Below are 72,089 nucleotides of genomic sequence, written 5' to 3' on the forward strand. Positions count from 1 at the left end.
CAAGTTGAGTGACTTCAGGAAAATTCCATTTTGTCTTAGTTTTCTACATATATAAAATGGTGATAGTGCTAGGACAAAATTCCATTTTGTCTTAGTTTTCTACATATATAAAATGGTGATAGTGCTGGAAAGATAAGGTTCTTTTTTTTTTTTTAAAGATTTTATTTATTCGACAGAGATAGAGACAGCCAGCGAGAGAGGGAACACAAGCAGGGGAGTGGGAGAGAAAGAAGCAGGCTCATAGCAGAGGAGCCTGACGTGGGGCTTGATCCCATAACGCCAGGATCACGCCCTGAGCCGAAGGCAGACGCTTAACCGCTGTGCCACCCAGGCGCCCCGAGGAAAGATAAGGTTCTTGGTTGCACATTATAAAAGTCAAAATAATCCTGGTGACATATAGTCTTAGGTTCTTGGAAAGTGGAAATCAGAGCCATAAATGATACATTTCAGTGCTCTGATCGGTTTTTGTATGAAAGCACAAGATATGGTTTACATACTCCAAACAGCATTGCCTCCAACTGCAGGCCTTTCTCAGATGGCTGCCATGTTCTTTACAGGATTGGAGATCAGCTTTTGCTGTTGAAGCAATATTTGAGAACCTCTGGGATGGACAGAAAAAAAGTTCAGCACTTTGGCAGGTGATGTCAGAAACCCTGTGGGCAGCAGATTCATTGGGTAGCATCTACAGAAAGGGTCCATCTAAAATCCATTTTGATAACTGCAAGTTGACTACATAATATAAACTCTTTGAAATTTGTTGACATTTTACCATTTTTAATAGGATTTTTGTGACTTTTTCATGTTTAAAAAAAAAACAGTTATTTTCTGCTCTGGGGGTCTACTCTTCCATATTTACCTACTAAATCAGGCTTAACTGTGTTTTTCTGATTTTCTATATCCCAAGAAGATTTTTGCTGACTTGATTTTTTTCTGTAAGAGGTGTGTCAAAATACCCAAGTTCAATAGTAATTTGTCAATTTCTCCTATTACAAAAGTTTCTGATTTATAGATTTTGAACATAGGATATTTTAATCTAATGCTGACTTTTCCAGTGGATTGGTGGGGGGAAACACCTAACTGCAGTGGATTCAAGAGAATGGGAATTGGAAACATCTCTTAAAGACTATTTTTTAAGGAGTTTTGCAAAAAAGAGGATCAGAGAAATGGGTAGTAGCTTGAGAGAAATGGGATGAAGGACAAAGGGATATTTTATAGAAGATACTACAGCATATTCATTAGTATGTTGATGATTCAGTGTGGAATAAAAACTGATAATACAGAAAAGAGAGGGGAATGCCCTCATGTGTGAGAAAGGGGATAAAATTCAGGGTGCAAATGGAGAGCTTTCTTAAATAGGAACTGAGGCTGTTCATTCAGAATGGAAAGTAGAGCATATAGATTCCAGGGGAGAAGGTGGGCAGATGAACTTGTAGGACAGTATAGTTCTCTTTTCTCATAGAAAGCAAAGTCATCAGCTGTGAGTGAAATGCAAGTTGTCAGAGGCTTGAAGAGCGAGCAGAAGTTGCGAAATTGTTAAGAGAATGGATGGACTAAGCAAATATAGTAGGATAGCTGAGCAGCATTAAGTGCCCACTTGAACTTAGTAGTCATAAACTGAAAATGAGACCAATCATCATGGCCATGTGTTTTTCTCAGGCCACATCTACTACACAAGTGCAAGCACAGAACAGGCAGAGAACTGGATTCCACCAGGTTTGGTGTTTTATGGGGAGAATACAACCAAGTGAGACATGGGCAAGAGAGCTGATGGCATATGCAAAGGACTAACCATAGTGATGAGCCATGGCCTCTAAACTGGAGGAGGAGGTAACAGAACATCAGAGATTGAGAGTCAGAGCAACAGTGACAGAATCAATGGATCAGAGAAGAGGGAGATACTCTGTGTTCCCCAGACAAAAGGTAGGAAAACAACTCAGAGGAGGAGCCTCTCCAAACATGGTAGGTCACCCAAATGTGTCCCTGTCCTAATGTGAAGAAACTGAAAGTTACCTTATACAGCAAAAGGGATTTTGTGAATGTGATTAAAGATCAAGATGTAGGGAAATTATCCTGGACTATCCAGGTGGGCCTGATGTAAGGCCTCACATCAGTCCATAGAAGAACACAAGAAGAGTCAGTGCAAGAGAAGGTTATGTGATGACAGCAGCAGAGATTGGAGTCAAGCACTTTGAAGAGGGAAGTAGAAGCCACAGCCAAGAAATAGAGGCTATCAAATGTACTTTGAAAAAGACAAGGAAACAAATCCTCCTCTAAGCCTCCAGAAGGAAGCAGCTGTGCTGATACCTTGACTTCAGCCCAGTGAAATTGATTTCAGACTTCTGACCTCCACGACTGTAGGAAATTAAATGTGTTTGTTGTTTGCCACTAGGTTTGTAGTAATTTTGATTACAGCAGCAATTGGAAGCTAATACACTAATGAAGGGGGAAGATACATAGGAAAGGTCCAGGCAACAGTTAACTTCCAGAATAAATCTGAAGGCAAGGTACTAGGGAGAGTTGGGAGTGGTCCTGTGCCCCTCAGGGAGGGCTGAAGGTAATGAAGGTGCAGCCTGGGAGAATTTTGGCGCCCCCCCCCCCTTGAAGGCTGTAACAATTAAATGGGTCTCAAGAGGGCAGGGTTTGTTTCTCTGGCAAATTTATGATACACAGTTAAGTACTATCGAATTTTTAAAAGCAAACTATAGGCCCATAAATATGGCATGACCCATTGTTGTTTAAAAAGTATATGTGTGTGCATAAACAGTTGTCTGTGTACATTTAGGAAAGAGTTCTGAATGTCGCGAGACTGATCACCTCATTTTAGTATCTTTGCTCCAATAACCCCTATCTAAAGCTGCAAAGCATATCCCAACACACACCCACACACCAGCACCCCTTAATCCCCCAACTCAGCTCTACTTTTTCCGTAACACATTATCACTTTATAACACACTATACCATTTATCTATAAGTATTGCTTGTTTGTCTCACTAAAGTTAAATATCCACAGCGATTTTTAAGGTCCTGGAACATAGTAGGCCCTCATGTTTACCAAATGCATGAACTTTGGACCCGAGATGGTGGTGATGCCGAGTAGCATATACCGTTTCAGAATATTTTTAAAGGTAATGATAAAATTACAGGTGATATTTAGGTTCCTTTCATGCCAGTAGCACTTCAGCAAAATAAAAGACCCTTTAATGGGTATTCCTAAAATAATTCTTAGGCGTTTGTAACAAAACAAGAAAGACAAAAACCAAAAAAAAAAAAAAAAAAAAAAAAAAAAAAAAAAAAAAAAAAAAAAAAGGGAACTTAAACGAATTAGTCTCTAACCTCAAAGAACTGCGAACAACACGCAAACGCCAGAGCCGGGAACCCGACCTCAGCGCCGGGAACCCGCCCTCAGCGCCACGGTCCGCGAAGCTCGGACCCGCGCCGGAAGCGAGCGCCGGAAGTGGGCGTGGCCATCCCCCAGTTTTCTGGGACTTGTAGTTCGGAGCCTTAGGCGGGGGCGCGGGTCAGTGTTGGGAGCCCTGCTCTTCCAGGTATCGGATTCCACGAGGGAGGTGAGACGCGCAGGACCGGACAGCAAGCGCAGCGGATAGAGAGGCGTCCGGTGGCTGGGATGTGGGGATGTGGGAGTGCCTCGGGGGAGGTGCAGGGCCGCTGAGACCCGGAAGCCTGGTAGGGCACTGTGGGAGGGCGCGCGACCTAGAGGAGGTGCGGCCCGGTGTCGCACGTGCGTCCGGGCGTCGCGGCCGCAGCTCTGTCCGCGGGCCCTGACTGTGATCTCCTGATTCTGAGCGGCCCCCCAGCTCTGAAGTGGCTGAGGCTCCGAGGGGCCCATCTTTCGCACAGCTGAGCTCTGGCTTCGGCCGGCCTGGAGCCTTCGTAGTTGGCCGCACCGGCCGTTTCTGTGCCGGTGACTGGCCTTATTCCACGGTTTTCGGTGGACGTTAGGCGATCGAGAGGGGCCTCTTTGAGGGACCGAGGTTTCTGTCCCCACAGCACTGTCCTTTCACCCCAGATATGAGGCAGGTCGGGGAAAGCGCCTCAGGAGTCAAAGTCCATTCTGAGGCAAAGCATCCAAGCCGATAGCTTCTACTGGTCTTTCTTGAGCTTTAGAGCAGAAATCAGAAACCCCGAGGAAATAGACATCTTAGTGTGGCTGGGGGCAGCGGAATTTATTCACCCTCGTGGGTTTGGAGGGGAGGCTTGGCCTGTTTAATCCAAAAACCTGTGGAGAGGCGAGGGAGGTGCAGCCTGGGGAGACTAGGAAGGCGTCTCAGGAGAGGGTGTGTGAAGGGTTGACTGAAAAGGGGTTAGCAGGAGCTGAGTAACTTTTTTCCTACAGTCTTGCTGGACTGGCTAGTCTGTATCTGGCAAGGTGGACTTGATTTTCATGGCTTTTTCTCTAACTCTACCTTTCCAGGACTCTGTCCTTCCTGAAAGGAGGAAATGACCAAGTTCCAGGTGAGTTGGAGTTTCTTCTCTGAAAATGCCATATCTCTGAGAATGAACATAACCTTTCTTGCTTGGAACAAAGGAAGAACATCAGCATTAATTGAGTGCGTGTCTGGTGTCAGGTCCTGTGTTTGTTACATTCTTTTTATTGTCAGACTTCAGTGTGAGACATAAACATTTTATAAATACGGGTGTAAGAACATTACTATACTGAGGACATGTAGCTATAGAATGGTGTTGCCAGAGTCTGCACAGGTGGTTGCTTACTTTAAATTCCACATCCTTTCTCACTGAACCACCCTCCCTCCATGAACTTGGCCCACTCCCCAGAGCACTCAGCTATTTGATTGAAAGACTCCACACAGCATCTTTGCCTGATCCTCTCTCAAAGTCACCCTTTTCCTGCCAAGACATTTCACTCACGTTGAAAGTTATTCAGTTATCACATGCTCTGGCCAGTATTCAGTGATCTCAGGAAAACAAATAGAGTTATAAATTATGGAGCTTTTCTTCATGAGCAGATTCCATGTGTGAAAAAAATAAAATACACATATTAACAATAACCATTTACTAAACATTAAAAAATTTGTTAAATGCCAGCACAGTAGTTACTAAATCACTCCCAGAAATGCTTCTTAACCAGGGTATTCATCAGGGTTACCTGTGGTGTTTTTTTAAGAATTAAGAGTCATAGGCACTCCCCCCAAACCTACTGAAAGGAGAATTTCACTTTTTTTTTTTTTTAAATCCCATGGGCCTTTGTACATCCAAAGATTTGTTGGAATAATTGTGAGATTTTTCTGTACATACTCGATTTGAACATCATTAAGGTAGGTAAGATGGGTTATTCGTCTTTTATGCACTGACTGCTTCGTTCCCTTTACCAACATATCTACATGTTTAATTGGTACAATAAATTGTTAAATTACCAATTAGCACTTTTTAAGCAACTGATTACTCATTTGTCTCTATAAAACCATTCCTAGAAAGTTACTTCAAGATTGACACTTAGAATGGAAGGGATCAGCAAGCCTCCTCTCTGCCTTGGTGCTGGCATTTTACCGAGGAAAGCTCTAATTCTTGAGAAGACTGAAGGGAAATCCTTTGTTTTAGGGCAGCAGAGTCAGAAGGAAACCCCATGTCTTCCAACTCCATGCTGTTCCCTCTCCATAACTAAACAGGTCAATTACACCAGAAGTTACTTGAATGAAATATCAGGCTGGATTTTAAGGAAGAAATAATTGTTTCTTAACACCACTACCAATAAGACCATCTTTTTGCTTGGCAAATACAGTTCTTATATACATAGGAAGAGAACATGAGCTCTTATAAAAATCGGTTTAGAAGGCAGTAAGCTGCCTCAAGGTCCTGAGAATGCCATCTCGGTGCCTTGAAAACAAATTGAGGGCTTCAAGGGAAATAAATGAATAAGACCCTGTGCTCTCTGTATTTTCCTTCCTTTTCCTCTATCTGGTCCCTAATGAAGATAATTTATCACGAAATTAGGGATTGCTAATACAGTGAAATTTTGAGATTCTGGTATATGTTCATAACTTGAATTTAAAGAAAGGACTTCATTCCACCAATACTTTTTGAGTGTTCTCTTATGTACCAGACATTGTCCTTGAGTCTGCTGAAAGGCAGGAGTCCCAAATTAACCCTTCCCTTTATGACCTCAAGTAAGTCACTTCACTGTCATGAGCCTTGGTTTTCTCATCTGTAAAATTAAGAGTTTCCTTTGATGATCTTGAAGTTCAGTTTTGTATCTTTTCATTATTCATGTAACTTGAATTTATAAATTTATAAGTATCATATTATATTTTTTATATATGTATATAATTTACATATATATATAATGTAATATAGATATCATTTAGATTCCTAGTCAGTTGAGCTAGTTGGCTGGGGATTTAAAGATTAGCAGAACATGGCCCTTATCCTTTAGAATCTTGTGGTCAATTTGGAAGACAGATTTTATAGCTTTGGTAGAGAGATGTGAAAAATACTATGACATCTTGGAGAAGGAGGCATTTAACTTATCTTCATGCTTTAGAAGGCAGTTGTTGATTGTCCTGAAACTAGAAAGAGTTGCAAAATGGTTGGGAGAAATACAGGTCAAGACAGAAGCAGCATGTAAAGGGCTATTCTAGACTATAGCATGACATTTGGTTGACTGCAGGTAATCCAGTGTGGCAACAGCTCTTGTCCACCTCCAGACTTCAGCATTACTGTTTCCTGCCTCTAAGTAAATTGTTGGATCCAGCGAGGGTGGACTCTGGAAAGGAAGTGGAAAGCCACATGATATATGTAGTTTTAAAGGGTTCGACATTTCTTGGGTGGGAACAGGAAACTACTAGTCGCATGACCTTCCCCTTTGGTTGGCCTTCAGGATACTGAGTCCACCTTGGGTGTAACTTATTAGCTCCATTGATAGCTGGGGGAGGGGTGGGGGGGGGACGGGGAATGACTCTTCATTANATATATTATATATATATATATATGCCCTTTCCATTCTTTGCATGGAATTCTCCCCACCACTTTGTCTGTGAGATCTTAAAAAATTAATGACTCTGTCTTTCAGTCTGTGGATTGAAAGATGACAAAACTTGTATTTTAAAGACTTGGTAAGGAGTTACTGTGGTCTTGGTAAGAAATGAGGGCCTTACCTAGGACAGTGGCAGTGAAAATAAAGAAGAGGTAACACTTTGGAGGGAGATTTGGGAGATGAGTTGACAAGATCTGAAGTGGTCGAAATATTACTGAGGTTGGATAGGAGTCTTAGACCGTCCAGATGACCGAGTGGAAAAATGGATAAGAAATGAAGGGGGGAAAAGATAATTGATGGACTTGAATTTCAGAAGGAAAAAAAGGATTGGAGCTAGAATGCATTAGGAGAGGTTAGCCTTGGACAGAAAGAAACCTTGTTCTCTGAGGTTGAGGAGAAAGTCTGATTGAAAGCAGTGGCTAATTCTACTGCTCAATGTACCCCAGGCACTGTTGTCTTAATGTGTGTATGTATGGCTCCCTGAGGCAGCAACCTCCACTTCTGGCCCTTCTCTCTCCCACCTTTGCGCAGGGACTTGCAGGCTTTTTTTTTTTTTTTTTTTAACATTTATTTATTTTAGAGAGGGGAGAGAGAGAGCATATGCGGGGGTAGAGGCAGAGGAAGAGAATCCTCAAGCAGACTCCCCACTGAGCTTGGAGCCCAACACAGGGCTCAATCCCAGGACCTGAGCTGATATCAAGAGTTGGACGCTTAACCAACAGCCACCCAGGTGCCACTGGACTCTCATCTCTTTCTCCTCAGACACAGTAGAGACCCATGACCTTGAGAAGAGAGCTTGGGAGGAAACTGCCACCTTCTCTCATCATTACCTTCTCCACTGGTGATAAGAAGGGTGGTGCTGTCACTCCTGCAAGCAGCCTGGTTTTCTTCAGTTTCCTGAGGAGCGTTTGGGTAGTGCCCCTTCAGCCTCAGGCCTGAGGTGTCGCAGTTCTGAAGGTGATTGGGTTCTTCCCTGGCCCAGAGTTGAGCTGCTTCTTTGGCTTCACTTGGTTCTCGTCATTCTGTGTGTATTCTGTCATTCTGCTTTTCAGGGTGTGGCCCAAAGGCTGATGCCAGTCCACAGACTGCTTGTTACCAGTCTGCAAAGGCATAAGGAGAAAAACTAAGAGTGTTTGAAAATATTATGTCTGTTGAATCTAATATTTTTAAAATGGCATTGGTATTTTATACATCTGGGTTTTTATTTTTAGTAATTCTTTTTTATTGTATTTTGCAAAACTATCTGACAAAAGTCTGACATATTAGAAACTTTTTAAAAAAACTGGTCCTTCACCAGAGGTAGTTTAAGAAGTGTTGCTCCATCAACAGAACCCTGGAAGGAACCAGAGTCACTGTGAAGTTACTAAATAAACGCCTGGATTCCTATTATATGCCAGGCATTGCTTGAGGCCTTGGGGATGCAAGGATCAAACATCTCTCTGTTTTTAAGGAATATATACCTTAGTGGGGAGAGACAGTTAAATTAGAAAGCAAATGAATAAATAAGAAAATGGGATAAGACATAAGTAGTACAAAGAAATTAAAACAGGAAGTGATAGTTTCTGCGTGCCACTGTGGATTAAACAGTCAAGAAAATGCTTCTCTGAGGAGTAGCAATTTAGCTGACACCTGAATGATGAGGAACCAGGCGTGTGAAGATGTGGGAAAGGAATGTTCTGGGCAGAGGGGACAGCCAGTGCAAAGGCCCTAAGCTGGGATGGGTTTGATATTGTCAAGGACCTGCAAGGCCACTGGGCCTGAGTGTGACACATAGGAAGGAGTGATTCGGGCTGAGGTTGGAGAAATGACAGGACCCCAATCTGTAAAACCTTGCAGGCCAAGATGAAGGGTCTGGATTTTACCTGATGTCCATTGCAAAGCCTTTGGAGGGTTTCATGCCTGATGTGGTATGTTTTAAAAGATCATCTTGGCTAGTATGTAGAAAACTCATTGTGTTGGGGAGCAAGCGTGGAAGCAGAGAGACAAATTGGGAGGTTGGTACAGTTGGAACTTCATGATGGCTGGGGCTTATAACCATAACTGCAAGATGGAGAGAAGTGGATAGATTCTGATACATTTTAGAGGTAGGACTTGGTGATGGATAAAATGTAAGGAAGAGAGGAGAGACTCAAAATGGCTTCTAAGACTGGCTTCAGCAATTGGGTGGGTTGTGTGGCGATTTACTAAAGTGGGGACCCCTAGGGAAGAGCAGATATTGATGGAGATTCCGTTGGGGCCTGTTAAATTTTAAGTGCCTCCTAGACATCCAAGTGCAGACGTTAGGTAGAGATTTGGAGCCTGGAGGTGAGGAGAAACAGGGCTGGAAGTAAATATTTGGGAATACCTAAGGAGAATATCTTATGGTTTGTGTGTGTGTATGCTATTTTCTTTTTTTCCAGGAATGTTCAGCTACTTAGTTTAGAACAAGAAAGAACATATGATTGATAGGACTAGGGAAAAACTTGAGAGCAGAAGTATACTTTGGCTGGGAGGGAAAAAAGAGGAAGAGTTGAGGGTGGTGGTCTTGATAAAGCAGGTGTGATGGAAGAGGAAGAGCAAGAAGATCAGGAAGGTGTTTTTAAGGAGTAGGATATCAAGAGATCAATATTTCAAAAGCAGAGTGGTCCACATAGTGAAATGGCCCTGGTCATGGTTTTTGAGTGTGAAGAATGAGAGATGATTAGCACTGTAAAGAAATTAAGAAATGTGAGGTTAGAGCATTCAGCAAATTGTTCTCTTGAGTGTTGGGGTTGTTAGAATAATGGTAGGAATGGGGTGGAAAGGACAACTCAGCAATGACCTTGAAATGACAATGACAAGGAAAGATTCAGTAACTGGACGGCTTGAGTGAGTTGTGGGCAGCAGGGGAAGGATTTGGATAGAAGTAGAAAAGTAGGTGATACAGGAAAGCTGTTCCAACAAAACTTGACTTAGATGACTCAGCTGCCTGCACTGTACACTTCTTCTGTCCCTTTCTCACCTTGTCCAGTGCTACCAGCCCCATATTCCTTCCAGGGCATTTGTGCAAACAGTTGTCAGTTGAGGAAGAATGTGTTTAATATTTTAGGAACTAGTAACATTCAAGGATGTCTCTGGGGGCTTCACTGAGGAGGAGCGGGGCTGCCGGGACCCCACTCAGAGGAAGCTGCACCGAGCTGTGATGCTGGAGAACTACAGCCAGTTGGTCTCCGTAGGTAAGAACATGAGCCTGGACACCTGCCCACTGGATTCTTTGTTTCTTTGGTTCTAAATAGTGATGGGGCCCCAGGGATTGTGGTTTAGGAATCAAAGTTTCCTTTTAGCACAAATGATGTTTCTGATTATTTTAAGCAGCCAAAGAATTTGGCTTAAGAATTGGAGAATGTAGCTTTACTGAGTCGTCTTAGAAACCATATCCCTTATAAAACCATCTCTTGGGACTGATTTTGCTTTCCACACAGTTAACCCGATCCCTCTGTTACCCAGATGTAATTTCTCCATTATAAAATGGAGAATGAACTCCAAAGAAATCAGCTAGGCAGCATGGCAAATTACAAGCCCAGGCTAATACATGAAAGATGAGTCGCTTTTGAAATATTCGGAGTTCTCTCTGAAGTTCTCTGGTCTGTGGAGAAAGGCAGGGCATCAAAAGGATACTTTCCACAAACTGATAGACCTTTGTTCACTTATTCCTCCTCTTCCTTTTCAGATGGTTATGGTCTTTCCCATTCACACTGACCTTCTTATTGGTACTCTTATCTTTTCCCACATTTTCCCCACATTGGCCTTTTACCGTCTTTGCTTGGACTTTATTTTCATTAAATATCCCCACCCTACAGTATCTAGTTTCCATTGCTTCTTTCCTTTCCAGTCAGGGATTCATCCATCTCCCCTTCTGAATATCAGACAATACTTGTGATGAGACAAAATTTCATACCATGGAGAAAGTTACAAGTATAATTGACACAGTTTTTCTCAAAAACATTTTGATTGCTTGAATCAAAGACCATTAAACATTTTTGATGTAATAATTCATTTTTAGGTATCATAAGGAAATAATCAGTAACTCCAACTGAAAATTGTGGAGAAAGATAAGTCATTATAGAATTACTTGAAATAGTAAAAACATTACTCACCAAATGTATCACAGGGTGTTAGTTATACAAATTATAGTGGAATATACAAGAGAAAAATGTGTATGCATTAAAAAATATAATGATATGGGGCTCCTTGGTGGCTCACTCAGTTGGGCATCTGCCTTCGACTCAGGTCACGATCCCAGGGTCCTGGGATCGAGCCCCGCGTCCAGCTCCCTACCAAGCAGGGAGCCTGCTTCTCCCTCTCCCTCTGCTTGTGCTTTCTTTGTAAAATAAGTAAATAAAATCTTTTTTTTTAATGATCAAGAATTTTTAATTAGATGTAAGATACATATATACCTACTAGGTTAAACCATGTGAAATTACCATTTTGTAGTAAAAATGGACATTGTACAAAAACCATGGAAAAGAAGTAGCCTGTAATGGTGCCTTTCAGGGCCTTTTCCTGCCTCTATCCACCTGGTTCTCTTCCCTTGTAACTGTGGCTCTCGAACCATTGTTTTCAGCTGCACCTGGGAGGTAAGGCAAGCACCACAGAGTGAATTGGTCCCTGTAAGTAGTGAGAGTCCCATGTTGCCATTTTCTTTATGTAAACCTAATGCCTGTGCTTTCTTTGTACCAGAATTGCTCACCTGGAGGTCACTATTAAACTTCTGTCCCTTTCAGAGCTTTTCCTTTAATTTTTCTTCGAGATTTACTATTACCAATTCTTCTGATGGCTTTGATAGTGTTCACCTTAACCTTCAGATTTTTTGACATGTATGAAGTCGTTGTTTTCTTGTTCCCTCTGGCCTTTCTCCTATTTCTTTTCTCTACGTGTTCACTGGCTTCTCTGTCTTTCCTCTAATTCTGGAAACCCTAAAAGGCCCTTTGCCTTTAGATCACCATCTTTCAGTGTTTCTCAGCCTTTTTTTTTGTTATCACCCCCTTGGTGTCAGTAGTGCCCCTGTTGAGAATGTACACTGTATCTGTACACTTGTCTGCCTCCCTCAAAGAGCTAGCGCACACATAAATGGCCTCAACCAGCCTTTCTACTGTGATAACCCAAATGTCTTTATTTCCTATCCTCATATGAAACTCTGTTCCTATGTACTTTCTTGGCTATGGACTATCTACACTTGAATATCTAGTGTCACTTCACATTCAGTGTATTGAGAATTTTCTAAGTTATTTTCCTGTTTTAACTTCTCATATTCCCACTTTTGTCAGTATTAACATTCTGTCAGCCCCCTAGATTCAAAATAAGTCATTATTAAGTTTGTCCCTCGCCATCCCCAGCATCTGTAATTCTCTCATCAATTCTTTTTTGACTTTAAATTCTTTTAAATTCATTAACACTCAAGTCCCACAGATAGCACTCTAAAATAGGTCCACTTAATGCTAACAGTGGTAACGAGACAGATCGTTGACATCATTCTTCAGGCTCAAGTTAGATGTTGCAAGTAGACTTATCTCCCCTCACATATCATTTATCGTGTCACTCTTTGCATAAAAACCTGGAATTACCTTTAGTTGCTGGTTTAGAGCCTCAAAACTCCCTGCCTGGCTTTCTCTGGAATCTGTGATGATTATCATGCTCTGGTTCCTTATTAATTTTGTCCTTTAAGATTTTATTCAAAGTCTAGTGTGAAACCTTTGACCACTCCTTCCACTTGACTCCCTTCTCAGAACTTTCAGTTTATATCTCACAGTCTCATCAGACCTGATTGGATATTTTTTGTATGCTTTTATGTTAACCATTGGATCTGCAAGTCTGATTCATTTTCCTTGTTTCCAGCCCAGTTTCTGGAGGGAAAGCAATGTATGTAATACTTCGTATGCTGGGTATACATAGTCACGATTTAAGAATTGACTACTCTGGAGTTCAGCAAAGAAGAAATATTTTCTTACAGTCTTGTCAAAGAGGCATTAAGTAAACACAATATATCATTATAAATTGCTAAGTCCTGTGGATAGAATAGTGTGCCCGAGTGAATGAAGGCCTGGGATGGGACAAGAGTGATAATATATGTATTGAAAGTTTCAGGGAAGGGTTCTGACATGACATTTCAACTGAGATCTAAAGGCTTAACAGGCATGAAACAGATGATTGTTTAGGGTAAGAATGTTCCAAGCAGAGAGGATAGTACAAGGGAAGACCTGAGACCTGGAAGGAGCATGGTGAGAATACTGGGAGCACCTGAAAAGAACAGAGAGGGAAGACATGGTGGGCAGGGCCTAGCTCATTTGTGGCATTGAAGGCACTGGTAAAAAATGTGGATTCATGATAAGTTCAGTGGGAAGCCAGTGAACAGCCGGGTGATATGACCTGATTTACCCAGTATCAGTGGGACTGCTGCGTAGAAAGTGGTTTGCAGGGGGGCAAAAATGAAGTATAGCATGTGCTTCCAGTTTCAAGCTTGGTGCTAGGTTTGCATTTTTAATTAGTAAAAAGTTGAATGTGGTTGTCCAACATTTTTTAATGTAAGTAATATACAAAAAATCTCGAAGAGTCAAAGAACACAGAAGTATAATGAAATGATATCACTAATAATAGTTTGTGTATCTTTTTTTATGTACTCCATATATAAATGTGTATATTAAAAAAATATGTGTTAAAATTTTATGAGATTATACCGTGTGTATTTTTCAACTGGCAATCTTATGCAGTATGTCTTAGAGATCTCTGTTAGGACATAAATACTCCTGTAAAAGGACCCCTTTTCTCATTACATCAGCATTTTCTTCTAACATTAAATATTCATTCTTCATAATATTTTGAATATTTTTTAAAAAACTAATATCAGAAAGTTTCATAACTATTTATAAAACCTACCATTAATACAACATCTCCCCCACAGATTTTCATAGACCTGCCATTTCTACAGTGTGTTGTACAGCAAGGATGTTGAGGCAGTGTCCTTTGATCATTTAATAACATTGGCCTGGCACATGACTTAACTGTTCCAAACTGCACTGTTTTTCTTTTTCCTTTTTCTGTTTGCCATTACTTTTAAACTTTGTGAACATTCACCTAGGTAAAGCAAATTGTATTGAAAGGCTTATTATAAAAGCCAGTCTCCCTGCTCTGCTGCTCTTTATGCCAAGGGTGGCTTTTCATAGTCACTTGGTTTTAATCCTTTCAGCTATTCCTTATTGTATTTGCCTTCATATTTCCAAATAACACATTTATGCAGCTACTTATTTTTTTTAGTACTTTATTTGAGAGAGAGCACAAGCAGGGGGAGGGGCGGAGGGAGAAGCAGACTTCCCTGCTGAGTGCAGAGCCTGACATGGGGCTCGATCCCAGAACCCTGAGATCATAACCTGAGCCTAAGTCAAATGCTTAACCGACTGAGCCTCCAAGGTGCCCTGATACTTTTTTTTTTTTTTTAAGGAACAAAATTCACGTGGTTTAAAAAAAAAAAAAAAGGCATAAAAAGGTGCAGTGTTACTTGTCAGTATACCCAAATAAAGCTGGAAAAAAATGTACAATGAAAATTTTGAACATTGTGGGAAAAGAAAATAAATATGCATGAGCAGCAAAGAAAACCAAATTCCCAAATGTACTAAATGTTTTTAAATTATTAAAGTTATACTACAAAAATAAAAAGATGCACAGTGTAAGCCTTCCTTCGTGTCCCTAACTCCTCTCTACCAGGTTATGGTCATTTGCTGTCAGAAGCCATTTGCAGGGAGTAAATCTTGTGCAAGTATCATTTCACAGCTCTGCCTGAAAATCTGAAGAATAAAGCCCTCAAGCTGGAATGCTGAGTGTATACATTAATGATTTTGATAGATAATTGTCAAAATGTCCTTCTTGGGGGTGATACGAATTTACACTCACAAGCAGTGTGTCTTCAGGCTTTGGGTGTTTAGCACTGTAACAGCTGGAAAATGGTACCTCATTTTGAGCTTATTATAATATACCGCTGTTTTTCAGTTGATCAATATTTTATATTCTATATTGACTTTTTTACATCATAGATGAGGATTTAGCTCTTTTACATTATTTCCCCCAACATGCCCATCCTCCCAAGATTCTATGTCCAGGTCACTTCAGTGATTAATTGCTTTGACCTTGTAACTCTTGTTCCCTGCGGGTCAACTAGTGCACTAGGATTATAGTTCCTTTTTTTTTTTCCTTTCCCAAAGCTAATGCTTGCTTTTGATTTTTTATTTTTTTAAGATTTTATTTATTTGTTTGACAGAGAGAGAGAGACAGCCAGCGAGAGGGAACACAAGCAGGGGGAGTGGGAGAGGAAGAAGCAGGTTCCCAGCAGAGGAGCCTGATGCGGGGCTGGGATCACGCCCTGAGCTGAAGGCAGACGCTTAACGACTGAGCCACCCAGGCACCCCCTAATGCTTGCTTTTTAAAATATATTGTATTTGGGGTGGTTTTCATCCCTACTGTTTTATAGCATTTGCGTTAATTTGGTTAATTATTACTCTTTTCTTTCATGTAGCAACAATTGATTCAACTTCATTGTTTTATTGACTTCTTTGCTCACTGCTATTTTTTGTATCATGTACCATCTTTTCCACAATCACTTTTTGTCCAAAATTGGAAGATACTGCTTGATGATCTTCAGGTATCCAATATCGCTGATTGTTAGTTCAGTGTCAATATCATTCTCATTTATTTGCAAACAACCTGCCTTTTCTGTCTGGATACTTTTAGCATTTTCTGGGATTTTTTTTTTTTCCTTGAAATCCTAGAGGTTTCCCATACAACTAAAAGCATTCAGTGAGGCCTAAATTATGAATTCTAAGAAACATTTCTATCTATTACTGCTTTGATCATTTCTCTCCCTTCGTTTTGTTTTCACTATATTCATGGAACTCCTACAATATGGGCTTTTACTTTTATATTTCCATCTGTCTGTCCTTTTACCCCACATTCTAGGAGGACCCCTCAGTCTTCCAACTTAACCATGTGTTAATTTTGCCACTCGACCCATCTAGATTGCAGACCTTAAGATCAGCCTCCCTAATAGTAGCTATGACACAGGTTACTTAACTTCTTCAACCTTGGCTTTCCTCATGTGTAGAATGGATGTCCTAGGAGTTCCTCTTACATGAGATTGTGCAACTAGTGCCTGAGTGCTTCAAATGGGCGTGGTAGGTCTTAGTTATTACGATTGTCATCTTTTTCGGTCCTTTTATTAATTTGAAAGAATTCTGATTATTTTTCATCCTGATTATATATATATGTCCTCAGCTGATGCTTGACCCTCTTTGGTGCAGCATGCTGTCCTTATAGAGGGTGCTTCTGCTGGTTGGGCTTGCGGTGGCTCTAAGAATCCACATGGAGGGTTCTACAACCACCTTTTTGATGTTGCCTTTTCAGTCTAGTAAGTTACCTGGGACATCCCCTGCTTCTCAATCTCCAGCTCTGAGGTATCTCCCTTGTCAGAAATCCCACTTCAGGAGTTACCTTGAGCCTTTATCCTGGGCAAATGTGGAGGTCACTTGCTGCTTTTTTGTACTTTAATCAACCATGTCATTGTGCAGGTTCTATATTACCTCAACTTCTGCTACTCTCTCCAGCCCAAATAATACCATTAGGAGCCTTTCTTTGGCAGACCATTTATGTTGTTCTTGAGGCTTTATGTGGGGCCACTACCCTTAGCCATCCAGTATTTCATTTTTTGTAGGGAAGAAGGTGTTTGGGAAAGTGTTGCTGCTAATGGCAACAACTAGTCCAGCCATTAGAAATGCCTAACGTGAGGGGCACCTGGCTGGCTCAGTTGGAAGAGCATGCAGGGGCGCCTGGGTGGCTCAGTCATTAAGCGTCTGCCTTTGGCTCAGGGAGTGATCCCGGCGTTATGGGATCGAGCCCCACATCAGGCTCCTCTGCTGGGAGCCTGCTTCTTCCTCTCCTACTCCCCCTGCTTGTGTTCCCTCTCTCTCTGGCTGTCTCTGTCAAATCAATAAATAAAATCTTAAAAAAAAAAAAAAAATGAAGAGCATGCAACTCTTGATCTTGGGATCATGAGTTTGAGCCCCACAATGGCTGTAGAGATTACATGAATGAATGAATGAATGAATGAATGAATGAGAAAGGAAGGGAGGGAGGGAGGGAGAGAAAGGCATAATGTGAATTAATAAACCTATTTCCAACATCAACCTCTCTTACTTTATAATTGTTGGTTCTGAGCTTGGAATTTGAATTCCTGGGACTTGTTGAGAAGATCTCTTAGTCTTGGGACACCTGGGTGGCTCAGTCGTTAAGCATCTGCCTTCGGCTCAGGGCGTGATCCCAGGGTTCTGGGCTCGAGCCCCACATCGGGCTCCTCCACTGGGAGCCCGCTTCTTCCTCTCCCACTCCCCTTGCTTGCGTTCCCTCTCTCGCTGGCTGTCTCTCTCTTTCTCTGTCAAATAAATGAATAAAATCTTAAAAAAAAAAAAGATCTCTTAGTCTTTTGGAACCCTTCTGTATGTGATTTGAGCTGTGCGCTTGGGTTTTTTTTTTTTAGTTTCTCCATTATTTGTCATTCATTTGCTCTTTATCATCTAGGAGTTCCTCAACATTTTTATTCTGCTGATAGCAAACTTTCTATTTTTCCAAGACTATTGTGGACTTCTTTTTTGTCATCTCAATGTAATATTAAGATATTCACTCTAATTGTTTTGACTGACGTACATACTAGTAAGTCTAAAATCTGCATTCCTAACATAGTTTTCTCTCAGAGTTCTAGACCCATATTACTAAACAATTCAAAAATGTTCCACCAGCACCACAAATTAAGCAAGTCAAAGTTTGTGTTTATTGGTCCCCTCTCCCCAACTCCAGCCTGTCTTACCATTTACACCCTCATACCTGATCACTCAAGCAAGGAACCTGAGGTTCGTTCTGGGTGTCTCCCTTCCAATTTTAGCCAGTCTTCACATGATTTAGAATGAATCTCTCCCTTTCTGTTCATAACCATCCTTATCATTTGCAGTTGTTTCTCTACCTAAAATCTTATTTCTGATGGTATTTATAATCACAAAGTCAGGCATTTCACTCCTCACTGAAGTCCTTAAATTTTAAATCCCTGAGAGTTGTAGCCCTACATCCTTAGTAGTACGCACCAAGCCCTTTGTTCTGGCTCCTGCTTTCTTCTCCAGGGCACATTCTTCACCACTGTCACCTGTTTTATATCCTCCACAAGCAGTTGCATATAGTTTTCCTGAGCATGTCATATTTTCTCTACATTTTCACTTTTTTTCTCTCCCTTACATTTGTTCCCGGAAATCTTCCCCAAGATTCGGGTCAAATGCCCCTACTCTGTCCTCCCATGATTGGTTGTGCATGCATCTGTTGTTGCACTTACAGTGTCACCACTGTTGATTTGGGGTTTTTTTCCCAGTAGGCTCTAGCTTGTTTAGCAAAAGAATTTCTGTTTTCTTCTTTGTATCCCCAGCACCTATTAAAGTGGGTTACCAATTAAATTCAAATTTAATTAAAGTAAAATGAAGTGGAATGAAATGTTATTTGTGACAAGGACATGGGATTCATAGCCTCTGCAGGGTAGAGGAAGAACACTTTTATTGGCTTTGCTTAAAAGCCAAGACAAGATTTCTTGTACAAGCTAAAATGTCTTGTACAGCTAAGTTTTCTCTTTGCAGTATTAACCCCAAGGACATGACTATAAGGACAAGACTGAACTTCATCCTAGTTATTAAATCTTCAGGCATTAGACATTCCAGTTCAAATATCTTGAAATCTGGCATGCCTGGGTGGCTCATTCGGTTAAGCGTCTGCCTTCGGCTCAGGTCGTGATCCCAGAGTCCTGGGATCAAGTCCTGCATCAGGCCCCTGCTCAGCGGGGAACCTGCTTCTCCCCCTGCTTGTGCTCTCTCTCTAACAAATAAATAAAATCTTTTTAAAAAACAAAATCTTGAAATCTCCTCTTTGTGTGTTCTTATCATTGAATTCTCTTTGTTCTCTAGGAGACTTGAATGAAAATTCTATGGAGAATCTTCAAGATAAAGAACTTAGGGATCTATTACGTAGGGGCTTTTGTGCTGGCTAATTTTAGGAGATACGGCCAGTACAATAACAGAGTCAGGATTATATTGTGAATCTTCCAGGAGAAGTGTGGAGGAATCCTGAACTAGATTCCTCCCCTTATCAGAAGTAGGGAGAAGCATCTTCTACATTTCCAGAAACAAGAGTCATGTGGTAACTCTTCAAAGTGATGATTACAAAAATACGGCAAATGAATATTTGTCTTTGAAAGTCCCAAGCCAAATGGCCACACAGGACTCCTCAGTGACGTTTTGTAAAAATGAGCTCCAGGATCCTCAGAAAAGCAAAAGTCTATTTGTAACTGCAGAAAGCACTGACAGAAAAGTCTTGCAGAGAGAAAGTCCTCCCATGGACCATTGTTCAGAGAACCTTCAAATTAAACTTATGTCTGACGTAACAGAACTGGTCTCACCATTGGTCAGTGGTGAGGCAAACTGCCAGAATGGCCAATTGAAAGAGTCTTTGGATCTCTTTGACTGTAGCTGCAAAGACATTTGTGGTTGGAAATCACGAGTGGTCAGTCGTCCTCAGAGAGCTCATACAGAGGAGAAACCCTGTAACCATTACAACCTTGGAAAGAGACGTAACAACAGCTCAGATGGTCATCCATGTGCAAAAATCCACACCGCAGAGAAATTACACAGATGTAGTCAGTGTGGTGAGGACTTCAGTGAGCGCTCAGAACTACTACTTCATCAACGACACCACACAGAAGCAAAGCCCTACAAATGCGAGCAGTGTGGGAAGGGCTTCACGAGGAGCTCCAGTCTCCTCATCCATCGAGCAGTCCACACGGACGAGAAACCCTATAAGTGTGACAAGTGTGGGAAAGGCTTCACAAGGAGTTCAAGTCTGCTCATTCATCACGCAGTCCATACAGGCGAGAAGCCTTATAAATGTGACAAGTGTGGAAAGGGCTTTAGTCAGAGCTCCAAACTGCATATCCACCAGCGAGTGCACACTGGTGAGAAGCCCTATGAGTGTGGGGAGTGTGGTATGAGTTTCAGTCAGCGCTCCAACCTGCACATCCACCAACGAGTCCACACTGGGGAGAGGCCCTACAAGTGTGGGGAGTGTGGGAAGGGTTTCAGTCAGAGTTCGAACCTTCACATTCACCGCTGCATACACACAGGCGAGAAGCCTTTCCAGTGCTATGAGTGCGGGAAGGGCTTCAGCCAGAGCTCTGATCTCCGCATCCATCTCAGAGTCCACACTGGAGAGAAGCCCTATCACTGTGGCAAGTGTGGGAAGGGATTTAGCCAGAGCTCAAAACTCCTCATCCATCAGAGAGTGCATACTGGAGAGAAGCCCTACGAGTGCAGCAAGTGTGGGAAGGGCTTCAGCCAGAGCTCCAACCTCCATATCCACCAGCGGGTTCATAGGAAAGATCCCATTAAATAAGGTCTTCAGTCATATGTTCATCTGTAAAGACTTAAATATTTTTAACATCATTCTTCCTTTAATATTCTCAGGAGAGATAGTAAAAGTTACTCATTTATGTTCCCTCACTGAAAATCATTCATTCATTTAAAGTATTTTAAGTACCAATCTCTTTGTTATGCTATACAACAAACTGATTGTTCTGGTTCCTCATATGGGTACAGTGAAATGTCTGTATTTTGCAGTTAAGCCAGTGTTATTAGAACTACATGTCCTACTAGCTTTTTTAAGTGCAAGAACCTTATATTTGTGTAAGCAGAACATGTTTCCCTTTGTTCATATTCCTCAAGAAAATGAAACTCTGGTTTCTCTTCAAATCTTGTGCCTCGTGTTTTTCATATGTCCTTCCAGCCCTGATTAGCCCTCTCTAAACTATGATTGCACATGTTCGTTTTAGGTGAGGAAGTGGTTGGAGATATTATGGGCGTGAAATCTGTTGTGTTTATTGCAAAATATACAACGGTCTGTGGCCACACAACAAGGAGATGGAAAAGAGCTACTTGTGTGGTATACCCCACACACTATAGGATGCTGAACCCACTTCCCCTCTCCCCTCAAGGCAGGTGCTCAGGAACATAAGTAGTTCCTTTTCCTGGGTGCAGCTGGTCTATTGGAGTTTTTCCAGATTTCACCACTTCAGATGACCCCTCTGCTGCCAAACTAAAGCCAAGTAGGGTACGTACACCTTGTTGAAACATAGCAAATGAAGTTGAAATATATTTAAATGTATTTAATTCCTCAATAATTTCATTTCCTTAATTTTCTTCTACGCTATACAAAACAAGTTAGGAGAGAAAGTTTCTAATATTTTTCTCTCTGGGCTTATCTCTTGTTTCAGTATTTGATGTACCCCCAAAAGCCTTTGTTTTCACAGCATCCCCAGCCTCTTTAGGCCTCATTATAGACATACAACTTACTTATAAAATTATTTTTATATTTGGCTGAAAGTACTTTGTATAGAAATAGCTATATGAAAGCATTTTAAGGCATATTCGGAGAGTATGTTTGGGGTGATCAGCCTTAAAATATGCACTGTGTCACATATAATTCACTTGGGGTGTGAAGCTAGGCCACCTCACCAAGTTAGAGATTCATCCCCTAGAAGTTGATAGAAGAAGCTCAAGCAACAGTTGAAAGTTGAAAAGTGATTGCATACATAACTAAATTGGCATTTGCCAAACAATGAGGAGCTGATAGCAGCCCTCATTTTCTAACTGATGGTTGATGATTCCTCAAGCATTTCTTAGGAGGCTACCCAGTGTTCAATATTCCAGTTTTTCACCAAAAACTAGTATCCATATATGAAAAATGGTGGGGAAAATATGGATGCCTCATTTATTTATTAGCTTGGGAAGGTGGGGTTGTAACTGATATATCCTGACCAACGTAACCTGAAGCAGTTACCTGGACATGGATGACAGGGAAAGTATACATTAATTTTGGGGAAACAGCTAATTTCTATTAAGGAATGAAGAAGAGAGATTAAGACATTTGCCTTTTTTTAAGAGATAATTCCAGAATATTTGACTCCATCCCTGGGCAAGCATTCCATATGGATGATTAGGGTGGTGACTGAGCATCTGCACTCCAGCATTCCCTAATATGTTGTTTGGATACCCTAAGGCAATATCGCAAATGATATGACTCTGTTTCACCATCTCTAGAGTAATGAATGCCTCTCAATTCCTCTTACCTCATGGATCATACCTATCTGTTTTGGATTTGACGTTTTTGTCACATACATCTTCTAATTTCCTGATGTATAGGATCTCACCGGGATATGGAGCCACATGAGATCACAAGAACCTGCGTGTAATGAGGCTGGGGGAAGGGCTGAAGTTCAGATCTCAGGTGATTATAAAATAGCCTGTTTTTCCAAATTTCTTTATATACATAACACTATCAATATTTTTAACTATGTTTAGCTTTTACTGTTTTCTTTTAAGCATCACCTTCCTTAATACAATTGTAATATGATCAGAGTCCTTGGGAAGCATTTCACTGATTATGGGAAGGAAGTTTGTGGAAAAGAAAAACTTGTACATGAAAATGCAGGGGGTACAATGGGATATATCACATTTCATCAGATCCTAAGAAACCATTGATTGTGAAAAAGAAAGCACTTGCTAAGATATACCCAATTTCAGAAATGTGAAAATGAAAAAAAAGAAAAAAAGATGTTTTAGGATTGTTGAAAAAAATTTTTTTCAGAGTTCAAGGGTTGCCCTAGGCTTGATACTTTACAAGTACTTGATTTGAACAAAGACCTTTGGATATTCTCAGTAATCATCAATCATATCCAATTGATAATTCTGTCACTAATTTAAGCAAAAGATATAGTTCACAGATTATCTGTTGAGTACTTGAGACTTTACAATTCTTAAAATTTATCATATCTATTCAGGGAGTGCTATTTCCTTTCTGTAAGAATTGTTTAATATCTTAAAATCAAAATACTAATGGATATATTTAATTCTTTTTTTTTTCAAGATTTTACTTTCAGTAATCTCTATACCAACTGTGGGGCTCAAACTCACAACCTCGGAATCAAGAGTTGCATGGTCTACCAACTGAGCCAGCTAGGCACCCCCAATCTTTTAATTCTTCCTACCCTCTACCCTGATAGCCAGAGTTAGGGGATAGAAAGAAATATGGAAGCTCCCATGCCTTTCTCATTGTACATCATTGATAAGAAAGGGTCATAACTGGTCATGAGGTACAAGGCTGAACCCTAGATAATGAAAGCAGAGTTCAAAGCAACACGCTCTACATAGTTGAGAGAGTAAAACTGGCACTGGATTGGTACCTGAGAGCAGGTGAGAACAAGTAGGTTCAAGAGGCAGACCTGGGAAAAGCTAATAGATAGGAGCATGCGGCAATTGATCAGCAAGGGCTACAGAAATCATGTCAGTGTTTGGTCAGCTAAGCAAAATGACTAACAGAGAAAGGACTAGAAATTTGCTTTTGGTTAAACCTCTCTCTGGACAGCATTAAAATGCTAAAAAAAAAATTTTTTTTTTTTACATTTTTAAAACCACAGCAATAAAAAGAATAGGAGAAAGACCACAACAAACAAGGAATCTCAAAAATTTGAAAGATGGAAGGAAATGGCTATTGTATTACAGCAGAAGCGGGCACCATTTATAGTGCTTGCATGTAAAGATAAGAACAAGGAGCCAGTTTGGCTCCAGGCTCAGAAATGCTTAATACTGTAGAAGACAGGAGTGAGACATGAAGGGAAAGCAGTGAAATTAATGGCCAGTTGTATATGGAACATTCACTTAACCCCATACACACATGTCCTTCTCCCCAACCCCTGTGCACTTCCCAACCAGAGATTTACCCTTCAGCAAGAGATGGGAAGTCTCTTATCTGCATCTGCAGAAATTGAATGGCCCCCAAGGGAGAGACCTCTGTATTTCTGGCATTTGAGAATCCAACAGCAAAGCAGTTGTCCTATAGCTCCATTACTCTTAGAGCTTCCAAATGCATGAAATATAAACTGAAAGTTAAGAGGCACCTGGTTGGCTCAGTTGATGCAGCATGCAACTCTCGATTCCAGGTTGTGAGTTCAAGCCCCATGTTGGGCGTGGAGCCTACTAAAAAAAAAACCCTAATAAAATTGAAATAAATATAGGGAAATTTTCAAGTATAGGTATTTCAATACTTAAGTGATAATACAAATAGAAGATCAGTAAAGAGTATATAATACTATTGAGGCACCTGGGTGGCTCAGTCGGTTAAGCATCTACTTTCAGCTGGGATCATGGTCCCAGGGTCCTAGGATTGAGCCCTGTGTCAGGCTCCCTGATGATGGGGAGACTGCTTCTCCCTCTCCTCCCCACTCCTGCTCTCTCTCACTGTCTCTCTCTCTCAAATAAATATATAAAATCTTTAATTTTAAAAAAAGCATATAATACTATCAACTAACTTGATTAAATGACATAGACCACCACCCAACAACAGCATAATATGCATTATTTTCCGGTATACATATTATGGGCTGTAAAACAAGTTCCAAATGATTTAAAAGAATGGATACTATACAAAGAATGTTCTATGACCAGAATAGAATTTAATTAGAAATCACTAACAGGAAGATATCTGAAGAATCCCCAAATATTTGGAAATTAAATCACCTTCCTAAATAAGCCCTGAATTAAAGAGGAGGTAAAAAGGAAAATTTGAAAATATTTTGAACTAGGGCACCTGGGTGGCTCAGTTGGTTAAGCGTCTGCTCAGGTCATGATTCCAGGGTCCTGGGCTTGAGCCCCGTGTCAGGCTCCCTACTCAGTGGGGAGTCTGCTTCTCTCTCTCTCTCTCTCTCTCAAATAAATAAATAAAATGTTTTCTTAAGAAAATATTTTGAACTAGTCTATACCCATACCACCCTGAATGTGCCCAATCGGGTCTGAAAATATTTTGAACTGAATGAATATATTGAAATTGTTGGATCTAGCTAAAGCGGGTGTGGGAATTTTAACTTTATGCCAATAAATTCAACAACTTAAGTGAAATGTAAAAAGTCCTTGAAAGGCACAAACACCAAAGCTCACTCAAGAAGAAGCGTGCCTGGGTGGCTCAGTCAGTTAAGCGTCTGCCTCTGGCTCAGGTCATGATCTTGGGGTCCTGGGACAGGTTGGTATCAGGCTCCCTGCTCAGTAAGGAGTCCTCTCCCTCTCTCACAGCCCCTCCACCCCCGCTCATGCTTTCTCTCTCTCTCTCTCTCTCTTTCTCAAATAAAATCCTTAAATAAATAGATAAGTAAAAATATTTTTAAAAATAAGAAAAAGAAAACATGAATAGCCCTAATAGTTGAATTTGTAGCTAACAACCTTCCCACACAGAAAAAGTACAGGACCAGATGATACAAATGAATTCTACCAAACATTTAAGGGAGACATATTAACAATTCTACACAAACTCTCCTAGGAAGAAACATTTTACAACTCATTTATGAGCCAACATTGCCCACATACCAAAGCCAGAAAAAGACCTCACAAGAAAAGAAAATCATACATCAATATCTCTCTCAAACAGATGCAAAAATTCTTCTAAAAAATAGCAAGTTGAAACTGCTATCTATAAAAGATGGTAATACATCATAGAGTTTATTCTAGAAATCCAAATTTGCGTTAGCATTCAGAATCAATGTATATAATCATACTGACATACTAAAAAAGAAAACCTGTATCTTTTTTAAAATGTAGAAAAAGTATTTGAAAAAAAGAAATCAACGCTCATTCATGATTAGAAACTCACAATTGATAAAGAATTAAAGGGATCATCCTCAATTTACTAAAGGGTGTCTATGGAAGAACCTGCATGTGACAGACTTAACAGTAAAATAAAAAGCAGTTTCCTCCTAAAACTGAGAAGAACGCAAAGATGTCTACTCCCCTCTTCTAGCCAACATAGTCCCAGATGTAGCCAGTGCAACAAGGCAGTAAAAAGAAAAAGGAGGGGGGCCACCCTAAGTCTCAGCAGGCACCGTGTGCCAGCCTGCACTGGGTTTGGGGCAACTGAGCTGGGCCTGAGGGTTGGGACGGAGCACACCATTAAGGACAAATAGAAGAGACACAGAAACGGCACATGAAGGGAGAATGTCATGTGACAGCAGAGACACGGGAGTTATGCAGCTGTAAGCTGAGACACCGAGGAAGGACAGCATCTACCAGAAGCTAAGAGAAATGAACAATGTAAACATACACACAAAAAACGTAAAGTGCCTAGAAGAAAAAATACAAACCATAAAAAGGAAAAACTGGCAAATTGGACTTCAATTTTAAAATTTCATATGAAGAAAATAACTATGGACTGGAGAAAATATTTGTAGAACATATATCTGATAAAGGAGGACTTGTATCCAAAATCTATGAAGAACTCTTAAAACCCAGTAATAAAAGACAATGGCCAGTAAGCACGTGAAAGGATGTTCAATATCACTAATCATTAGAGAAGTGCAAATTGAAACCACAATGAAATACCATTGCTCACCTAGAATAGCTAAAATTTAAAAGACATAATAATACCAAGTATTGGCAAGAACATGGAGTAAGTTGCTGGCAGAAATACAAAATAGCCATTTGGAAAATAATTCAACTGTTCTTATAAAGTGAGATTTATACTTATCACAGAGCCTGGCAATCCCACTCCTAGGTGTTTACAAGAGTAGTGAAAACATTGTCATCCAAAGCCTTTATGTGAATGTTCATAGCAGTTTACTCATAATAAGCATACTATTCATAATGGAAACAACCTAAGTGTCCATCAACAGGTGAATGAGTAAACAACAATTTAAAAAACCTGATACAACAGAATGAATCTTAAAAGAATTATGATATATGAAAGAAATCAGATTTAAAATGTTACATAATGTATAGGAAATTCTAGAAAAGACAAATCTATGAGAGAAGACAGTTCAGTGGTGGTCAGGGGTGGGACAGAGGTGACTGCAAAGTGGCATCACGGATGGAAAATGTTCACTCAGCTGTGGTGGCAATAACATGAGTACATTTTTTGAACTATTTACATAAAATGGGTATATTTTTATCATACATAAATCTTACATGGTATATAAATCTAAATTAATAAAACTAATTGAAATATACACATACACCAGTGCACATTATTTTTTGTATTGTGTATGAACACTTAACATGAGATCTACCGTCTTAACAAATTTGTAGGTGCACAGTACGGTACTGTTAACTATGGGCACAATGTTGGACAGCAGGTCTCTACAACTTATTCAACTTGCATGACTGAAGCTTTATACCTGTTGAAATGCAGCCCTCTATCTCCCCTCCCTGCAGCCTCTAGCAACCAACATTCTACTTTCTGTTTCTATGGGTTTGTCTATTCTATGAAGTACTAGTGTACCTCATTTTGGAATATTAAAACTGCTTTGTTTTCAAAGGATCTCTTAATTGGCAATATTGGCAGACTGCTTTACTGTTGAAAACTGGGCTTAGGTACTGTCTATTAGACAGATGTTAACCATGGGTTTCTCTGAGCTTAGGAAAACATTCTCCTCACGCAATTTTTGTTCAGTTTTCCTCTGAACAGCCACCAACTGTTTGCTATTTTCCTGTGAACACTGAAACTCATTTTCCTGAGTTTTCTTCCCAAAGTTCTGAGATTGCATGAGTCTCAGGACTTTGTAAGAATTAAAATCTTGATTTGTAGAAGTCCTCTGATGCTTCTTGAATGTCTACCACTCCGTCCTCATTTGGGGGAATCTGATGAAATACTCCTCCTTTTACTCAATAAAGTTTGAGTTGTCTTCATCTTCTTTTAGTCTTTTCGAACTCCATTTTATTCAGGCCTTTGTTCAATGACACCTCCTGGGGCATATTCTTCCCTGAACATCCTATTTCTTTTTTTTTTTTTTTTTTTAAGATTTTATTTATTTGACTGAGAGAGAGAGACAGCCTGCTAGAGAGGGAACAAGCAGGGGGAGTGTGAGAGGGAGAAGCAGGTTTCCTGCTGAACAGGGAGCCTGACGCGGGGCTCAATTCCAGAATGCTGGGATCATGTCCTGAGCTTAACGACTGAGCCACCCAGGCGCCCCATGAACATCCTATTTCTCTCCCTATTTTTAATACATCTAATTTCGTTAGTTCATTCAATCACCCATTCACTCACTCTATATTTGGCTTAGCAGTTGAGGACATATCAGTGAATAAACTCTAACCACAAAGGGAAAAAAGCTGGTAAATTGGAACACATTAAGATGTTCTGTGCAAAAAAAAAAAAAATACTATTAAGAAAGTAAAAAGGCAGGGCACCTGGCTGGCTCAGTTGGTAGAACATGCGACTCTTGATCTCAGGGTTGTGAGTTCCAGCCCCACATTGGGTGTAGAAATTACTTAAAATAAAATCTTACAGAAAAAAAAAAAGTAAAAAGGCAAACCACGGTGGATGAAGATACCTGCAATACTTATATCTGACAAAGACCTTATATCAAGAATATATAAATATAACTGGGGCTCCTGGGTGGCTCAGTAGGTTAAGCATCACACCCTTGATTTCAGCTTAGGTCATGATCTCAGGGATGTGAGATCGAGCCCCATCATGGGCTCCGTGATGAGCTCCACACTGGGCGTGGAGCCTGCTTAAGATTTTCTCTTCTTCTCCCTCTGCCCACCCCCTCAAAAAAAAAAAAGTATATAAATAAAACCTATAAATTAATAAGACAAAAGCTGGCAACACAACAGAAAAATGAACAAAAGACTTAAGCACTTCACAAAGCCTATCCAAAGAGCCAATAAACACGTATTAAAATATTCTAATTTATTAGCCATCAAGGAAATGCAATTAAAATCACAAGGCAGCGGCACCTGGCTGGCTGACTTAGTCGGTACAGCATGCAGCCCCTAATCCCGGTGTCATGAGATCAAGCCCCGTATGGGGCACAGGGCTTTCTTTAATAAAAAACAAAACAAACAAACAAAAACCCCACAAGGCAGAACTCCACATCCGTCCCAATGGCTCACATGAAAAGGCAGACAATCCCTGCAGTAGTGAGGACGTGGAGCAACGGCAACTCTCCTACGCCGCCAGTGAGAATCTAAATTGAAGCAACCAGTTTGGAAAACGATGGCGGAATCTACTAAAGTTGGCTGTATGCATACCAAATGACCCGGCAATTTTACTTTTGGTATATGTTCAACAGAAATGGGCGCATGTGCTGATTGAAAAGCATGCACTGGATTGTTAAGAGCAGCACTCTTTGTGCCAAGAACTGAAAATTCTCCAGTGCTCACAACAGAATGGAAAAGCGTGGTATGCTGACACAGGGAAACATTACACTGCACTGACAATGAGCAGACCACAATTACATGCAGCTAGAGGAATGAATCTCACAAACACAGTGTCAAATGGAAGAAGCCAGACATGAAATATGGACATTGTGTGATTTTATTTATACCAAATGAATAGAATTAGTCCAAGATTGAAAGTAAAAAAAATCAGCCGTTGCCTATACCTATTATCTGATAACAGACAAAAAGCCAGCTGCAAAGTTAACAAAAAAAATTTCTCCCAAGGTCATGCTACACATACAAAGTGCCATCATGACCCCCTTCTTCAAGTTACTGCTGCCTTTTTACTAATGAAGCACCAGTCCTGCCTCGTTGTTCCCATCTTCTGAGCAAACACTATGGAGATACTTAATTGCCAAGCTGCCTGATGACAGCTCCCAATTTAGACCTGATCCTCACTACCCCTTAGTCCCCCCTCAGAATTATTCAACCCAAGGCCAGCCTTTCCCTGCTCCCTCTTCTTACAAGATGCACCCGAGTTGCTGAGGTGTCCTTCCTTGTTGCAACAAGTCAATAAGCCTGCACTTGGACTACGTTGTTGTCCTTGGTGGTCATGGGTGGGCATTAAAAAATATAGCAAAAGCAGGAAAATATAACACATGGGATTAGAAGTCAGGATCACAGTTAACACTGGAGGGGTAAGGGACTGTAAGGGGGCACAAGGGTGACGTCTGCATTGTTGGTAATGTTGAATTTCTTGAACCAGCTGGTGGTTATGCAAGTGTGTTCACTTTATGTATATTAAGTTATATACTAGTTGAGCTGTATGCTTATAATTTGGGCACTTTTCTCTATGTTATACTTCAGTAAAAAGTTTGGGTTTTTTTTAAAGCTTTTATTTATTTGAGAGAGAGCGAGAACCAGAGAGATCACAGAGGAAGAGGGAGAAGTAGACTTGCCACTGAGCAGGGAGCTCAATGCCAGGCTCGATCCCAGGACCCCGAGATCATGACCTGAGCCGAAGGCAGATGCTCAACCAACTAAGCCATCCAGGCGCCCCCAAAAGTTTGCTTTTTTGGAAGAGCAGTCTCCCCATTCCTGTGTCCATCAAGTCTGCTCACAGGCTGTCCACTCACAGTCTGCCCTTGACTGCACTGCACCTACTTGTCATCTAATTATAGTCAATAGGGTGACCAGAGGCTTCATCTGTATCTAGGGAGTTTAGTCTTTGTAGTACACTCTCCTCTTGGAACTTTTGGGACTACATTGTCTGAAAACACATGGTTTTATACCTGGTATTGTGTGTCCACTTGTGCTAGCAATTCTTCCTGTTCTTGGTACAGTTCTTCATTTTTCTGGAAAAATGTAAGTTAGTTTCCAGTGTCTATTCTTCCTGACTTGCACAAGTAGAAATTGATCTATAATTTTAAGCAACAATATTTAATAGAAAAGAACATATAAACATGCATATTCCATAGGCTTGTAATATCCAGTATAAGAAACAGAATACTCCTATATATCCATAAATGAAAATGGGTCCTCTGGCTTTCAACTATAAAAAGTCTTGGGGGAGGCGAGAACCAGAGTGCCTGGTTCTAAGACCTAAGATGCTGGATGCAGAGTAGCAGAGGAATGCAGTGACTCAGAAAATAAATAGATAACTATTTTATTGATCCCTTAGAAAAAATAAAAGCTACAGTGTACCTCGCATCCCCACCTGGGCTAAACCCCTCAGCACAGAGTATGGTTCTTAAGTAGTGGTTCTCCTCGATGTCTGAAGTTAATTTTTAATCAATGATTTCATCCTGGAAATAAGATTTTAGATCATCTTTTTCATTCACATTAGGATAAAATTCAGATCTGAGTCCTATATCATATGTAAGAAAAGGCACATGGTAGGAGAGCTAGGATTCCATTAGCTCATAGTTAATGTGTGCAACAATAAAATAGTAAAAGCGGCAGCAGCGACAGGCCCCATGGAGACGAGTGTCCAACCGCCCCTACAGAGACACAGGCAGGAATCTGCGTGAACCAGAGGCAGGGCCATCCCTCAGAAAACTGTGAAACTCTTCAACCTAATTAACATTTAGATCTCAGTCAGAACATTCAGATCCTGACCTTGCTCCCAGACAAGGGTCTGCATGGACCCCCAAGGCACCCTCAGCAGTCTAGACAGCTGACAGTTGGAGGCCCAGGCACCTTTCTCTGGAGTCTCCCGTGCCGGTTTCTGCTTCAGCATGGCGCCTAGAACCTTTGGTGGGAAAGAATATAGCCATCTCATCATCAGCCTTGGAGACAATACAGAGCGCTCCTGGGTTTGCTGATGTGACTTCAGAAATGCCAGCATAGGCAATTCCTTCACAGTTTCAGAGACGCAAGTGCAGCTCAAGGCCACAGCTTGGCAGTGGGTGGAGATGCTCATGCACACAGGGTCATGTATCTGGAGAGCAGTCTCCAAAAGGAGCACTAATTTAGGGACTGTGGCTGAGGCAGCTGCCTCCCGTGCTCCAACATCAGAGACTGCTGAGGAGCTGGCAACCACCTCTCCCCTGTGCCTTGCCCTGGCATGGAGGTGACGCGGTTGCAGCCTTCCGGGACTGCTGGCCTTCTGGGCTAGGCTGCTGGAACGTCGGCGGACGGGCCTACAGCATCTGCCCCTGCTGTTCCGCCTGGCTGGGCCTGGAGCCCTGCGGCTGCTGCTGATACTGGACTATATGGGGCTGCAGCGTCTGCGCCAATCCTAAAGCATGACCTGGAACAGCCTTTTCACGTCCGATTGTGGATCTCTCATATCAAGAAGTATCTCCTGGGGATTCTTCGGATGTTGAAATTTTAGGGAAGCTTGTAGAAGCATCTTGAGCCTTGGACTCAAGGGCTCTTCCCATTTTGGACACTCCTGCAATGATGGCTGCAGGAGCTGGTGGCTGAATTGCAGATACAGCCCTAGGTCTTCCCCAGAGGAGCGAGTTAGTGTCCTAAGGGGCCCCTGTCCTGGGATGGGATTGTGTCTCTGACTTCCTGATTCTCTAGACTTTTCACTGGGAGAATATGTCAAAGGCAAGAGAGTGGTTTGAGGCCAGACTGCTGAGCTGCCTGTGGAAGAAGGGGAACTTTGCAAAGCCCCAGAAGGTCCTAAGCTTGTGCTGGCTATCACAGGAGAATCTGGGCCCACACCTACACTCCTGCCTCCAGGGGTGCCAGAGTGAGACTTTTGTCCAGGAACATGTTCTATCTTCCTAGAATCACTAGGCACAGTAAGCTTGTCATCAGGGCCCTTGAGAACAGGCTCTTACCTGGGGGCCTGGTTCTGTCCCTGGTAGGCCATTGCTTCTTTCTTTGCTTGTGTCCAGCTCTTACATTTGAGGCCAAAATCAAGTAGGAGAACAGAAAAAGAGTGTTAATTCACTTACCCCGCTCAGCCCCATCAATGCCTTAACATGAAACAAATATTTTCTTAATAAGCTCCATCTTGGTGTTATGGTCACCTGTACTCCTAAAGGACACAGACATAGCTCAGATCCTTAGCCCAACATTCGGAGATCTTGGTGGCCAGGCCCCATTCTAGCTTTCTATAATCTTTTCTTGGTTTTCCCTTCCTTAAGGCTCCCCAAATACTACCCTGCTTACCCTGTTCTCACACCTACATGCCTTGACCAAGCCCAGAGAACCCTTCTTGCACTATCTTCCCTATTTTGAAAACACTTCTCCCCACCCAGAACACATGGGAAGGGCAATCTTATGTTTGCTGAAATAATGATTTCTCTGATGCTACCATTGCCTTCAACTAGACTTCATCTGAGGGAGCTAACAGATTAGCTTGTGTGCAGAGCAGAGTCTGAAGTAGTGCTTCTTGAACTGGGCTTTTTATCAGAATTAGCGGGGAGCTGGCTCCTGAAGCCCACAGAGCCACAGGCTCACCAACACTAGATGGGACCTGGGCTCCACATTTTTACCCAGCTCCCAGATAACACTGATAAAACCAAAGTTTGAGAACAGCCCCAAACCTCAAGACATAGCTTGAAGTCCTGCTCTAATATTTATCAGCTGTGTGGCCCTACAGAGGTCTAGAATCTCCCTGCATAGTACTTAACCTTGTAGGAAAAAGTGGGGATAGCAAAAGCATCCTACATTTCTTAAAGGCTTCCTTTTTTTTTTTTTTTTTGCTTTTTTTCTTTTGAGTTTTATGCGTTTTCTTTTTCTTAAAGATTTTATTTATTTGTGAGGGAGAGCAAGAAGCACACTCCTTGCTGAGCAAGGAGCCCGGTGCGGGACTCCATCCCAGGACCCTAGGATCATGACCTGAGCCCAAAGCAGACGCCCAACTGACTGAGCCACTCAGGCACCCCTCTCGTAGGCTTTCAAAGGCAAACTAAGCCTGAATGGTACCATACAAATGCGTCCTTATTCCGGTAGGAGAGGCTTGCAAGTGTGACAACTGCAGGCAAGCCTGATGACAATGCTCGTGCCCCAAATCCGCCATGTCTTGGTCCTCTTCCGCTCCAAGAGGAGACATCCAGGACTTTGCTACGACAGCATTTAAGGCCAGAAAGAATTTGACCCACACACACTGGTAAAGCTTTCTAAAATAGCCAGATATACAATATGCCAGACAATTTCAAACATTCTTATGACAATCCTGTGATGGAATGTATCTTGCTAAATATTAATCCATATGTCCAAGTCCCACAGCAGTGGAGAAGGGGCGCAAAGAGCCTCTCCTGATCTGAGAGTTGAGTGAATATCTAGTGCTCTGGGAGAGGACAAGGAAGCTACAGAACAGGTGACATGACAAAATAAGCATGTGAAACAGTACTCCCATGATACGTTCCTTCTTCCTAGGGCATAGGAGCCCCTCAAAGAGAACAGGGCAGGGTGACCTTCGCCCATCAATTCGCCGTGCAGGAACCAGAGCTCTGAGAATCTGGCCTCCAGGAGTCCAAGCCTGGGAAATATCTACGTACCTCGGCAACCGAGATGCCAGTGCTTCTGCGGTTTCCACAGCTCTTTCAAAGCTGCTCATATCAACCAGGGTGTCCAGCGGCCTCCTTCTTACACACCTCAGCCATTGCTAGGTCTGCTTTCCTTCCTGTAAATTTTGTGAGCTTTATAGAGTGCACGTGCTGAAGCCTAACCATGTTTGCAGCTGATAGAGGTCCTGCCTTCTCAGCGCCTGACCCACGGAGGGCCCGAGCAGCGCAGTGCCATGCAACCCGCCCAGCCCAGAGGTGCCACCAAAATGCAGCAACACGTCGCGGGGCCCGCGGCTCCTCACCAGCCAGGGCTCTTCAGGCCTGCTTCATATGAGAGTCACCTGGAGAATTCTCTAAACGTTCAATCTGAACGTCTAGAGGTGAGTCTGATGCAAAGATGAAGAACACGATGGCAATCATGCATTCTCACCGCACCCAGGTTGCAGGTGCCAACGGCAGCAAGACTGAAATGTTTCCCAGAAAACACTGACCTTCAAAGAGACAGCGTCTTCCTTCCTCCCCACCACCGACTCCTATCCCCACGGCAGAGGCCTAGTCTTTTCATAGCTTAACAATTAACTATTCAAATCACCTGATACTGTCTTTACTGCATGAGATGACGGTCAAAGTAAACTGTTTTCCAAATAACCTTTCCTGCCTCTAAAATCCGAAAAACTAAAAACAATTATAATATATATAAATATAATATACAGGGGCGCCTGAGTGGCACAGCGGTTGGGCGTCTGCCTTCGGCTCAGGGCGTGATCCCGGCGTTATGGGATCGAGCCCCACATCAGGCTCCTCCGCTATGAGCCTGCTTCTTCCTCTCCCACTCCCCCTGCTTGTGTTCCCTCCCTCGCTGGCTGTCTCTATCTCTGTCAAATAAATAAAATCTTTAAAATAAAATATATATATATAATATACAAATATATAAAATATACTATAATAAAATTATAGTATTATAATTTCATAAGTGCTAAAGTGAAGCTAGTTTAGCTATACATTGCTAATAAAGTGATAAGTTGGTGCACCTTATCCTGAAAACACTTGGATTAAGGTCCAGTCTCTCTTGAAGCATTCTCTACAAATCAGTGGCTCGCAAGGTGGGGTCCACAGACGAGCAGCATCAGCATCAGTCTCACCTGGGAACTAGTTAGAAATGCATCTCCTGGGGCGCCTGGGTGGCTCAGTCATTAAGCGTCTGCCTTTGGCTCAGGGCGTGATCCCAGGGTCCTGGGATCGAACCCCGCATTGGGCTCCCTGCTCAGTGGGAAGCCTGCTTCTTCCTCTCCCACTCCCCCTGCTTGTGTTCCCTCTCTCACTGGCTATCTGTCAAATAAATAAATCATCTTTAAAAAAAAAAATGCATCTCCTCAAGCCCACTCCAGACCTCGTGAATCAGAAACGCTGGGGGCGGGACCACCGTGTGCTTTAATAAGCCCTCCAAGTGACTCGGATACCCACTAAACTTGAGGATCACCCCTATGATATAACAGTTATCAAACTTGGCAGCACATTACTATCACAGCTTAAGAAAATCCCACCTGAGTGATTTTTACTTTAATTGGTCTGGGATAGGGCCTCAGCAAAGCTCCCCAAGTGATTCCAACATGCAGTCATGTTTACAAAGTAATTCAATAAATAAATCCATTACAAGCCTTCAGTGCTATATTTTGTTTTGTTCTGTCAAGTGGGGAAAATAAATTTTCATATTTTTAAAGTCCATGTATACTCAAAGTAGAAATTACAAATATTATATATTTTAAAAAGAAAAATTGGGATATAATTTACATACCAATTAATTGTGCATATAAAAAAATGACTATTACCTATAAAGAGAGAAAAAAACAGACTAAAGGGAAATACATGAAAATGTTAAATGTTTGCACTGTAAACAAATTTTTTTCTATTGATCTGCATTTCTCAAATTTAATTGTGCAAGGGTTTTTATATAAGATTATTTTATTATTTTTCTAAGTAATCATTTTTTAAAAAGTACTGGATGATATCAGTGTTTTGTTGAAGTAGCATGCCCTAAATATAGGCAGTAAATGAAGAGGCAGAGAGATTTAAGGACACTGAAGCTCTTAATATTAAGGGTTTTTTTCTTTTTATGAATCTCTTTTAAAAAATTTTTAATTCCACGAGCACCTGAGTGGCTCTGTCAGTTAAGTGTCTGACTCTTGATCTCACTTCAGGTCTTCATCTCAGGGGCGTGAGTTCAAGCCCATTGTTGGGCGCCATGCTGGGTGTGGAGCCTACTTTAAAAAAACTTTTTAAAAGTATTTAATTCCAGTGTAGTTAACATAGTGTTATATTAATTTCAGGTGTATAATATAGTGATTCAAGAGTTCCATATATTACTCAGTGCTCAAAAGTAAGTATACTCTTCATCCCCATCACCTATTTTGCCCATCCCCCCACTCATCTCCCCTCTGGTATCCGGGTGTTTTTTTTTTTTTTGTTTTGTTTTTTGTGTTTTTTTTTGTTCTCTATAGTTAAGAGTCTGTTTTTTGGCTTGTCACTTTTTTTCTTCCTTTGTTCACTGTTTTTCTTAAATTCCACATATGAGTGAAATCATATGATACTTGTTTTTCTCTATTTTACTTAGCATTATAACCTCTAGATTCATCCATATTGTTGTAAATGGCAAGATTTCACTTTTTTATGGTGAATAATATTCCATTGTGTACATATATACCATATCTTCTTTATTTTTTTAAAGATTTTATTTATTTATTTGACAGAGAGAGACAGTGAGAGGGAACACAAGCAAGGGGAGTGTGAGAGGGAGAAGCAGGCCTCCCGCGGAGCAGGGAGCCCGATGCGGGCTCGACTCCAGGACCCTGGGATCATGACCTGAGCCAAAGGCAGACACTTAACGGCTGAGCCACCCAGGCGCCCCTACTATATCTTCTTTAGGAAGTAAAGTATGACACCATATACCAAAAACATGGCAGGGAAGGATAAAGAATGGGCTCAAACTTAAGCAACCATCAATTTAATATAGACTGCTATATGTAGAAGATGTTATGTACACACCAAATGGTAACCACGAATCAAAAACCAGCAATAAATATGCAAAAAATAAAGAGAAAGGAATCCAAGTCTATCACTAAAGAAAGCCAACAAACCATGAGAGAAGAGAGCAAGAAAAGAAACAATCAGGGAAGAACCTCAAAAACAACCACAAAATAAGCAACAAAATGGCAATAAACACACACCAATAATTACTTTGAATGTAAATGAACTAAACACTCCAATCAAAAGACATAGGGTGACAGAATGGATGAAAAAAAAAAAAACAAGTCCCATATATATGCTGCCTACAAGAGACTCATTTCAGGCCTAAAGACACATGCAAAATGAATGAGGGGATGGAGGGGTACCCACTGACCCCAGCACATGCTGGGCCTCCCCCACTATCAACATTCGGGAGTAGAAGAGTGCATTTGTTACGACTGAATCTACATTGACACATCATTAGCACCCAATGTCCACAGTTTTTATTTAGGGTTCATTCTTTGTGTTTTAAATTCTATGGATTTTGACAAATGCATAATGACGCGTATCCACCATTATAGTACCATACAGGATAGTTTCACTGCTCTAAAAATCCTGTGTCTATTTATCCCTCTCTCCCCCCTCAACCCCTGGCAACCACTGATCTTGTTACTGTATCCATAATTCTGCCTTTTCTAGAATGTCATGTAGTTGAAACCACATAATATTTACCCTTGTCAGATTAGCTTCTTTCATTTAGTGTAATAAACATTTAAGGTTCCTCAGTGTCTTTTCACGGCATGAAAAGGTGATGCCATTTCTTCTTAGCACTAATATTCCATCGTCTGCATATACCACAGTTTGTTTACGCTAACAAAAGACATTGTGATTGCTTCCAAGTTTTCACAGTTATAGATAAATCTGCTGTAAACATCCACAAGCTTCCACACTTTTTTTGTGGACATAAGTTTCAAACTCTTTTGGGTAAACACTAATGTGACTGTTACATTGCATTGTAAGAGAATATTTAGTCACATACACACACATGCACACCCAGTTTTACTGAGATGTAACTGACATATATCACTGAATGAGTTTCAGGTTTACAGCATCAAGGTTTGATTTACATATTGTGAAATGATTACATATTGTGAAATGATTACCACAACAAGTTCAGTTAACATCTGTCATCTAATATAGATACAGTAAAAAGAAATGGGAAGAAAAAAAATTATCTTTGTAATGAGAATTCTTAGGATTTACTCTCTCAACAATAGAACAGTAACTCTCTTCATATATATCACACAGCAGTGGTGACTATACTCATCATGTTGTACATTATGGCCCTAATACCTATTTACCTTGTAACTTGAAATTTGTACCTTTTGACCACCTTCCTCCAACTTCCCTTCCTCCCACCCCTGCCTCTGATAACCACAAATCTGATCTCTTTTTCTAGTAGTTTTGTTGTTGTTTAGATTCCACATATATGTGAGATCACACAATATTTGTCTTTCTCTGTCTGACCTATTTCACTAAACATAATGCCCTCAAGGTCCATCTGTGTTGTTGCAAATGGCAGGATTTCCTCATTTTCGTTTTATTAGTATGTTTAGTTTTATATGAAACTGCCAAAATGTGTTCAAAACTGGCTGTACCATTTTGCATTCCTACCAACAATCAATAAGCGTTCTTGTTGCTCCACACTCTTGCCAACATTCGGTGTTGTCGGTGTTGTGGATTTGCACCATTCCAATAGGTGTGTAGTGGAATGCCACTATTTTATCACCTTCATTTTTTAATTTGGTAATTTTGCTAGATATACAATTCTTGGTTTATAGGGTAGTTTTGATTTTTCCTTTCAGCACTTTTTTTCTTCTTGAGATAAAACTGACATATAACATTGTATAAGTTTAAAGTGTACCATATCTTGGTATGACATATTTATATATTACAATATGATTACCACTAGTGTAGGCTTTCTTTACTCTTTTTTATTCTTTTCCCTTTGTTCTGCTCTGACTGGGTTGTTTCAAAATTCCTGCCCTCTAGTCTGCTCTACTCTGATGCAGATGACCTCTACTGCTTTTTTTTTTTCATTTTACTCATTGAATTCTTCAGCTCTAGAGATTCTCTTTGACTAATATGATTTCTCTTTGATAAATACCTCATTTTGTTCATGAATGCTTTTTCCCATTTCATTGGACTGAGTTTCCTTGTAGCCGATTTGAGTTTCTTCAAAACAGCTATTTTGAATTCTTTGCCAGCTAGATCACTAAAGTCCATGCCTTTGAGCTCAATTTTTAGAGAACTGTTATCTTTTGGTGATGACACGTTTTGTTTATTCTTCATCTTCCTGTGGTTTCGCATTGCTGTTTTTCACATTTGAAGTAGCGGACGCCTCCTCAAATCATTACTAGTTGCCTTCAGATGGGGTACATTATTCATTGGTCCTGTTCTATCTGGGGCTTCTCCACCTTTGTATAGAAACTCCTGCTCCACACTTCTTGCTCCCTCTTGTGATAGAATTTTTTTTTCTTGTGGCAGAATTCTTAAACTTTTCTTTCCTGGTTTTTATAATTCACCAAGCAGATTGCTCATACCTCTCCTTCGTTTTCCAGAAGATGGTACTATAACTCACGTTTGAGGATTCTCCCATGCCCACAGATCCTGGTCTGATTTTCTTATAGCACTCCATTAACTGATTACTAGACTCACTCTTGTGGCCATAGTTAGGAGTATGCACAAGGAGCCAGCCCACAGTGGGAGAAGAGTGGGAGAAGATGTGGGTTTAGTACTCAGGGTGTTCAGGGTGGACACACTCCCAGTGGGAGATCCTTGGGTGAAGCTCACACAAGTTCATGGGCAGACTTCCTGCAGAAGTCCTGAGGGTAGTCATCAGCAAGAGAGGTTGCTCAAAGATAGTTCAACCTCACTGTCACCTTAGGGAATAGGCAGTGCCGGTAAAACTCCTCTTATTCTGTCCACCGCATTCAATCTCATAATATTTTTTTTTCCTTCAGTGGTGTGCTGGAATCCCCCCTTGGGAAGACTGGACTTCTAGTGTCTCTCATCTGTGGGTATCTGCCCAGGATGCACTCCATGTTTTCCCCAAACACAGCCAAGAAGGGACTGGAGCAGGTTCATTGGCTGTCCTCATTCTGCAGCCCCTACCAAGGTCTGTCTGCCTATTGCTGAACACAAGGTGGGCAAGACTCCTTTCAGGTCCCTTGGCATATAGTACTGGATCCCACAAATCCTACAGAGGCACTTTTATTCATGAATGGATGCCTAATTAAATGTTAAAGAAGGGAACAAGACAGCATGGTACTGGCACAAAAACAGACACATAGACCGATGGAACAGAATAGAGAAACCAGAAATGGACCCTCGGCTCTTTGGGCAGCTAATCTTTGATAAAGCAGGAAAAAACTTCCAGTGGAAAAAAGACAGTCTCTTCAATAAATGGCTGGGAAAATTGGACAGCTACATGCAAAAGAATGAAACTTGACCACTTTCTCACACCATACACAAAAATAAACTCCAAATGGATGAAAGACTTCAATGTGAGACAGGAATCCATCAAAATTCTAGAGGAGAACATAGGCAACAACTTCTATGACATCGGCCAGAGCAACCTTTTTCACGACACATCTCCAAAGGCAAGAGAAATAAAAGATAAAATGAACTTATGGGACTTTATCAGGATAAAGAGCTTCTGCACAGCCAAGGAAACAGTCAAAAAAACTAAGAGACAGCCCACGGAATGGGAGAATATATTTGCAAAGGACACCACAGATAAAGGACTGGTATCCAAGATCTACAAAGAACTTCTCAAACTCAATACNTGTGGTCCATATATACAATGGAATATTACTCAGCTATCAGAAAGAACGAATTCTCAACATTTGCTGCAACATGGACGGCACTGGAGGAGATAATGCTAAGTGAAATAAGTCAAGCAGAGAAAGACAATTATCATATGATTTCTCTCATCTATGGAACATAAGAACTAGGATGATCGGTAGGGGAAGAAAGGGATAAAGAAAAGGGGGGTAATCAGAAGGGGGAATGAAACATGAGAGACTATGGACTATGAGAAACAAACTGAAGACTTCAGAGGGGAGGGGGTGGGGGAATGGGATAGACTGGTGATGGGTAGTAAGGAGGGCACGTATTGCATGGTGCACTGGGTGTTATACGCAACTAATGAAGCATCGAACTTTGCATCGGAATCCGGGGATGTACTGTATGGTGACTAACATAATATAATAATAAAATTAAATTAAAAAAAAAAAAAAGACCCCGGAAGCTCTCTTGACTTTTCTACAAGGCAAGGACAGAGCAAGAAGACAGTTGTCTATGAACCAGGAATTGGGTCTCACTGAATACCAGATCTGCCTGTGCCTTGGTCTTGGACTACACCTCTAGAACTGTGAGAAATAAATGGTTGTTGTTTAAAAAAAAAAAAAAAAAAGAAGGGAACAAGAAGGAAGAACGCTTTTCATGCCATGATGCCTCTCCGTTCAGCACGTGAAATATCATTCTATTGCTTTTGGTCTCCATTGTTTCTGATGAGAAATCAGCTGTTAATATTATTGTATATGGTAAATTGCTTTTCTTTTGCTGCTTTCAAAATTTTCTGTTTCTGGCTTGACTATAACGTATCTAGCTATGGTTCTGTTTGTATTTATACTACTTTGCATTTATTGAGGTTCATGAATATGTAAATTAACATTTTTCATCAAATTTAAGAAGTTTTTGGATATTACTTATGTTTTCTATGCCTTTCTCTCTTCTCCTTCTGGGACTCCCATTATTATTTTGTTGCTATGTCTGGTGGCGTTCCACAGGTCTCTGAGGCTCTGTTCACTTTTCCTCATTCCTCTTATGCTTTCTGGTCTCTAGACTATAAAATCCCTATTGATCTATCCTCAAATTCACAGATTCTTTTCATTGCCAGCTCAAATCTGATGTTAAAATCCTTCTACTGATTTTTTTCATTTCACTCATTGTACTTTGCAAGTCCATACTGCCCATGTTTTAATAATTTCTTTTTACTGATGATTTCTATTTGATGAGCCAGTGTCATCATACTTTCCTTTTAATCTTTAAGCATTGTTTCCTTTAGTTCTTTGAACATATTTATAATAGCTTTTTTGAACAATTTTCCTGTTAAGTCCAGAATCTGGACCCCCTGGGAGACAGTTTCTATTAACTGTTATTTAGAATGGAAAACCTCTCCTGATCTATCTTCAAATTCAGTCGTTCTTACTTATGCCAGATTAATCCTTTTAAACATATTTAGACTTGTTTTATGGCCCCAAATATGGTCTATCTCAGTGAGTATGCCATATGTACATATTCAACTTACTTAACAGTTATAGAGCTCTTCTGCATTTTCTATTTAATTTTGTGTTGGATTTAGTATATCATGTTTTTCAAAATATTTGTCCACCTCTCTAAGTTATGGAATTTACTAACATAATGTTTTCCATAATATCCTCTTCTCTATAATATCTACAGATACTATAATCTACATAATGGAACACGCTGGAGTTTTTCTGTGAATTCTTCCAGATTTTCTGCATAGACAACCATGCCAGCTGCAAACAAAGACTTTGTATCTTCCTTCCTAATCTATATACATTTTATTTCCCTTTCTTGCCTTACTGCAATAGCAAGGGCTTCCAGTACAATTTTGAAAAAGAGTGGTAAGAAGGGACATCCTTCCCTTATAATAGATCTTAATGCAAAAGCTTTGAGTTTCTCATTACTAAATATGATCTTAACTAGGGTTTTTTTGTGGTCTTTATCAAGTTGAGAAACTTTCACTCTATTCCTAGTGAAGTTTTTATCACAAGTTAGTGTTGGATTCCACACATAATGGATTATAAAGCCATAAAAAAGGAGGAACACAACATTTGCAACATGAATGGACCTTGAGAGCATTATGCTAAGTAAAATAAGTCAGAGAAAGAAAATGATATGATCTCACTTGTATTTTTTTCTTTTAAAATAGGGTCCATGCCAAATATGGGGCTTGAAATCAGGACCCTGAGATCAAGAGTCACATGCTCTATCAACTGAGCCAGTCAGGCACCACAATCTGTATTTTAACATATGATCTCACTTGTATTTGTATGTGAATCAAAAAAGAAGAAAGAAAAAAAGAAAGAAAACACTGAACTCTATTTCAATAAAAAGAACAGATTGGTGGTTGCCAGAGGAAGACGGAGAAGGTGGGCAAAATGGGTGAAGGTGGTCAAAAGGTACAAACTTCCAGGGTTCCTGGGTGTCTCAGTTAAGTGTTCGACCCTTGAGCTTAGGGTCATGAGTTCAAGCCCTGCATTTGGCTCCGTGCTGCACATGAAGCCTACTTGAAAAAAAAAAAAAAAAAGGTACAAACTTCCAGTTATAAAATAAATATGTCATGGAGATGTAATGTACAGCATGGTGACTATATTATATTGCATATCTGAATGTCTCTAATAGAGTAAATGTTAAAAGTTCTCATCACAAGAAAAAAATTTTAACTGTGTTGTGATGGACGTTAACTAGAGTTATTGTGATCATTTCATAATATATAGATACAATAAGTCACTGTGTTGGACACTTGAAACTAATATGTTATATGTCATTTATATCTCAATAAAAATTTTATCTCAATAAAAAATAAGTGCAAATTTTTAAGAAGGACAACCCAAATATGGGCAACAATATAGAGCAAAGAGTGTTCTCATACACTGATGGTATAAAATGTTAAACTATTTTAGAAAAAAATCTAGCAGTTTCTTAGAAAAATATACATACCCTATAACCCAGAAATTCCACTCCTAGGTATCTACCCAAGAGACAGGAAAATATATATCTACAAAAAGACTTGGAGCACAAGGTTCACAGCTTTATTCACAGTAGCCAAGAACTAGAAACAATCAGCTGTGGGTTCTCCTCTTAGGATTTCACAAGGATGAACTCAAGCTGCTGGCTGAGCATCAGGTCTCATCTGGTGAGATGAGGACCCTCTTCCAAGCTAACTGGGTTTTTTGCATAATTCTTTTCCTTGTCATGACGTGCAGGTGGCCACCCTCCATCCTCAAGCCAGCAATGGTAGGTCAAGTCTTTCTCATGGCTTGAGTCTCCCCGCCTCCCTCTTCTGCTTTTAAGAGTCCATGTTATTATACTGGACTCTCATGGATAATCCAGAATAACCTCCTTCTTTTAAGGTCAACTGATAGTAATCTTAATTGCACCTGCAAAGTCCTTTTTACCAAGTAATGTAACACATTCATGGATGTAACACCAAGGGCAAAAGTCACAGGGCCCAAAATTCTGCCTACCATAATGGATAATATACTATTATGGTATATTCAAACAACAGAATATTACTCAGAAAGTAGAAGGAAGAATGGAAAGAAACATACTACAATATAGATAAAAACTTTACACACAACAGTATATATAATGTGATTCCACTCATGTCTAATAACAGCTATTTTACAATATACTCTTCTGCCTGGCCACCTGCATGTTCCTTTGACAATGATCACTTCCTAATTTCAAAAGCATTAAAGTGAATCAGAAAAGTTTTAGAAAATAAAAATATCAGTAATAATCTCCTTCAGCCATTTATTTTTTAACGATTTTTTATTTATTTATTTATTTATTTATTTATTTGAGAGAGAGAGAACGAGGACGAGGGAGGGGCAGAGGGAGAAGGAGAAGCAGACTCCCCACTGAGCAGGAAGCCCAATGCAGGACTCGATCCCAGAACCCTAGTATCATGACCCAAGCTGAAGGCAGATGCTTAACAAACTGAGCCACCCAGGTGCCCCAGCCATTTATTTTTTTAAGATTTTATTTTTAAGTAATCTCTATGCCCAATGTGGGGCTCGAACTCACAACCCCAAGATCAAGGGTTGCATGCTCCACCGACTGAGCCAGCCAGGTGCCCCTCATTCAGCCATTTAAAAAGTTCTGTTCTTTCAATCATAAGTGAAAATACTCACTTACCAGCTGGAGAAACTGGGATGAGTTACTTAACCTCTCTGTTCAAATAATATTATCTGTAATTTTGGTGAGGATTAAACGAAATGATACAGCAATTCTCCAAGTGCGGTCTCTGGACCAGAGCAGCATCAGCATCACTTGGAACTTGATAGAAATGCAAATTATCTAGCCCCACCTCCAAGTGGGGACTTCGAAGCATCACGCTAAAGTTTGTGAACCACTGGGATAAGGTATTTAAAACATCTAGTACATAGCAATAATCATAACTATCAATTTCTAATATGTAGCACATGAAAAGCATTACTCTAGGGTTTTATATGCCTAATATTACTTAACCACCATGACAGTTTGGTGAGGTATCACTACATCCATTTTATAAATGAGGAAACTGAGGCCCAGGGAAGATAAGGAGCTTAAATTCATTCTGTACTCAGATTTCTCATTTGAGACATCAGTGTAATCAGCCACAGATTCATTCACCTAATCAATCACATGCTTTGTAGGCTCATTAATTTATCACATCATTTTACAGATTAAAAAAAAGTAATTCCCAGAGAAGGAAAGTGACTTGCCAGGAGTCAAACAGTTAATGGAAGAGCCAAATAATAATAATAATAATACATCAAAAATAAATAATATTTTATTAAATAGCTTAAGAAATATATCCAGAGAAAATAAACTTGTTTATGCCTATTAGCCTCTTGGTGAGGAGAGCTGCTCACAGAGTTGAGGATACTGGAAGAAACATCAATTGTCAATTAAAACACCAGGCAAATAATCAAGTGGCCTGGCTCTTGATAAGTCAGAAGATGTTACTACTCAATTATTATTGTTTATTCAGAGTCTCAATAAGAAGTTGGACAAAAAGCAAAATCAGACCTATGAATACAGAGAACAACCTGATGGGTGATGTTTGCCAGAGGGAAAGGAGGTGGAGGGACGGGCAAAATGGGTGAAGGGAAGTAGGAAATACTGGCTTTCCGTTATGGAGTGAATAAGTCACGGGAATAAAAGGCACAGCATAAGGAATATAGCCAATGATACTGTCAGTGATAGCGCTCTACGGTGACAGATGGCAGCTACGCTTGCGGGAGCATAGCATTATGTATAAACTTGCCGAATACCATGTTGTACATCTGAAACTAACGTAACATTGCATGCCAAATATACTCAAATTAAAAATGTTTTAAATACAAATTTTAAAAAATAGTAAGTTTGAAATGACTGGAGAATTAGTTCCCATAAATAGTCTGTGTAGAAATACAGCAGAGAATATTTTCAAACAGGTTGAGAGAACACTAATTCAGTACAACCGAAGTAGAATCTAAGATGTGTTAATGAAAATATAGAGCGGAAAAAGGTTGGGCAGAATTAAGAGTTAGAGAGGTCTTAGGCATGTTGTACCTGACATATCTACGAAATAGGCAGACAGACAGCTCCACAGGCAGCTGGATGTATGGTTCTGAATTCAGGAGGGAAACCCAAGATGAAAATTAATTCCACTTGTTATATTTTTTAATGTCACTATTAGAGAAATTTAAATTACATATATGGCTTTTTCTGTTGGATCAAGTCTCTGTTCCACCTCTCTATTATTAACCCCTGGATTAAGTGGTCAGCTCTCATCCTGGTCTTTGCCTTTCACCACCTAATCCAGGGGCTAATAATGGAGAGGTGGAACAGAGACTTGATCCAACAGAAAAAGCTCAAAGAAAATCACGTCCTTGGGACGGCTAGGTGGCTCAGTTGGTTGGGCATCTGCCTTCAGCTAGGGTCACGATCCCAGGGTCCTGGGATCAAGTCTCACATCGGGCTCCTTGCTTAGCAGGGAGCCTGCCTCTCCTTCTGCCTGCTGCTCCCCCTGTTTGTGCTCTCACTTTCTCTTTCTGACAAATAAATAAATAATCTTGAAAAAAAAAAAAAAGAAAAAGAAAAAATCATGTCCTTGATTCATGGTACAAAAGGAAAGACAAAGAAACTGTCTCCCAGGGTATCTTTATGAGCATCCCAGGTAAACGAGGTGCCATTTGCAGACTGGGAAGCAGAGACAAAGATGTTGGACAGAAATAAGAGTTAGAAATGTTGTGCCTGAAATATCTGTGGAAGAGACAGGTGGAGATCACCAGGAGGTAGCTGGATGTGTGGTTCTGAGCTCAGGAGGGAGGAAGCCCAAGAGGAAGGTGAGGCTAGCAGAGTCAGATGGCTCCCAAGGAAAGAGAGAACTCCACACAGGAGCCTGAAAGAATAAGCCATGAAAAATGAGAAAAAAAATTATACAAAAGGTGAAAACAAAACTAGCAATTTACATTAAACACATAGTTCTTCACCTATGGAAAATGAATAGAAAACGAAGAAGAGGGGTGTTTTTTAAAAACCAAGGGCGTAATGGTAAGAACTAAGATAATCAAAACAACAGAACATGGATAAACCAAAATCACAGCAAGAAATGAAAGGAAATCTGCTTTTAATTCCCAATGGTGCTTTTACAGATTTGAGTAGACAACTGCTTAAGGACTGACTTTAATAACAAGGAACCATCAGAGATCAAGAGCTAATTCTCAAAAATTGAAAAACCTGACTATTGAACTGTGAAAACAAAATCAAAACTCTTTAGAGAAGGCCTGAAATAGAATGGATGGACATAAATGGCCAATTCTGCAAATCTCCTAGAATGTAGAATGAAAGACTGCCAAATGCACAAGGGAGGTAGAGCCTTCTCTCCTGATAATATAGACAAGTAACAGTTTTCCAGCTTATCAGCCATCACAAAAGTAGAATCTGACTTGCCCTCTCTTCTCTGCTGGGTGACATCTGCTCAAGAGACCCTAACAAGGGGCACCTGGGTGGCACAGCGGTTAAGCATCTGCCTTCAGCTCAGGGCGTGATCCCGGCGTTATGGGATCGAGCCCCACATCAGGCTCTTCCTCTATGAGCCTGCTTCTTCCTCTCCCACTCCCCCTGCTTTGTGTTCCCTCTCTCGCTGGCTGTCTCTATCTCTGTCGAATAAAGAAATTAAAAAATCTTTAAAAAAAAAAAAAAAAGAGACCCTAACAACCTGTCCATCAAATTACTCAGGAAATATACAACCCAGATCAAGTAAAGCCCAATAACTATCCCATATAAGAGGAACTAGAATCCTGAGCAAACAAGTCCAAGGAAAATAATTACTATACAAAGACAATGGTATTGGCTGACATATCCAGAAGAGCTAACATGTAATAACAAGGATTCCAGTAAATTAAAGGAACAGACAGAAAAGAATTAATCATGATGTAAATAAGATACTTTCAGAGTCAAAAGCCTTTGCGTTTTCACACTGAAAGAGACATACTAAAAGGGTTCAGAATCAAAACAAAACAAAACTTTGGTTTCAGCTCTGACATTTAAAGAACTTGGAAGTCACCACTCCCATCCTTATAACAAGAAAAAGCTATACAAACTAAAACTCAGTGACTGTCCTTGAGCCCATCAGAGAACTGAGGTCACAAGGCAAACTGCCACCCTGAAATCTGGAAATAGGCACATCCAGAGAGTCACAGCCGACATCTGCTTACTTGGAGCAGAAGCTGCCAGAGCCACAAACTGGAAGGAATACTTAAATGGTAAATCTGAAAATCACTGGAGCCTAAATTGAGAGAAGCATCAGAGTAAACAACTGGGTACAGCAGTCTTAGTGGGGTCACCGCATGTTTATGGGCCCACACTCCCACAAGTTCACCAGGTTCTCATGAAGAAGATCTGAGAAAGATCCACTTAGACCTGGCAAGAATAGGGCAACAGTAACCGCTGTGGAAATAAATTCAGGATCTTCTTCATTAACAAAGGCCTACTCTGAAATCTAATCCCAGTTGGAGGAAGGGAATTCTTCACTCTATCCATGTCTAGCCTTCCTGTCCCACTTAAGGTGAGAGGGGAGGGAATAGTTTCTAAAAGATAATTGTTTCAAGGAATAGAGGAGACACTCAGCCAAGGAAAGAAGTAGGAGGCAGGGTGGGGAAATCTATACCATTAAAGAAATACTTGTGAAAATCATAGCCCAGGGACACAGGCCCACTGAAAGACTGAGATTTAATCATAATATAATAAAAAATAATAAAAGGTTGCAAGCAAAAAAATAATAATAATAATCATGAGATTTTAGAATGCTTTCCCGCCACACTTTATCACCACACCAAGAGGACTCCAGCATAACACCAATAGATGAGAGCTAAGATAGCTGCAAGACACAGACTCTCACTCTGACGCAGAGACCTCACGGAATCTCAAAGTCAAGAGGGGAGACAAAAATAAGTGAAGCCTCCGACACCTATGGCTACAACAAACATTAAACACAGCTCGACTCCTAGCCAGAATAACAAGTCCTCACACTAAAGATCTACTTACCTCAGTTTCTATTACCAGATGCTTGTCCAACTTTCAACAAAAAACTACAGGGTAAGCCAATAAGCAAGAAAAAAGGAATAAGAACCAGACTCAGCTATGACACAGATGTTGGTATTATCACACAGATAATTTATTTTTTTTAATTTTACTTATTTATTTGAGAGAGAGCGAGAGAGAGAGAGAGAAGCAGACTCCCCGCTGAGCAGGGAGCCTGACTGGGGACTCAATCCCAGGACCCTGGGATCACAACCTGAGCCAAAGGCAGATGCTTTTTTTTTTTTTTTTTTTTTGGATTTTATTTATTTATTTGACAGAGAGAGAGAGAGAGACAGCCAGTGAGAGAAAGAACACAAGCAGGGGGAGTGGGAGAGGAAGAAGCAGGCTCCTAGCGGAGGAGACTGATGTGGGGCTCAATCCCAAGACTCTGGGATCACACCCTGAGCCGAAGGCAGATGCTTAATGACTGAGCCACCCAGGCGCCCCCAAAGATAGATGCTTAACCAACTCAGCCACCCACGTGCCCCTATCACACAGATTATTTAAAATAATGATGATTAATATGCAAGGACTCTTCCTCATAATTTTGTCAAAGGCAAATGGTCTTTTCATTTTTTTAAGTTTTTTTTTTTTTAGTAGTCTCTACACCCAATGTGGGGCTCAAACTCACAATCCAGAGATCAAGAGTCGCATGCTCTTCTGACTGAGCCAGCCAGGTGCCCCCAAGCAAATGGTTTTTTTTAAAGACATTAAAAAAATGCACTGAGCACATCACAATTTAAAATTTTATTAATAAAGTTACTAAATTTTATTATTCACTATTTCTTTCAAAGAAAGAAAGAAGAAAGTGAGAAAAAGTATTGATAAGTAATAAATAAGAGAAAAAGGATTACTGTCCAAATTACATAAAGGATTTTTACAAGGTCATAAAAAATAGAGGAAAGTGAGTAAATATATAAACAAAGCAATCCACAGAAGAAACATATCACAGTTACTCAATACTTCACTGGTAAATAGTAGACCAGCTGTGGTAGGTATTCAACGATGGGAAATAGGAAGTCTTGGTATCGGCAGGAGCCTCCTGTGTCACAGGATCTCGGACTCTGCCCTGTGGATGGCTGGCGGTCAGTAAAGTGGAAGAAACACTACCTGATGAACATTTTGGACAAATTACTGAAAATAAGCTTGAGATGTAGAAGAGAAGCATAAAGGCTGGAATAAAGAAGAGAAAATGAAGCTATGGTAGGCTACACGGATAAGACAGAAAAGACGAATTTAAGAAATATTAACAATTTAAAAGAAACAAGAATGGGATGACTAGATGGACAGGAGAACTGAGTCACAGAGTGGTTTAGGACCTGCTTTCTATCACTTGTGATTGGCTAAGCAGCACCACCATTTGACAGAGAATAAAGCAATACTTTAATTATGGATCTGTTGCTTTTGAACAAGTTACACACAGGGGAGCAGCAGCTAGGTACACTGGAAAGACAAACTCTGGAGTCCCAAAGGCACTCCTCAGCTATAAGCACAGAGAGGATGAATCTGTGAGGGACACTGAGAATAACAAGAAGCAGAGAGACTGGGATAGGCTCCTGACGATGATAATGTTTAAGGGCAAAAGGATGAAAGAAAGCACCATGAAAGAGAAAATCTAGACAAAGACACAAGCCAGTGGGGTGATGTTGGAGAAACCAACAAAAGACTCTCAGGAAACAACAGTCAACAGTGTCCATGAGACAGCAGGCACTGGTAACAGCCATCATTTTATTATAATGAGGTCATTGTGACCTTTACAAAAGGAGATTAAGACAACTGGGAAGGAAGAAGAAAGAATGGTCTGAAATGTGAAACAGAACTATGGACATAAAAGCCAAAGAGTAGGGGCACCTGGGTGGGTCAGTCGATTAAGCAACTGCCTTCCATTCAGGTCATGATCCCAGCATCCTGGGATCTAGCCCCTCATCGAGCTCTCTGCTCTGTGGGGAGTCTGTTTCTCCCTCTCCCTCTGCCTGTCGCTCCTCCTGTTTGTGCTCTGTCAAATAAATTTTTAAAAATCTTTAAAAAAAAAACAAAGAGTATAACTCTGAACTATCTGTGACACCAATAAATACAGCCTAATGGGGGGAAAAATCATTTACTGAAATAATCAGTAAAGGAGATATACTCAATTGCTTTCTCCAGATACTCTACATTTTATCCCTGGATCATACAGGAACATCAGAAAATGGTCTAGAGCACTGCTGTCCAATTTGGTAGGCACTAGTCACATGCACTTGAATGTTGATATGTGACTTAGGAACTAAATTTTAATAGTTCTAAATGAAATATCTACATGTGGCTACCGGTTACTATATTGGACAGCATGCAGTACCAGACACAATATTTTGATTCTCTGAAAATCTATATTCACTGAGTTCACCCTTAGGTCTCGAGACTTCTATTCCCATTGAAGAACTACTCAATGAAAGAGGCCGCACTCCTTTTAGGGAAGTTGTTGGAAGGCTGCACACTTCATCATCCACACAGAGTGCAAGAAAGGAACTTTTTTTAGACTTTAATGCTAGAAAGCCTTTATGCCCCATTAACAATCAATATGATTTCTCTTTATGGAAAATGTAAATCCTATAACAGATGTGTGTATTTTTCCATGACTATCAGAAAGATCAGAAACAAATCTGCAGCTCATCTTTGAGAACTCTGTAAGATCACAAAACCTGTACATATCTATATATTACATCACCCTGTTCTTGATCTGCTACTGTATTTTTCCCTGTTGTTGATTTGTAATTTCTGTATTTCCGTTCTAATCTACTAACTCTTAAAAGTCTCATACAAAGCATTATAAATAAGCTGGAAGTAAGAAATAAACAATTCACCTGGGATCTGTTCATTTTCTACTGGTTTGGGGAAAGTATGGAGAAGTGTAAAGGTAGAGCTCGGGAAGAAGGAAGTAAGAATGAAGTCAGGAAAAACACAACCTGCCCTGCAGCTCCAGGACTCACCTTTCGAAAATGCTCCACAGCAGCAGTTTAAATAACATGGAGACGTACCATCAGTGACTAGATCGTATTGAGCTTAACGTGCAATTTTTGAGTAGGTGAAAGTAAACATACACAATCCATTGATATTAATATGCTGCCTATGATTTAAGCACACACAAAAAACTTAGAACACAACCAATATATGCATTCAGGATACTAATATAGAAAGTTTTTTCTTTAAAATCATGTGGTTACAAATACCGACGAGATTGCATTATCTGTGTTCCTACCAATGTGACACTGGAAACGTTGAACAATTCACAGAAACTCTAAAAAAGAGAATCAGCACTTGAAATGTTTTTTTTTAATCTGCCCAAATTAGTTGCAATTTCATAACCTTTTGATAAGAAACTTGTTTTTGCTGTGCAAAGGAGACATCTTGGGAATCAAGAAACCAAGAAACTCTTCTGCCTTGATCAGTAACAAAGGAGTGATCTGTAGCATTTCATTTACCTTCTCAGGCTCCACATGTTTTCTTTCAAATGAGGCAGAAATAGATAATCTCATAAACCCCTCCTACGCTACCTCGATGTGATTCTAAGTTCAGAATAAAGTTCAGAAAAAAAAAATAAAAAATATCTAGATACTAAATACATGGATATACACCATATACAAGTTCAGGATTTGGAAAAATGAGAACGGAAAGGTAGGCTGTGGTAGGAAGTTAAATAAAACTTCCTCCTTGGTGATCCCTTCCTCAGGCCAACCCCCCAAAGAGTCCTGACGTTTCTGTGCAGCCTGCCTCACTCACCACTTAAGGCAGCACACCTCTCTTGCTGAAACCTGGTCTTGATCTTCCACCGTCACAGACCTGTGAGTGTCAGATGTGACACCTGAAAGCATGTTCATTTAGGGCGGGGAGATCAAAAATTGCTTCTGGCCTTGGAATCTAGAGTCTGTTTCTTTGGGGGTTTCTTCCACTTCTGTTCAGAGCTCTGGTGAAAGGTCTGAGGAAGGTCTCAGGGAACTCTTTTCTTCCAGGTGGGTTTCTGATTTGTGCCATTCCCTCCCTTTTATCTTCCTAGAATTGCTTTGTTCCGAGGGAAACGGAACTGGGACCTAGAGGACAAAATCATTTAATTGGAATCTTTATACAAGACCCCTAATCTGACTCTCCCGAAGGTTGCTCCCCCAGACTAGACCGACCTTCTATAGGCTCAAATCAGAACTGCTGGGCACACAAGCTGGGAAAGTTGGGAGGCGCCCACAGTCTCAATTATGGACTCTGACCCCACGGCTCCTGAGAGCCAGGAAGGCACCTTGCCACCTGGGGGCTGTGAAGGAACCCAACGCTGGTTTCCAGGTAGAGTGGCCTATTAGACATCTGAACAACAGATTCGGCCTTTAACCCAACCCCCTCACCTGCTGGCTTCGTGAACTTGGGTGAATCATCACCTCTCCTCTTATCTGCTAAAAACAAATGGTTGTGAAAATTCAAAGTAATGCCAGTGGCTTTATCATTAACCACCACGCACTACTAGGCTCACAGATGCTTTCGTTCTCAGCGCAGAGAAGCCAGCTGAAGAGCCGGGCCTCCCCCAGGGGGCACTACTGGGAGAGGACCCGAGACGCCTTGGCAGGCTCGGCGCACTCGCCCAGGGCCGCCACCCTCCGAGGCAGCCGGCGCAGGGCCCCGCTTTCCCCGCGGGCGGCCCGCCTTTCCCCACCTCGGGGTAGGGAGCCACCCCCGGCGCGCACCAACTCCTCTCAACCGCGCACTATCCGCCACGTGCCGCCGCGGCCCTCCGCGCCGCGCTAGTGCGCAGTTCCGTAAGGACACGCGGACGGAGCACGGCTATCCCCCCACGCAGCAGAGCTGTAGGAGCCCGCCGCCGAGCGTCCGTGCGCAGCGGGGCCGCACGCGACTTCCCATCAGCCCCGGCGGAGAGCGTGCGCCCCAGAGGCTCCGGGAGACTGGGGTCTGTTCCGGGAAATGGCCGCGGCCCCAGCAACAAGAGACGCGGAGACCAGAGACCCGCTAGCCTCCGAGTGAACTGCAGCCCAACAGCAGGGCTTTTCCCACGATGGGAAAATAATGATGAAATGTTTAGTTATCATTCTATTCTCCTTACGATGCTAGCTTGCAAAGATTACACAGTGATACGCGAAAATTTTAGGAAAATCAGAAAATACAAGCAAAAGAAAGAAACAATGGACACGGCTTCACCTCCCACTCCCTGAGATTTATGTGTTTAACCGTTAGACACACAGCCTTATTGTAGTTTGCAGAAATGTGATCATATATGCATAATTTTTATCACTATGCTTGCAGAAAACAGTTTCTTGTAAAATATAACACCAATTACTTTTTTCCCTATGATAATAGAAGTTCCATTCACAACAGCATCAAAAATTGTGCAAAATAGGGGCACCTGGGCGGCTCAGGGGGTTACACATCTGCCTTCCTTAAGATCAGGTCATGATCTCAGGTCCTGGGATCTGACACTGCATCTTCCTGCTCAGTGGGGAGTCGGCTTCTCCCTCTGCCCTTCCATCCACCTCGTGTTTTCTCTCTCTCTCTCAAAGTGTTTTTAAAAATTGTGCAAAATAGTTATTCGAGTTTATAAAAGAAGTAAACTTGTAAAAAAAAAAAAAAGACATTTCGTGGTGTATAACATTTAAAAGATTTGAAAGTGTAGATATCCCTAGGAATTTCACAAAAAGAAGACTCAGTCTTCAAAATATTCCAAACAGAATCTCAACAAAGTTTTCTTTTGCTTTGTATTTTGTAATTTCTTACTTGACAAGGCTTAACCTTACTCTAAGAGAAAAAACAAGAATTTTTTGAAGAAAAAACCAGTACTGCTTAATATATATTAAAAGTATTTTATTGTTGGGGCGCCTGGGTGGCACAGCGGTTAAGCGTCTGCCTTCGGCTCAGGGCATGATCCCGGCGTTATGGGAGAGCCCCACATCAGGCTCCTCCGCTATGAGCCTGCTTCTTCCTCTCCCACTCCCCCTGCTTGTGTTCCCTCTCTCGCTGGCTGTCTCTATCTCTGTCGAATGAATAAATTAAAATCTTTAAAAAATAAAAATAAAAAAAAATAAAAGTATTTTATTGTTATAATTTAAGTTTGGAATTGACACCAATGAAAAAGAATATTTAAGAATGCATTTACACGGGGATGCCTGGGTGGATCAGTCAGTTAAGTGTCTGCCTTTGGCTCAGGTCAGGATCTCAGGATCCTGGGATTGAGTCTCCCATGGGGTTCCTTTGCTCAGCGGAGAGCCTGCTTCTCCCTCTGCCTGCCACTCCCCCTGCTTGTGCTCTCTCTCACTCTCTCTCTGACAAATAAATAAATAAAATCTTAAAAAAAAAAAGATGACTGGATTAAGAAGATGTGGTCCGTATATACAATGGAATATTACTCAGCTATTAAAAAGAATGATTTCTCAACATTTGCTGCAACATGGACAGGACTGGAGGAGATAATGCTAAGCGAAATAAGTCAAGCAGAGAAAGACAATATGGTTTGACTCATCTATGGAACATAAGAAGTAGGAAGATCAGTAGGAGAAGAAGGGGAAGAAGAAAGGGGGGGTAAACAGAAGGGGGAATGAACCATGAGAGACTATGGACTCTGGGAAACAAACTGAGGCCTTCAGAGGGAGGGGGTGGGGGAATGGGATAGGCTGGTGATGGGTATTAAGGAGGGCACATATTCCATGGTGTACTGGGTGTTATACGCAAGTAATGAATCATGGAACTTTACATCGAAAACTAGGGATGATGACTAACATAATATAATAAAAAAAAATGCATTACATGGTTACATGAGGAAAGAACTCAGTATTCAATTAATCATTTTGGATAAATAGATGCTTCAAATTGAATGAACTTGTACACCAGCTCATATTGCAATAAACTCATTTCAAATATGAAATCAAGATTAAAATTTTATATGTATGGGGCGCCTGTGTGGCACAGTGGTTAAGCGTCTGCCTTCAGCTCAGGGCGTGATCCCGGCGTTACGGGATCGAGCCCCACATCAGGTTCCTTGCTATGAGCCTGCTTCTTCCTCTCCCACTCCCCCTGCTTATGTTCCCTCTCTCGCTGGCTGTCTCTATCTCTGTCGAATAAATAAAATCTTTTTTAAAAAAAATTTTTTTTGAATTTATACGTAAATTATACTATTTTCACAATTTTTTTTAACAATGTGTCTCCTACCTCTGACCTCTCAAAGAGCCTAGATGCAATGATCTCTCCCCATAGCAATGAACACGGATAGTACTCAGAAATTATCTATAAAATGTAGATAGTGATCCTTGGGAAAGTGATTGCAAGTCTGGCCAAGAAAAGTACAAGATGAAACTGGGCAAGCTTACTGTGGTAGAGAACAAAGAAGTACTCACAGATCAATGGGGTAAAATACATACAGGAGCAAGCTTGAGGAAGTACCTATTAGCAAAATCACGGGGTCAATTAAAGCTCCTAAAAGCATATTTTTTGAAATGGGAGGGGGGTCACTCATTTCTAAGAAGGCAAGGTAGATGTATTTTTCTCTATTGTACCTCCTTAGTATAACTAAAATCCCTGGACATTATATATAAAACAAATATAAGCAGACTGAAAGATGGAGAAAAGGCAGACCAGCCACAGACCTCAAGATCCAAGGAATTGAAACAATGATCTATTCACTGGGTTTCCTTTTTGCCTCATAGATTCCAAATTTGTAGCTAAACCAAGTAACAACCTGGACACACCAAAGGGTGCAGACAACAAGTAACCCAAAACAAGCCTGTTCTATCTAGCCAAAGGACCAGGAAAGAAGGAGCCTAGCAAGACAGAAAGCTTCTAATCAATAAACACTATGCCCCAGATAAACCTCACAGAAAGAGTTATGGCCCCAATCCCATCACCCCAATAAAGACTGAGCAGAAGGCCTAGACCTCCATCCTCACCTGTCTGTAATGTGTCTCAATTCTTCTGTCCCCTCTTGAGTTTATATCAGAAAGGCCAAGAAGGGAACTGGGACATTTGTCTCCATTCATTAGTAATGAGGCTATTCCTACCTCAGTGTAAGTGGAGACCCTGTAGGGTGCCAGAACTTCCAACCTTCCCCAAGAGTAACAAGAAGCCCCCAACTGAGGTTTCAAAGAAGAATGAGTGGGAAACCTAGAATTCTACCTCCAGCTGTCAGTGTCCCACAATTCCCCTCCTGGAGCAGTATCAGAGAAAGCCAGTTAAAAAAGAAGATTTAAATAAGATCTAGCATTTTCTAAGGTAATATGAAAATATCCAGGTTCCAAGCAAAAATCACTCATAACACAAAGAAGGAAGATCTGAAACTGAATTTAAAAAGACAATAGATGCCAAGAGGACAGGATGTTAGAATGATCTGACAAAAACATTAAAGCAGCCATGGGGATGTCTGGGTGGCTCAGTTGGTTAAGCACCTGCCTTTGGCTCAGGTCATGATCCCAGGGTCCTGGGATCAAGCCCTGCATTGGGCTCCCTGCTCAGTAGGGATCCTGCTTCTCCCTCTGCCCCTCTCCCCACTTGTGTGCTCTCTCACTCCTTCTCTCTCTCTCTCTCCCTCTAATAAATAAAATCTTTAAAAAAGTAAATTAAATAAAGCAGCCATGATGAAAATGCTTCAACAAGCAATTACAAACACATTTGAACCAAATTTAAAAACTGAAGAATATGAGCAAAGAAACAGAAGATACAAAAAAAAACTTCAAATGGAAATTTTAGTTTTGAAAAATATAATAAGTAAAATTAAAAACAAAGTAGATGGGCTCAAAATAAAAAAGAATGAAGGGGGGGATGCCTGGCTAGCTCAGTTGATCGAGTGTAAAACTCTTGATCTCGGGGTTGTGAGCTCCAGCCCCACATCAAGTGTAGAGATTACTCAAAATCTTTTAAAAAATAAAAAACAGAATGAAGGGAACAAAGGAAAGAATGGTGAACCATAAGAGAAAACAATAGAAACTGTGCAATCTAAACAACAGAAAGAAGAGAAAGTAGACTCAAAAAAAAAAAAAAAAAGAAAAGAAAGAAAGCAAGCAAGCCCCAGGGATCTGACAGACTAAATTTGAAAAAATTAACATTCACATTATCAGAATCACAGGAGAGGAAAAAGAGAGTAACACTGGAAAAGTAATTTGAACAAATAATACTTTAAAACTCTCCAAATTTAGCAAAAGACACAAATATTCAAGAAAATGGGTTAACCCCAAACAAGATAAAGCTAAGGAAATTCACATCAAGACCCATCATAAACAAACTTCTGAAAACTAAAAATTTTAAAAATCTTGAAAGCAGCAAGAGAGCAATGACATCTTACTTATAGGGGGAAAACAATCTGAATGACAGTGCATTTCTCTTTAGAAACAGCAGAGGCCAGAAACAAGTGGCACAAAATTTTTCAAGTGCTGAAAGAAAAGAAATGCCAACCCAAAAGCCTACATCTAGCCAAAAGTATCTGATAGTAATGAAGAGGAAACACAGTCTGAGGTGAATTCTCAGATAACAGAATTTATCACCCTTAGACCTACCCTAATAAATGGCTAGATGAAGTTCTTTAAACAGAGAGGAAACGATTAGGGAGGAAATCTTGAAACACAGTAAACAGAAATGAGTAAAAACACTAGACTTTCCCTCTCTTAAATTTTCTAAGTTATATGTTAAGACAATTACAACCAGTAGAAGGAGGGCACCTGGCTGGTTCAGTCCATAGAGCATGCAACTCTTGATCTCAGAGTTACGTTGAAGCCCCATGTTGAATATACAGATAAAATATATACAGAGATATATATACAGATAATATACAAATAATAAAATATTTTATTTTAAAAATAAGAAAATCTTGAGGGGCGCCTGGGTGGCACAGCGGTTGAGCGTCTGCCTTCGGCTCAGGGCGTGATCCCGGCGTTATGGGATCGAGCCCTTGATTTCGGCTCAGGTAGGGATCTTAGGGTCTTGAGATTAAGCCCCCCCTGCTTGTGTTCCCTCTCTCGCTGGCTGTCTCTATCTCTGTCAAATAAATAAATAAATAAAAATCTTTAAAAATAAGAAAATCTTGAGACACCTGGTGGCTCAGTCAGTTAAGCGTCCAACTCTTGATTTCGGCTCAGGTAGGGATCTTAGGGTCTTGAGATTAAGCCCCACAACCAGCTCTGTGCTCAGCATAGAGCCTGCTTCAAATTCTCTCTTTCCCTTTGCCTCTTCCCCTCCTCCTGCTCACTCCTCTCTCTCTCTCAAAATAAGTAAATAAAAATCTTTTTTAAAAATTTAAAAATGGGGGGCGCCTGGGTGGCACAGCGGTTAAGCGTCTGCCTTCGGCTCAGGGCGTGATCCCGGCGTTATGGGATTGAGCCCCACATCAGGCTCCTCCGATATGAGCCTGCTTCTTCCTCTCCCACTCCCCCTGCTTGTGTTCCCTCTCTCGCCGGCTGTCTCTATCTCTGTCAAATAAATAAATAAAATCTTTTAAAAAAAATTTTTTAAATGGTATTATATTCTATTTTTTAAAAATTTAAAAATGAATCAATCTTGGGGCACATGGGTGGCACAGTTAAGCCTCTGACTCTTGGTTTTGGCTCAGGTCGTGGTCTCAGGGTCTTGAGATCAAGCCGAGTTGGGCTCCCTACTCAGCATGAAGTCTGCTTGAGATTCTCTCTCCCTCTACACCTCTGCCCCTCCCACCCATGCTCGTGCTCTCTCTCTCTCTAAAAGAAATAAATAAATATATTTTTTTAAATCATTATAAGCAGGATGCCTGGGTGGCTCAGTCGGTTAAGCATCTCCCTTCCACTCAGGTCATGATTCCAGGGTCCTGGGATGGAGTCATGCATCGGGCTCCTTGCTCAGTGGGCAGCCTGCTTCTCCCTCTTCCTGCTTCTCCCTCTGGCTGCCGCTCCCCCTGCTTGTGCTCTCTCTCCCTCTGCCTCTCTCTTTGACAAATAAATAAATAAATAAATGAACATAAATACATAAATAAAATCATTATAAAAAGTAGAGGGAAAAAGGATGTAAAGGAAGGTAAGAGTTCTTCTCTTCACTCAAATAAAATGAAAACAGTTAATAAGTTACATATATATATATATATATATACACAGAGCAACCACTAAAATAGCTATACAAATAGATACACTCAAACCACTATATATACATCAAAATAGAATTCCAAAAAAATGTTCAAGTAATCCACAGAAAAGGAGGCAATAAAAAGGAACGAGAAACAAAATATAAATATATTTTTGCCAACTAAAATGGCAGACTTAAATCCTAATATATCAATAATTACAGTAAATCTAAGTGGTCTAATACTGCCAATTAAAACAGAGGTTGGCAAAGTGGATTTTTAAAATGTAACCCAACTATCCTGTCTAGAAGAAACTGAATTCAAATACAATCTTATAGGCAGAATGAAAGTAATAGAATGGAAAAAAATATATCATGCCAACATTAATTTTTATTTTTTTTTTATTTTTTTTTAAAGATTTTATTTATTTATTCAACAGAGAGAGAGACAGCCAGCGAGAGAGGGAACACAAGCAGGGGGAGTGGGAGAGGAAGAAGCAGGCTCATAGCAGAAGAGCCTGATGTGGGGCTCGATCCCATAACGCTGGGATCACGCCCTGAGCCGAAGGCAGACGCTCAACCGCTGTGCCACCCAGGCGCCCCCAACATTAATTTTTAAAATTTTAATGTAAAAAAAAGCAAGAGTGGTTCTATAAATTTCAAATAAGGTAGACTTCAGAACACAGAAAATTACCAACAAAGAGAGGAACATTATATAATAGGGTTTACTCCAAGAAGGCATAGCAGTCCTAAATGCACATATACCAGACAACAGAGCCACACAATATGTGAAGCAAAAACTGACAGAACTGAAGGATAGACAAATCCACCATTATAGCTAGTGACATCAAAATACCTCTCTTGATAACTGAAACAATAACTAGACAGAAAATCACCAAGAATATAAAAGAACTCAGTGGCAACATCAACCAACAAGATCTAATTGATATTCATAGAACACTTCACCCAACAACAGCAAATACACATTCAAGTACCCATGGAACGTGTACCATAAAACAAACTTCAGCATATTTAAAAGAACTGAAATCAGACATGGTACATTCTCCAGCCGCAATGTAACCAAACTACAAACCAATAAAACACAGAGAACAAGAAATTTTCCTAACCCTTGTAAACTCAACAATACATTTGTAGGAAAATCTATGAATCAAGGGGAGTCTCAGAGGAAAGTTTTAAAAATACATTAAACTGAATGAAAGTGAAAATAAAACATATCAAAAATTTGAGACACCAACAAAAATAGTGCTAAGAAGGAAATACATAACACTAAGTGCCCGACTCAGGGTTGCCACGAATGAGGTCTATACTGCCATTTATTGCTTAATTGTGATATTTGCTTTATTGTGGTGTTCTGGAACTGAACCGGCAGGATATCTGAGGTATGCCTGTCATGGTAATGATTGCATAACTCTGTGAATATACCAAAAATCACTGATTTGCACACTTGCATTTTGTGTTATATTAATTATATCTCAATAACTTTGTTATAGAAAATGAGCAAATAAAGTTTCCGAGACAAATGCAGTATAACGAGTAAGTAAAAAATAATTAAACCAGGGGCACCTGGCTGGCTCAGTCCGAGGAGCATGTGATGATCTCAGGATTGTGAGTTTGAGCCCCAGTTGAAGGTGGGGTTTACTTAAAAAAAAAAAAAAAGAAAGAAAGAAAGAACAGAAAAGAAAAGAAAAATAGTTAAACCATTTGAAAAAAAAAGATAGCACTACACCAAATGTTGGTGTGAAGGGCAACAGGGAGTAATACTACCATAAACACAGCTCCCAATTCGCTGGACACGGAAGTTTTTGAACATTCATGATTCCTGACAACTTTGAAAATTTGAGAAGGAATTGCATTGTTTTTAATTTTGTGCATAACATTAAAATTTATTAGTATTATACAGTGCTACTTACAATACTGAAAAATATTTTTCATATTTGCACAATTGAAATTTTCCCCAAAATGCTATAGTACTTTCTTATACAAGACACACACACACACACAGAGAGAAAGAGACAGAGACAGACTTGCAAAGTAAAAGAGTCATTCTTTTTTTTTTTTTTTTAAAGTAGCATGGAGCCCAATGCAGGTTTTGGGGTTTGGTTTTTGTTTTTTTTGTTTTTTTTGTTTTTTTTTTTTTTTAAGATTTTATTTATTTATTTATTTGACAGAGAGAGAGAGACAGCCAGTGAGAGAGGGAACACAAGCAGGGGGAGTGGGAGAGGAAGATGCAGGCTCCCAGCGGAGGAGCCTGATGCGGGGCTCAATCCCAGAATGCTGGGGATCACGCCCTGAGCCAAAGGCAGATGCTTTACGACTGAGCCACCCAGGCACCCCCCAATGCAGGTTTTGAACTCATGACCCTCCGATCAAGACCTGAGCTAAAATCAAGAGTTGGACGCTCAACTGACTGAGCCACCCAGGTACACCAACCAATAAAATATTTTTTTAAAAAACCGAGAATCCCTCAAATCCCATGGATGCAAGAGGATGTCTCCTGTGGATTATCTGCCAATTGGGTTACCCATTCACTTTCACCATAAAAGGAATATCATATGGGAAAGTCATTTTTTTCAGCAAGAGACGGGCTGCTTGCATCCTGGAGTAGGGTCAGCAAGACAACTCTGCAACCATGAGGGTATCTGCACTGACCTGGATTCCAAGCCGGCCTTTTCTGGGGAAGCTCAAAAATAAAACACATGATGCCCCAGGCTTCACAGTGAAAATACCAATCCATGCAACTGAGAAGTGGAGACCGGGTTTAAGTTCAGCACTCCCTATACGCCTGACCAGCTATATATTTCTTTTAAAATGAATAAATAAATACACACGCATGCACCTCCTTCATGGTAGGATGTATTACATTGCTTTAGACCACTATTCCTTCTAAAAACGTCTAGTAAAACCCATATAAACAACAAAAATATACTTAAAGGCATCCAACTGTTCTGGGAGCAACAAGGATAAAGGAGATCAAAACTTTAGAACAGATAGAATCACAAGGAGGTGAACTCCCAAATTCCTGCTGTTTGTACGTGTGTGTTTCTCCTGATAACATTTTCCAATTCTGGATGCAAGCAGATCCTCTGGGCTTGTCTTGCCCCCGGTACTGTGTCTCTGCTGAGGAAAAAACAAAGCAAGGACACTTTGGGCAGTGCTATGCTATGACAGGAATGACAAATTCACGAGCCTCTAGAAAGAGGCTAATGAGATGAGACCAAAAGGCAGAATGAAGTCTCAGTCTTATAGTGCTTAGAATATAAAGACCTGAAAACAAAACAGTAAACATATGAAAACACTAGAGAATATAGTGAATTGCTTTTCAGTATCTAAACCCACTTCTAATCCAGGACCACTAACCAATTCTGGCACAGATAAGGGTTGAGAATAAGGCTTGAGCCCCTGCAGAAAGCAAGTATGGAGGATAGAGAGTCTAGCATTCAAGAAGGGCTGGAGGGGTGCCTGGGTGGCTCGGTCAGTTAAGCATCTGCCTTCAGCTCAGGTCATGATCCTGGGGTCCTGGGATCGAGTCCTGTACCTGGCTCCTTGCTCAGTGGGGAGTCTGCTTCTCCCTTTGCCTGCTGCTCCCCCTGGTTGTGCTCATGCTCTCTCTCTGACAAATAAATAAAATTGTTAAAAATAAATAAGTAAATAAATAAGGGCTAGAGTTAAAAGCAAATCCTTGAATACATAGTGTCCCAAGATAAGTACCAAGTTTGAAATTCTGTGAGAGGACTTAAAATTTTTTTTTTTTTGAGAGGGAGAAGGCAGGGAGGGGCAAAGGAAGAGGGAGAGAGACAATCTTAAGCAGGCTCCACACCCAGTGCAGAGTCCCACAGAGGGTTCAATCTCACAACACTGAGATCATGACCTGAGCCAAAATTAAGAGTCAGACACTTAACCGACTGAGCCACCCATGCACCCAAGCTTAAAATTTCTTAAGGGCAAAACTGAATAATTGAACAAGGTCACAAACAGGCACCAGAGGTTTGGACTTCATCATATCTTTCAAGGGACTTTATTCAACCCATAACAATTGCAGATGACAAGAATCTGTGAACTTGAGGACAGAACAACAGATTTGCCATCTAAACCAGAGAGAACAGGCTGAAAGAAAAAAAAAAGGGTCCCCAGCTGTGTGTTTAAAAAAAAAATGGCTGAAAATGTCCCCAAACTGACAAGAGACAAATCTAAATAGAAGACACTGATCAACCCCCCAAAAAATCTATGCCGAGACACATCACAATTAAACTTCTGAAAGCTAAAGAGAAAACCCTGAAAACAGCCATAAGGAAACAACACATCACCCATAGAACACCAATTTGAATGACAGTGGATTTCTCATCTGAAATCATGGAGACCAGAATGGATTGTTACATTTTTCTTTTTTCTTTTTTTTTTTTTAAGATTTATTTATTTATTTACGAGAGAGAGCACAAGCAGGGGGAACTGCAGAGGAAGAGGGAGAAGCAGACTCCCTGCTGAACAGGGAGCTTGATGCAGGGCTCCATCTCATGACCCTGAGATCATGACCTGAGCTGAAACCAAGAGTTGGATGCCTAGCCGACTGAGCCCCAGGAATTGTCACATTTTTCAAATGCTCATAGGAAAATACTCTAAATTGTAAATTCTTCATCTGGTTTGAAACTCTCCACCAGGAATGAAAAAGAAATAAAGATATTATTGCAAGAAAGAAAACTAATAGAATTTGTTGTGAAGAGGGACTCAGTGGTGGCTGGGTGGCTCAGTCGGTTAGGTGGCTCAGTCGGTTAGGTGTCTGCCTTCGGCTCAGGTCATGATCCCAGAGCCCTGGGATCAAGTCCCATATCGGACTCCTTGCTTGGTGGGGAGCCTGCTTCTCCCTCTGCCTGCTGCTCCCCCTGCTTGTGCTCTCTCTCTCTCCAACAAATAAATAAATAAATCTTTAAAGAAAAAAAAATTTGTTGTAAGGAGACCCACCATTAAAGAATGGCAAAAGAATAAACTAATCTTCCTTCATGAGTTTTATAAATCATATTTCAAGATTGAAACAAAGCTTAAAATACCATATTGAGGGGTGCCTGGGTAGCGCAGTCATTAAGCGTCTGCCTTCGGCTCAGGGCGTGATCCCGGCATTCCGGGATCGAGTCCCACATCGGGCTCCTCTTCTGGGAGACTGCTTCTTCCTCTCCCGCTCCTCTGCTGTGTTCCCTCTCTCGCTGGCTGTCTCTCTGTCACATAAATAAATAAAATCTTTTTTAAAAAAATTTTAAAAATTAAAAAAAATACCATATTGAGACAGGGACACTGAAGAGACCCCACAAACGGCTGCTTCTTGCTCATTTTCCTATTTCTATTCTTGCTAGGACCTGCACCCCTGCCCTACACATGCTATGTCCTCCTTATAAAGGTCAAGGAGTTAATGATTTCTTTGAAGTCTTCTGGCATTGTAGACAACGTCTAAAGAGTGACCAGGCAGGGTCACATAATAGTTTTCCAGACCAATGACTCACGAAGACCCTTGGCTACAGAGCATAAGTGACTTCGGAAGGACACCTGAACAGTTGCTATCTGCTCTCTATGACTTCAATAAACTGTTCTCACTTCCTCTCCCCTTGAGTTTGATTACTATCCTGCACAAAGTCTGGGACTCCCTCAGCTGGTCCTGCAGGCCCCCCATCTGGGTCCTCAGACCCAGGCTGCCTACATCAATGTGATACTCAAGAGAATAATATTTAAAAGTAGGGAAAGTAAAAACAAATGGAAGTAAGGTTTCCATGCTTCACACTAAGTGGTAAAATGCTGACGTAAGTCAACTGTGATAAACATCAGTTACATATATATTATGATACCGGGAGCAACTACTACAAATATTGACACCTCCAGCTGTTAGAAGCAGTTGGTTAAGTTCTAACAGGACGCCTGGAGTCCAGTAAAGAGGAAATCGTGGCCAGCTATCAGGAAAGACAGAGGCCTGTCTTGGCAGCACTCCAAAACAAAGCCACAAAAAGCTGGATCAAACCAGACAGGCCCAAGATGACAGGTGCCATGCAGGAACTCCTGACCAAATAAGGAAGAAAAAGTCCAAAACCCTGCTTCCGAAAAATTCCTCCTCAAGTAATGAATATCCTCCCCCTTGTTAACAAATGTCAATAAAAGTTAGAAACCCAAACCCAGGGCACACAGCACTCTCTCTCTTGAACTCACCAGCTCTCACATCTCAAGAATACACTTTCACTTTAATAAACTTTCCCACTTGTGACCCTCAGCTGCTGTGTTGTGTCTGTCCTTGAATTCTTTCTCATGACGAGACCAAAAGCCTCTGGCAACATCTTTCTGATGGGCTGGCTTGAAGCCCCAGGGCCCAGGGTCTCCCCAGTTCACGCGGTAACACAGCTACGGCAAACAGGAAACGCAACCTAACCTCTAGACAGATCGATGTAAGGCCACACACTAAAGGACTATTTACCTCCAATCCTTTTACTCAATTGTGATGATCTGGTTTCAACTTCACTGTGCTAAAGGATGCCCACATAGCTGGTAAAACATTTCTGGATGTCTCTGTGAGGGTGTTCTCCGTAGAGATCGTCATTTGAATAGGCAGACTAAGTAAAAGATCACCCTCATCAATGCAAGTAGGTACCATCCAATCCACTGAAGGCCTGAACAGAACAAAAAGGTAGAGAAAGAGTGCTCTTTTTGCTTGAGCTGGGATAACCATCCTCTTCCTGCCTTCGGACATCAGCACTCCTGGCTCTCAGGCCTTCAGACTCAGGCCAAATGACACTACCTGCTGTCCTGATTCTCCAGCTCACTGATAGCAGATCGTGGGACGTCGTGGCCTCTATAATTGTGGGAGTCAATTCCTATAATAGACCTCCTCTTATATATATCTACATGCATCCTATTGGTTCTGTTTCTCTAGAGAACTCTAATACACCAGTACATCATGTCCATATTTCAATAAAAATTAAAGGTATAAGACAAAAAAAGACAGTTTGAAAAGAAAGAGAAAGCATCAGAGTCAAACTCAGATATGGCAGAAATGTTGGTATTATGAGACTGAGAATGTGAAATTACGATTACTGGGACACCTGGATGGCGTGGTCAGTTACACATCTGATTTTTGGTTTCAGCTCATGTCTGATCTCACTCTGCACTCAGCGCAGAGTCTACATAAGACTCTTTCTCCCTCTCTCTGCTCTCTCTCTCTAATAAATAAAACCTTTAAAATAAAATAAAATTATGATACTATGTTAAGAGCACTGATGAAAAAAATGGACAACATGCAAGAACAGATGAGATATGTAAGCAGAGAATGGAAACTCTAAGAAAGAATCAAAAATAAATGCTAGAAATCAAAAACACTGAAAAAAATGAAGAATGACTTTTCTGGGCTCATCAAGAGGTGAGATGGCTGAGGAAAGGATCAGCAAGCTTGAAGAAATATCAGTAGAAACTTCCAAAACTGAAATGCAAAGAGAACAAAACAAAACAATGGTCCAAGAACTGTAGGAAAATTACAAAAGTGTAATATCCAATAAAGTAAACTTCAGAACAAGAAAATCATTAGAAACAAAGAGGAATATTACATAATGATAAAAGGAGGAATGTAACAGAAAGACATAACCTTTAGAAATCCTAAATGTGTATGATCCAACCAGGAGAGCCTCAAAATACACAAAACATAAATATACAATAAAGCTAAAAAAAATCATAATTACAATTGGAAACTTCAACACCACAACCTCAACAACTGATAATACAGACAAAATTCATAATTATAAAGCTCCCAAAAAAGACACCTCCAGATACAGATTTGGATAATCTAGCAAACATGAAAAGAATAATTAACATCAATTAGACATTCTTTTGCAAAAAACAGAAGAGGGACACTTCCCAACTCATTTAATAAGGTTTATATTAGCCTGATACCAAAACCAGACATACAGTGCAGAAAAAAATAGACCAATGCCTCTCAACAGTTTACACACAAAAATCTGCAACAACAGACTAACAAACCAAATCCAATCATGTATGAAAAGTACCACACATCATGACCAAGAGGGATTTATTCCAAGTAGTAAGGTTGGTAAAACATTTAAAAATCCATAATGTAGGGGCTCTGGCTGGCTCAGTTGGTACAGCACGTGACTCTTGATCTTGGGGTCCTGAATTCAAGCCCCACATTGGGCCTAGAGCTTCCTTAAAATCAGTCAGTCAGTCAATCATAATGTAATCCACCATATAAACAGGCTAATGAAGAAGACTCATGTGATCATGTCAAATGTATGAAAACCGTTTAACAAAATCCAACACCTGGACAAACTCTGAACAAGTCAGAAATAGAAAGTGTGCAGAAAAGGGTTAACATAGCGAGCCTGAGATTAATATTCTTAGGAAGGCCTGCTCTCAAGGCCTGTTGCTGGCACCTGGGAACTTTTTTAAATTTATACTTACAAAGAATTATGAAAGCCATAACATATCAATTCTTGCAAATAGTTAGAACTGCTTCAAAAGCAAACTCAAAAACTAAAATGGGGGGGCACTTGTGTGGTTCAGTCAGTTAAGCATCCAACTTCTGATTTTGGCTCAGGTCATGATCTCAGGGGTCGTGAGATGGAGCCCCCACCAGGCTCTGCGCTCAGCAGGGTATCTGCTTGAGATTCTCTTCCCCCGCCCCACTATACCACTCACCATTCTCCCTCTCTCTAAAAAATAAAATAATTTTAAAAATTTAAAAAGCTCATCTCCAGTTTCTCCCTGGAAAAGGCCTAACTACATACTTTCCCAGCTGCTGCTTAATGGCTCAGCTTCCAATCAGCATCCATCTAGGTGTTGACTGAGATCCCTCCCTTTTGGTACACTGATAGGTCTTGGCATGCCCTCAACTACCAGGAGCCACCAAAACAAAGAAGGCGGCTTGGATAATCACAAAGGTCTGAGAGACACCTGGTGAGGCTGGTGAGGCTGTGGAGAAAAGGGAATCTGTGTGTACTGTTGGAAATATTAATTGGTGCAGCCACTGTGGAAAACAGTATGGAAGTTGTTCAAAAAATGAAAAACAAAACTATTATAGGATCCAGCAATCCCACTTCTGGATACATACCCAAAGGAAAAGAACACAGGATATCGAAGACGTATCTGTACTCCCATAACCACTGCAGCAGTACACACAATAGCCAAGATACAGAAACAACCTAAGCTGTCCATCAACAGATGAATGGACAAAGATGTGGTGTATATACACATATATATACACACACACTATATATATAAATACACTGTAGAATATGATTCAGCCATGAGAAAGAAGGAATTCCTCCTATGTGGGACAAGATGGATGAACTATGAAATCATTATTATGCTGGATGAAATAAGTCAGACAGAGAAAGACAAATACTGCACAGTATCACTTATATATGGAATCTTAAAAAAAAAAAAAAGTTAAACTCATAGAAACAGAAGGTACAAAAGTGACTGCCAGGGGCTGACAGGTAGTGGAAATAGGGAGGGTTTGGTAAAAGGTCACAAATGTCAAGCTGTAAGATGAAAGAAGTCTGAGGATCTAATGTATAACATGGTGACTACATTGATAACACTATACAGTATATTGAAATTTGCTAAGAGAGGAGAAATTAGATGTTCTCACAAAATAGTAAAAAAAATAAATATGAGGTAACAGATATAATAAAGAATTAACTAGAAGGGGGAATCCCTTCACAATGTGTATGTATATCAAATCATCACAATGTACACTTTTTGTTGTTGTTAAAGTTGTTTTTTTTTGCAGTAATCTCTACACCCAACATGGGGCTCAAACTCATGTCCCTGAGATCAAGAGTCACATGCTCTTCCACAAGCCAGCCAGGATCTTACACTTTAAATATCTTACAATTTTATTTGCCAATTATACCTCAATAAAACTGAAAAAATTTAAAAATAAAATAAATGAAATAGTAACAGTTTTCCAGGTTATTAGAAATACTGGGACACAGGACCATTAAAAGACAGAAATTTAATCCTAAGATTATGAAATGCTTCCCTCGTGACAACTTTCCACCACATCAACAGGCTCCAGGGCAATAACAGTAGATCAACAGATGAAAAAGGGAACAGTTTCAAGACACAGGAGTACACAGGGAAGCCCAAAGTTAAGAGGGAAGTCAAAAACAAGGCCGCTAAAGAAATTTGGAGACTGAGACCTACAGCTACATTAAACACAGCCCATGTCCTAGCCAGAATCACATAAATCCTCACACTAAAAACCCATTTATCTCAGTTCTTTTACAAGATACATATCCAGCTTTGGAAAAAAATTTGCAAAGCACATCAAAAAGCAAGAAAAAAACACGCTCGGAAGAGACAAAGTAATCATCAGAACAAGACTCAGATACAACACAGATGCTAGAATTATGAGAGAGAGTTTTAAATAGCTGTGATTAATATGCTAAAGAGTTGAATGAAAAAAATTAGACAACATTCAAGATAAATGAGTTACATAAGCAGAGAAAGAGAAGTTCCAAGAAAAAATCAAAAGGAAATGCTCGAATTCAAAACCACAGTAACAGAAATGAGGAATGCCTTTGAAGGGCACATTACACAACAAGCCAGGAAAGAACCAGTGAACTTGAAGAGAGGTCAACAAAACTTCACTAACTGAAATGTGAAGAGAAAAAGAATGAAAAAATAGAACATCCACCCAAGAGCTATGGACCAACATCAAAAGGTATAATATATGCATAAGTAGAATACCAGAAGAACAGAGCAGAGAGAATATCTGAAGAACAATGACCAAAAAATTCCAAAATTAATGACAGATCCAGGAAGTTCAGACAATACCAAGCGGGATAAATACTAACAAAACCACATCTAGTCATATTATTTAAACTCCAGAAAACCAGAAACAAAGGGGAAAATCCTGAGAGAAGCAAAGAAGTGAGGAGTGGGGAGAAGCCTCCAGGGGTGTGCACCTTACCTACAAAGGAACAATGATAAGAATTACAACAGACTGCTCAGAATCCATGCAAGCAAGAAGAGTGGAATTAAATGTCTAAAGCATTGAAAGAAGAAAGCCACCAACCTAGAATTAATGAAACAGATGCACTGAGGCATACATTCATATAATACTGAATTAATAACAAGGATGAACTCTTACAAGCTTCCAGATGAAAGAACGACCGACTTACAAAGTAAAGAGATGCATCCCAACTTCAGATTTCTCCTCTGTGGTGGTGAAAACAAAAAAACAATGAGATTATGGGAAAAGAATTTCAATCTAGAAATTGTATACACAAATAAATTGCCTTTCATATGACGGGCCCCAAACCAGATGTGTTCAAATGCGCAGCACCTTAAGGAATAAATCAT

General features: G+C 40.5%; 1 protein-coding gene and 1 long non-coding RNA gene across 6 annotated transcripts in view; one reads left to right on the forward strand and one right to left on the reverse strand.

Annotated features, from left to right (window-relative positions):
- The first annotated feature begins 3,466 nt into the window (after positions 1–3,466).
- On the forward strand, positions 3,467–20,838 carry ZNF239 (zinc finger protein 239). 4 transcript variants are annotated; one of them, XM_034662882.1, is made up of 4 exons: positions 3,467–3,566; positions 4,433–4,473; positions 10,077–10,203; positions 19,003–20,596. In XM_034662882.1, the coding sequence occupies exon 4, from the start codon at positions 19,304–19,306 to the stop codon at positions 20,480–20,482; it is 1,179 nt and encodes a 392-aa protein (XP_034518773.1). In that variant the 5' UTR covers positions 3,467–3,566; positions 4,433–4,473; positions 10,077–10,203; positions 19,003–19,303; the 3' UTR covers positions 20,483–20,596. The 4 variants fall into 4 exon arrangements, with proteins under 4 accessions (XP_034518773.1, XP_034518774.1, XP_011220725.3 ...); XM_011222423.3 differs by having other exon boundaries at positions 3,484–3,545; positions 19,003–20,838; XM_034662883.1 differs by lacking the exon at positions 10,077–10,203 and having other exon boundaries at positions 3,479–3,566.
- Positions 20,839–63,088: 42,250 nt separating this feature from the next.
- LOC109488366 overlaps positions 63,089–72,089 on the reverse strand; it is a 46,043-nt gene continuing 37,042 nt past the window's right edge. Inside the window, exons 5-6 of one of the 2 annotated variants that reach the window (XR_004626198.1) lie at positions 67,189–67,381; positions 65,894–65,950 (exon numbers count right to left, since the gene is read on the reverse strand). This is a non-coding gene — a long non-coding RNA (uncharacterized LOC109488366). Of the gene's footprint in view, positions 65,951–67,188; positions 67,382–72,089 lie in introns of both variants that reach the window. The other variant, XR_004626196.1, reaches the window with a different exon arrangement.

The sequence above is a fragment of the Ailuropoda melanoleuca genome, chromosome 6, assembly GCF_002007445.2.
Source record: "Ailuropoda melanoleuca isolate Jingjing chromosome 6, ASM200744v2, whole genome shotgun sequence".
NCBI classification, from domain to species: domain Eukaryota; kingdom Metazoa; phylum Chordata; class Mammalia; order Carnivora; family Ursidae; genus Ailuropoda; species Ailuropoda melanoleuca.

What these genes read in the sequence shown, in the direction of transcription:
- ZNF239 (XM_034662882.1), top strand. Translation starts at nt 19,304, where the DNA reads ATGGCCACACAGGACTCCTCAGTGACGTTTTGTAAAAATGAGCTCCAG.